The 71,369-nt window shown below is 49.4% G+C and overlaps 1 protein-coding gene and 1 long non-coding RNA gene across 2 annotated transcripts; both read right to left on the bottom strand.

The window, feature by feature from the left end:
- Positions 1-32,002: 32,002 nt before the first annotated feature.
- Positions 32,003-57,181, bottom strand: LOC120393047 (macoilin-like). The gene is made up of 11 exons (XM_039517678.1): positions 57,148-57,181; positions 55,673-55,699; positions 54,895-54,930; positions 54,100-54,126; positions 53,673-53,708; positions 50,432-50,458; positions 49,652-49,687; positions 42,124-42,150; positions 33,285-33,305; positions 33,111-33,137; positions 32,003-32,091 (listed from the first exon to the last, which is right to left on the bottom strand). Exons 1-11 carry the CDS (start codon positions 57,179-57,181, stop codon positions 32,003-32,005), a joined length of 387 nt encoding a protein of 128 aa, XP_039373612.1.
- Positions 57,182-60,353: 3,172 nt separating this feature from the next.
- Positions 60,354-62,430, bottom strand: LOC120393044. Its single transcript, XR_005591885.1, has 4 exons — positions 62,411-62,430; positions 61,653-61,688; positions 60,811-60,837; positions 60,354-60,389 (listed from the first exon to the last, which is right to left on the bottom strand). It is a non-coding gene; the product is annotated as an uncharacterized LOC120393044 (long non-coding RNA).
- Positions 62,431-71,369: the final 8,939 nt, after the last annotated feature.

The raw sequence follows: 71,369 nt of genomic DNA, 5'->3' as shown, positions 1-71,369 counted from the left end.
TGGGAGAGGTCCTGGATGACTGGAAAAAGGCAAATGTAGTGCCTATCTTTAAAAAAGGGAAGAAGGAGAATCCAGGGAACTACAAACTGGTCAGCCTCAGCTCAGTCCCTGGAAAAATCAAGGAGCAGGCCCTCAAGGAAACCATTATGAAGCACATGGAGGAGACAAAGTTGATCAGGAACAGTCAACATGGATTCACAAAGGGCAAGTCATGCATGTCCAACCTGATTGCTTTCTATGATGAGATAACTGGCTCTGTGAATATGAAGAAAGCAGTGGACATGATATATCTTGATTTTAGCAAAGCTTTTGATACGGTCTCCCACAGTATTCTTGCCAGCTAGTTAAAAAAGTATGGATTGGATGAATGGACTATAAGGTGGATAGAAAGCTGGCTAGATCGTCAGGCTCAACAGGTAGTGATCAATAGCTCGGTGTCTAGTTGGCAGCCAATATCAAGCGGAGTGCCCCAGGGGTTGGTCCTGGACTGCTTTTGTTCAATATCATTATTAATGATCTGGATGATGGGATGGATTGCACCCTCAGCAAGTTTGCAGATGACACAAAGATGGGGGGAGAGGTAGAAACTCAGGAGGGTAAGGATAGGATCCAGAGTGACCTAGACAAATTGGAGGATTGGGCCAAATGAAATCTGATGAGGTTCAACAAGGACAAGTGCAGAATCCTTCACTTAAGACAGAAGAATCCCATGTGCCGCTACAGGCTGGAGACCGACTGGCTAAGCAGCAGTTCTGCAGAAAAGAACCTGGGGATTACAGTGGATGAGAAGCTGGATATAAGTCAGCAGTGTGCCCTTGTTGTGGGAGCATTACCAGCAGATCAAGGGATGTGATCATTCATAGAATCATAGAATCTCAGGGTCGGAAGGGACCTCAGGAGGTCATCTAGTCCAACCCCCTGCTCAAAGCAGGACCAAACCCAACTAAATCATCCCAGCCAGGGCTTTGTCAAGCCTGACCTTAAAGACCTCTAAGGAAGGAGATTCCACCACCTCCCTAGGTAACGCATTCCAGTTCCTCACCACCCTACTAGTGAAAAAGTTTTTCCTATTGTCCAACCTAAACCTCCCCCTCTGCAACTTGAGACCATTACTCGTTGTTCTGTCATCTTCTACCATTGAGAACAGTCTAGATCCATCCTCCTTGGAACCCCCTTTCAGGTAGTTGAAAGCAGCTATCAAATCCCCCCTCATTCTTCTCTTCTGCAGGCTAAACAATCCCAGTTCCCTCAGCCTCTCCTCATAAGTCATGTGCTCCAGCCCCCTAATCATTTTTGTTGCCCTCCGCTGGACTCTCTCCAATTTATCCACATCCTTCTTGTAGTGTGGGGCCCAAAACTGGACACAGTACTCCAAATGAGGCCTCACCAGTGCTGAGTAGAGGGGAATGATCACATCCCTCGATCTGCTGGAAATGCCCCTACTTATACAACCCAAAATGCCATTAGCCTTCTTGGCAACAAGGGCACACTGTTGACTCATATTCAGCTTTTCGTCCACTGTAACCCCTAGGTCCTTTTCTGCAGAACTACTGCCCAGCCATTCGGTCCCTAGTCTGTAGCAGTGCACGGGATTCTGCCGTCCTAAGTGCAGGACTCTGCACTTGTCCTTGTTGAACCTCACCATATTTCTTTTGGCCCAATCCTCTAATTTGTCCAGGTCCCTCTGTATCCTATCCCTACCCTCCAGCGTATCAACCACTCCTCCCAGTTTAATTCCCCTCTATTCAGCACTGGTGAAGCCACATCTGGAGTATTGTGTGCAGTTTTGTGCCCTCCACTAGAGAAAGGATGTGGACAAATTGGAGAGAGTCCAGCACAGGGCAATGAAAGTGATTAGGGGGCTGGGCACATGACTTATGAGGAGAGGTTGAGGGAACTGGGATTGTTTAGTCTGCAGAAGAGAAGAGTGAGAGGGGGATTTGATAGCAGCCCTCAACTACCTGAAAGGGGGTTCCAAAGAGGATGGAGCTCGGCTGTTCTCAGTGGTGGCAGATGACAGAACAAAGAGCAATGGCCTCAAGTTGCAGTGTGAGCGGTCTAGGATGGAAATTAGGAAACACTCTTTCACTAGGAGGGTAGCGAAGCACTGGAATGGGTTACCTAGAGAGGTGGTAGAATCTCTATCCTTAGAGGTCTTTAAGATTAGGTTTGACAAATCCTGGATGAGATGATTTAGTTGGTGTTGGTCCTCCTTTGAGCAGGGGTTTTTACTAGATGACCTCCTGAGGTGTCTTTCAACCCTAATCTTCTATGAGGCTATGACTTATGAAATGCTAAACCCCCAAGGTCTGGAAAGAAATGCGCTCAGAACTTGACTCCAGAGGGGTCTCTGGAAATGACTCTCTCATTCCATGAATACCAGATCCAGGACTGCAATGCGGGAATCAGACTCAAACACTGACACCTGGGAAAGAACCTCTCCCCACAGAGAACGTGGGGAAATGGCGACACATCAGAAGTTTCCTCCCACCTGAACTCAAGGGAAAACAACAGCGATTCGTGATAAGGCTTTGACCCAACCCTTAGTTAAATCAGAATGTGCTAGTTGGAGGGAACTGTGTTAACTTGATGGATAAATGTAGGAAATTCAATACACACCAGTTGGGGGAGGCAGAGGAGAAGGGTCTCACAGTGGCATTGACTCACTTCCATTGCAGATACACACACACTACTCCTGCCAGCATCAGGCCATGCAAGTGGGTGACAGGATTGGGCCTTCCTTGTATCAGACTGAATTGTGATAGCCTCACACTGAGCAGCACTCTGCCCGACTAACCGCCCCTTGGATCTAGCAAGGCTGGGGCACCAGGGAGGATGGATGATGCTGCAGAAGCTTCTCCTGGATCAAGGACGTGGGGAAGTTCAGACCCTGTTGGAAATTGTAGTGAAGGGGCTGAGGTGCAGATGGGGAACAGGCTGCCAGCACAGTGTTGCCAAGTATCATGGTATTTGCTGTTTCCCCTAAAGTCCCAACTCCTGGAGTCCTGGGAGTGTGGGAGAATCTCAGCTTTGATTTACAACAAATAAAAAAGTCAATTTCTAGCCTACGGCTGTGGTGCGACACTGTAAAGTGTGACCCCAATGCCCCTATGTGCTGTGTCTGGCTTTACTGCTCAGTGTGCTGCATTTAAACCTTAAGGCCTGGCTTTTGGTTTATCGCAGGTCATGATGGGACCCAGCAGTGAATGGGGCGTAGGGAGCCCTGGGCAGCGCCACTCACAGATGCTGGGTCTGCACTAGGTAAAAGGTGTGTGTGCGATGAACTTGCTGGGCCAGGCAGTGTTGTCCTTGTCAGATCCTATTGGGGACAAGGCCATCTTGGTGCCATGGGCATTTCACGTCCCTGTAGCTGGTGGAGGTGAACTCCAGGGAGGTATTACAGTGTGAAAACTCCTTTCTTCTGGTGTAGGCCGCACCCAAACTAGCCGTTTCTATGTTGGCAGCAGCTGGCAGTTGACTTCCTGGCACAGACAGGACACTGGTTGCCATGGGTGGGGAGGCAGGTGAATCTTACGGGAACAAATGAGAATCACTAGGTGTGACGGGATTAGAGCTTCCCTGTAATAACCTCTGATCTTTGCTGTTTATCTGACTCTTGTGCTGAGGTCACTGTATGAACACAAGGGGTTAAGTTGAGCAGAGGTTGTTTGCCCCCTAAACCTCCTGGCAAACACTGCAAGGGATAAGAGACACCACAGAGCCATCCATGCCCCCTGCTGAGCCACCTCACCCATTAACCAGTCTCAGAGATACAGGAGGGAACAGAGACCTCGTGCTGCACTGAGAGACGCCCTGAAGGACAGGGAGGGAACAGGCAGAGACACCGGGGACCAGATGGCCCCACCCCCAGAAGTGAGGGCCTGGGGTAGGACAGGCTGCCTAGGTCTAGGGATGAGGTAGACTTGCAGGGAGCCCCTTTACTCTTGTTCTCTGGCTGTGCCTGGCTCCGGCTCTTGAGATTAAACGAGACTTTGTGTAAGAAGGTTTTTGGGTCACTGCAGTCACGGCTGGTCACAGCTCCTGGTGGTAGAACTGCAGGTTCTGAGTGCAGTCAGACCAGCTGGGTGTCAGCACGGTCAGTCCACAGGGGGCTGTAGCCAGGTTTTGTGTGAGAGTGGGGGAAGGCCTGAGGGTCCTCCAGAGAGGGCACAGAGGAGCAGCCAGCCCCGTAACCGTGACATGAGGTTTGTGCACTAGCGTGGTTAGAGCTGCTGGGAAAGGAGGATTTTCCTGGGAGAATTTTCTCAGGAATAATCCTCACTTGAGATGTTCCCTTGGGCTCTCCATGTCTCCGTGGAGGGAGGAGAGGTGAAGGGATAATGATTTTTCAGCACTTTGGTTACAGGTTTCTAGCTGTCTCAGGAAGAAGGGGTGGCAGCGGTTTGTGTCCCCCACTTTCTCACTCAGGAATTCTCCTGCAGGATCAATCCCAGCTGCCATTGGCAAATCCTGATTTCAGGCAAACCACATTTTCCACTGGGAAAATTGTCAGTCAGGTTCTAACCCCAGCCAGTAACTCAGGGGTCTGAGCATCTTTCCACAGCTAAAGAGAGAGAATGTCTTTGGCCCTCTCCCCAATGGCACCAACCATCACCCCCCCCATCCTTCATCCTGCAGCACCCCTAGGGCAGCTGCTCTTACCTGCACCCACCTGCTGCTCAGCCAAGCCCTCATTTCTGATAAGCTAGGATTGGTTCCCTGCTGCCTCTTTCACTAGACCAGGGCAGGAGATGAAACTGGGAGAGCAGAGACAGGGAAATGTCCCCAGATGCAGTCTGTGTGCAGGGAGCTGGTGGGGCAGGAAATATGCCCCATCTGTCTGTCTGTCAGGCCCGGCACACTCTGCTCTGGGTACTCCCAACCTGGCAGATGTTTTGCCAGATGCTGGAGAGGGATCACCCAAGTCTGGCTGTTCTGTGTTCCCAGGGACTGCAGCTGAAACCTCAGCCTCTCCTGGTACAACCAGCAGGACACAATGAAACCAGTATGAGCTAGACGCTAATAAATGTTTGGCTGCATGTGAGTGTTCCCCATGTACGCCGTCCCAGCTCTGCACAGACAGCTGGCACAACAGATCTCGAGCGAACTGCCCAATGACCACAAGATCCATCAAGATGTGAAGGCACTTGGTCAGGTTTATTGTCAGCAAAGCATGGTCCTAGATCCGTGGATCAATGCCTACAGTTATGCTATCACATGTATGCTCATGACAATGGACCGGCTCAGTGGTGGGACTTTCCACTATCCCCTAGTCCAGACAAAGACAGCACCTTTGAGATACATCTTTGTGACCTTGCACTCCATATGTTTTATAGAAATAAGCTAAGAAGTGTGAATATAATGTAACTGGAATATGCTTCATGCAAAAGATCTCTTGTAAGGTATCATTACAAAGCTTGTAATCTATTGAGTGTGTTCATCCTATTTGTATTATGTATCATTCTGGTATCTGAAACTAGAAATATGAAATATAACTCTGAAGTCCTGTTGTAATTATGCAAAATGTGGGCCGTTAATGGTGGTTTAGAATCTTGATGGCTCCCATGGACTAGTGTAAGCGGGGGAATGGTCCCGCTATTGTGGGGAACTTTCCTGGCTTCTGTGTACCCCGGTGAAGTGGGCTAGCGAAAGGATCTGAGTCCTCGCTCCCACTTCCTTTACCCAGAGGCCTCCCTGCCCTTGAGGACTCTCCTGTTTGGCAGAGTTCTCGTAGCCCCAACAAGACTGGGCCCAGGATTCCTGGGGGGCTCAACCCCCAACCCTGCTGTGGCCACCTAGGACAGGGGCTAAGGTGTCCCCACTCCGGGGTACCCTCTCTGCACTGGGCACCTCCCTGACCCACTGATTATTTCATACAATTTAAAGCAAATACAAGTTGTTTACTTAACAATCAATTTAAAGAAAAGAATAAGAATAAATGGGAACGGTTACAGGGAAACACATCACCCTGCTCTGTGGCAGGGAACATTCAAACAATGTCTCTGGACATCAAAGCACTTTGCAGTCTGTTCCTTGTAGGCCCCAGGCCTCCTTCTCAGGCCCTGGCTGTGCTGCAGGGATGCTGTGGGTGGGACACTTGAAATGGTGGTGACCACACACCTCCGGGCTTTGGGTGGTGGGATCCTTCTTCCCAGTGCCAGCCCCCCGGCAGGTTAAGGTCCCCCTCCCAGCCTGGCCTGCATGGACCCTTGGCTGGAGTGTCTTTCTGCGCTGGGCCCTTTACCAAGGTTCCCCCTTGGCTGGCCCCAGTTGCTCACCACACTCTGGCTCTCTGGCTGCAGCTCTGCTCCCAGCACAGGATCTGCTCTCCCTGGGATGTGCCTCTGGCTCTCTGGCTGCAGCTCCGCTCCCAGCACAGGATCTGCTCTCCCTGGGATGTGCCTCTGGCTCTCTGGCTGCAGCTCTGCTCCCAGCACAGGATCTGCTCTCTCTGGGCTGTGCCTCTGGCTCTCTGGCTGCAGCTCCGCTCCCAGCACAGGATCTGCTCTCTCTGGGCTGTGCCTCTGGCTCTCTGGCTGCAGCTCTGGCCCCTCTGGATCTGGCCTGGCTCTGTTCTTCAGCTCAGCTTGGGCCCCTGCTTCCTCCTTAGCTCGGCCCCACTCTGTCTGACTCCGGCACATTCCTGCTCACACACGGAGGACGGGACCCACACTGGCCTTCTGTCTCCCTGATTAGCCGGCCTGCCCTGTCAATCAGGCTGACCTGAAGCATTGGCCTCTTGCCATTGTTCCTGGGGACTGTCAGTCTCAGGGTCCTGATTTGCCATCAAACCCTCCCCTTTTAGTGCTGGGAGCTAGCAGCCAAAACACCCCCACTGAATGTTAGTAAGGGGGCAACAGTCCCCTTACACTAGGACAATTGATTGTAAATGGCTCTGTTTACTTGCAAGCCTTCCTGCATTTGTGTGTCAGGCCAGGAGGAATGGAGGCTTGGGGTCTCACAGGACATGTGACCATGTCACTTGGTACTGGAATCCATCTTAAACCTCAGAGGGGTAGCTATGTTAGTCTGGATCCGTAAAAAATGACAAAAGAGTCCTGTGGCACTTTATAGACTGTCATAGGTCTCACCCCCACTTGGAACTGTTGGGTTCCAATGTGGGGACCCGCATGTATCCCTCTAAACTAAAATCCTAGTTTAGGTCTGGTTCTCGCTGCCACCAGTCAGGTTAAAGTGTCTGACACACTGCCTGTCCCCAACTTTCCCTGGGGAACACAGATTCAATGTCCCTGAATTTCTACACACAGGGAAGCAGCCCACTTCCCCCCTCCCTCTCTCCTAGCCACTCTGGAGAGATATACACCGAGTCAAATCCTTGACTCAACACAAAGAGGGACTTACCTCCCCCTCCCCTTCCCTAGTCCTGGAAAGAGATACCTGATTCAAACTGCTTGAATCAAACCCAGGAGGAACTCTCTCTTCCCCCCTCCCCTTCCCCTGAATTTCCACAAGAGAAGGAATTAACCAAGTCCAAAGAAAAGAAAAGAATTTATTAAAGAATAAAAAGAAAGTAACTTGTCTCTGTAATTCAAGATAGAACAATACAGGGTCTAAGCTTATCAATCTCTGGAGAGAATTCCCCCTCCTTTCTTTCTCAGTGAAAGCAAAGTAACAGCAAACAGGAATAAAGAATTTCCTTTAGCAAACACACAATTGCAAATGTAGAAATCAAATTATAAGACTAATTCGCCTTTCTAATTAATACTCACTATTAAATAGTAGAAACCACTCCAGGAGAACTTGGAGACATGACTGTCCTCTCTTAGATCCAAAGAGAGCTCTGAGCAAACAAGGAACACAGACAAAGGCTTCCCTCCACAGAGATTTGAAATTATCCTGTCCCTTGATTGGTCCTCTGGTCAGGTGTTTCTCAGGTTACTGAGCTTGTTAACCCTTTCCAGGGAAAAGAGACCTTAACCCTGATCTGTTTATTTATGACATAGACTAACAGACGTCTTGAAGCATAAGCTTTCATGGGTGAATACCCACTTCATCAGATGTAGTTTCAGCTCTTCAGGTAACAGTCCCAAGGGGGTCTCTGTGATCGAACCCATCACAATCTTTATACACAGATACAAACAAGTTATGCATCACTCCTGACATATCAGGGTGCCACCCTCAGACGTATTAGGGATGCCCCATTGACGTATCCAGGGGCATCCCATTACCTTGTACATGTTGGTTCGATCAAAACATCTCTATTCATCATGTTGTCATCCTGTTCTCATCTTTAGGATGGGTCAATGTGTTCCTGTTATCCGTGGGGAATGTGCTGGTATCAAGCTCTTCTGGTACCGCCTTTCTGGAATGTGTTTGTGTATATATTCTTGTGCCTAATATGACTTAGGAATATTTGTTTCTGCAGTATCAGCCATATTCTTGCCAGATTCTGTGCTTGCAAGCAAGCAGAACCTGATTTAGCTTCTTTGGTTTATATCAGCAAATCTTGACCAGTACTTTAGTTCAGGCCTCAAGCCTCACACCAGCCTCTGATATACGGGCTTATGTTTCAGACCCTCTTCCTACTACACATGCAAACCACAGCCACCATCTGGGCCAGAAATATTACAGTGTTAGAGGTTCTTCAATCTCACATCACAGCGTGTGGCTCACTCCTGCTCTGCTGGGCTCCTAGGTTCTGGTCAGGCTGCTCACTGCTGGTCTGGGGAAGAGGCGTCTGCACAAGGGACACTGCAGATGCTCAGTGTGCTGTGGGCTTGTCTGTCTCTGCACAGCTGCATGGAACAGCCACACTGGGTGCAGAGAGTCACTGAGCAGCAGCCAGTTGCTCTCTAGTCCTGCAGCATCTGGCTCCATCAATATCCCCTGCAGGACGGGTCTAATTCTCCCCTGGCTGCCTGGGGGTTTGGGCCAGGGGAGGGAGAAAGGAATCAGCTCACGATCCAGGCCCAGCAGGTCAGGGACACTTTGTGAGATCAATGAAACCCGCTCAGACTATTTCCCAGCCTGTGTCTCTGACACTTGCCCTGTGTTTTCGGGCTCATCCTAGCCAGACTCACCCCAAACTGGGACACAAACAGCCCTTGACAGTTGGCTTCCAGGGCCAGAAGGGACATTAGCTCAGCCAGTGTGATCTGGACAGCCCAGAGACTCCCCCAACCCCCTGAATTGAGCCAATAGCTCGTGTGGGACCAAAGCCTCTCCCAGGAAGGACTCCAGCCTGGCTCTGACACTGTCAGGTGATAGAGAATCCCCCCTGCCCTGGATGGTTTGTCACAGGGTTAATCACCCTCCTGACTAGAAATTGAGGCTTGTTTCTCACTGGGACTTGTCTGGCATCAGCTGGGCCCAGGATCCCCAAGGCTCAGCCTGTTCCCAGCGTTAGAGGGGGAGGGATGTGAGGGGGAGGGTTTGTGGGAGATGGGATCTTTGGGTGAATAGCCCCAAGTCACTGGAGCCCTGGGCTGTGGGCTCAGCTCTGACGTAGCATTGTCAGCCCTAGAGCTCACAGCCTGTCGCCAAGGGGGGCTGAATAGATGGGGATTGGCTGCCTCAAGGGCCCCCATGAGGGAGCAGAGGGGAGACAGAGCCCAGCTCCCCTAATGCCTGGGGACTGGACAGTGCCACCTCCCCACAGTCAGCAGTGGGTGGCCCTCAGGTGACAGCTAAGGGCTCCTCAGGTAACACACGGCCACAGCTGCCGTCCTGGCAGTGACCTCCCAGCGCCTGTGCAGGGCACGGCTCACACACGAGGGCAGGCAGTTTGGGGGCTGCCTGGCCCCACTCTGCACAGAGAAGAAGTTGCCCTTTCTCACCTGCTCTGGGTCCTTCAGCACCTGGGGCCAGATTCAGGAGCCAAGTGATGGAGACGGGTGCCTTGTGTGACTGACAGAGTGCGCAAGGGAGTGAGGTGCCTAACTTTCATCAGCTGCCAACAAGAGTCAGGTGCCCAGCCTGCCTAGGAGCTCTAGTGAATCCCACTAGGTACCTGGCTGTTTTGCTAAATACCTTTGTCACACTGGCCCCTTGGGTAAAGAGAGGCAGTGTGGCCTAGTGGACAAAGCACTGGCCTGGAAATCCGATCTGACTCCAGTTCCTGACTCCGCCCTACTGGGTGACTTGGGCCAGTGATATATTCATCTTCCTGTGCCTCAGTTTCCCCATCTGTTTCCCTCCTTCCACTTTGCAATCTATGGATGCACTAGGTGTGATTAATGTTAAAACCTCCATCCAGGCCAGGCCTGTGTTTACCAGGATGGGTTTGGCTGAGTCGTCTACTACTAAATCGGGAGAGGAGGTTTATCAACATATTTGATGTGTGGTTGATTCTCAGGCTTCCAACACTAAATAAAGATGCTGTGGCCATGGTGGTTCATGGGACAGGAAACAGGGAGCAGTGACGATCAGACGTGAGGACAGGACGGTGCAGAGCAGAGAGGGGCTGCGGCATCCCTGCTGCCTCAGCCATAAGGCCCTGATGGGGACTCAGAGCAGCAACAGCATCTGGGTTCACAACACTCTGAGCAGGGAGAGGGTCCTTCTGCCCTGAGGGGCAAAAGGGGCAGGTGGGAGCAGGGAGCGACTGAAGATTGTCTCCACCCAACCCCATCTAGAGCTGAAACCACTGGACCATTTCAGTCCCTTGCAGTTCCTCTCAACTGCCACGATGATCCTGTCTCTGTGCATCTTGCTGCCTGGTGAGTATCCGCGACACCCCTGCTATCTCCTAGGGGGTTGGGAGGAAACAGAACCGAGAGCAACCCCTGGCCCAGGGAGTCAGCAAATGCCCTTTTGTGGCCGAAAGGATTGCATTGTTGGATCTTCGAGGGAGTGGGACTGTCCCAAACCAGCACAGGGCCAGCACTCGGTGCTGGGGATGGGCCGGGACTAGGCGTCGGCACAGGCTGCGGTTACAGTCACAATCTCACAGAGTTTAAGGCCAGGAGGGACCATTCACCCATCCAATCTGACACCCCGATAGCCCAGAGCAGAGAACTTCCCCCAGTTCCCCTGCACTGAGCCCAGTCACTTGTGTTTGATTAAAGAATGCCCCAGAAAGGCCTCCGGCCTGGCTGTGATTCCCCCACTTCCCTGGGGAGCTGGTGCCGGGGGTTAATCCCTCGTACGGGGAGAAACTGCTGCCTCCTTTCTCACTGGAGTTTGCCCAGAGTCTGCGTCCAGCCCTTGGGTCTGACTCTGCCTGTTTCTGCGGCACTGAAATGCTCCTCAGCACCTGAGGTTTCTCCCCAGAAGGAGCTTAGACACTGGGACCAGCCCAGCTGTCTGACCAGCTCCACACACAGAGCTCCCCCGGCCTCTCCTGTGAGGCCTCTTCTTCAGCTCTCACAGCATTTTTCTGGCTCTGCCCTGCACCCGCTGCACTTTTCCAACAGCCTTTTAAACTGGGGCCCCAGAATCAGGTGCAGGATCCAGGATCGGAGTCACCAAGGCCGCACGCTGGGGGAAATCCCCTCCCTGCTCCTGCTCCCCTCATTACACAGCCATGGGGCACATCAGCCCTGTTCCACAGCAGTGCCCTGGGAGCTCATGTTGAGTTACTTGTCCCCTGGGGCCCCTAAATCCTTTCCCGGATCCCTGCTGTCCCAACCCAGGCTCCAGACTGCAGGTCTGGCTGGCGTCCATTGCTGGGAGCTGTGACCTGGCATTTGGCTGTATTCAAACCCCTGGTGTGTCACTGGGCCCAGCTCCCCACACCAGGCACATGGAGTCTGGGCTTGGGGGAGGATGCTCATGGGGTGTTAGCTCAGGCTGGAGGCAGAGAGAGCAGGGAGGGCTGTTGCCTTTGGAGGGTGGGGGATTATCAGGTTCCAGCCCCAGGGCTCCCTGTTACCGACAGGCTAGAGACACCGAGCTGGGATCCAGGCTGGGCTCTGATTCTGGATTCTCCTGGAATTCAGAGGTTCTGGATCTGGGGCTCGGGGTGAGATTTGTTATAGGTCTGGGCCCAAGTCACACAGTTTGGATCCAATCCCAGATCTGTGTATGGGAGTAGGGGTTGGGATCAGGGGCTCTGCTTTGGGCCGGTGTCTCAAATGTCTGTATGAGGTCTGGGCCCTGTGTCTCTGTGTGTCTGTAGCACATTCCCTGCTGCAGGCTCTGCTGGGGAAGTGAGGGGCTGAGCTCAGTTAATGGGGCTGGGGATGAATGTAGGTGCCGCTGGGCTGTTAGCAGAGCCTCGTTGTGACAGTACTGCCCGTGGGAGCCTGCTGAGGTCACTCAATTAGGGTGAACTGCAAACAAAACGGGGCAGACAAACCCCAAACGCTGGTAGATATTCCAGTACTTAGATTTACCAAGTCAACAAAAAACAGCTTCTATAGTACCTCACTGGTTACTTAGAAGTTCAAACACTCAGGCCTCCGTCCAGACACACCTGTCAGATATGATGATGATTACTAAAAATCTTATCTCGTCATATAAAAGAAAAGGTTCTTCCAATAACAAAGGATGATCCACATACCCAGGTCCAATTATAACTTAGATTTTACCCAAATACACATGTATAGCCAATTCTTGTTAACTAAGCTAAAATTTATTTTAAAAGAAAAGAGAGAGAGAGAGAGTTGGTTAAAAGATCAATATACATACAGACTTGAATTCAATTCTTGAGGCTCAGATACATAGCAGAGGTGAGCTTGTAGTTGCCAAAAGTCCTTTTAGAAATAGTCCATAGGTTACAGTCCAATGTCCATATTCAGGGTAGCTCCAGTCAATGACTGGGGATCTCAATCCCTTGTGGCTTAAGGTTTCACCCTCTTGAAACCCAAAGCAGATCTGAGATGAAGTAGGATCGTGTCTCAGGGTTCTTGTATGTTTCCAGCAGCCTTTTGGCCTGAGAAAACAATCAGCTTAACTCTCCTTCCAAACATCCTGGCAATTAGCACAGGGTAATTTATCCATTAAACAGTTCAGATACAGGTTACCACAACCTTCAAAGAGACATATAGACCAGGGGTCGGCAACCTTTCAGAAGTGGTGTGCTGAGTTTTCATATATTCGCTCTAATTTAAGGTTTCTCGTGCCAGTAATGCAGTTTAATGTTTGTAGAAGGTCTCCTTCTATAAGTCTATAACAGGGGTAGGCAACCTATGGCACACATGCCGAAGGCAGCACACGAGCTGATTTTCAGTGGCACTCACACACCTGGGTTCTGGCCACCGGTCCAGGGGGCTCTTCATTTTATTTTAATTTTAAATGAAACTTCTTAAACATTTTAAAAACCTTATTTACTTTACATACAACAATAATTTAGTTATATATTATAGACTTATGGAAAAAGAAATGTTAAAGTGTATTACTGGCACGCAAAACCTTAAATCAGAGTGAATAAATGAAGACTCGGCACACCACTTCCGAAAGGTTGCCATCCCCTATATATAACTAAATAACGGTTGTATATAAAGTGTATAAGGTTTTGAAAATGTTTAAGAAGCTTCATTTAAAATTAAATTAAATGCAGAGCCCCCCGGACCGGTGGCCAGGACCTGGCCAGTGTGAATGCCACTGAAAATCAGCTCGCGTGCCACTTTGGCACGCATGCCATAGGTTGCTTACCCCGATATAGACAATAATACTATTTTACTCAAGTATCTTCCTAAATGTTAATATTCCTTTTTTGATATTTGAATTAAAGTTATAGTAATAGACAAGACTTGTTTGCTTACATCACAAGCAGGGGCGGCTCTAGGAATCCGGCCGCCCCAAGCAGGGCGGCATGCCGCAGGGGGCGTGCTGCTGGTCGCCGGTCCCCCGGCTCCGGGGGACCTCTTGCAGACGTGCCTGCGGAGGGTCCAGTGGTCCCGCGGCTCGGGTGGAGCTTCCGCAGGCATGACTGTGGAAGGCCCGCCAGAGCTGCCTGCCACCCTGCCGGTAAAATGCCGCCCCACGTGTGCGCTTGGCGCGCTGGGGTCTGGAGCTGGCCCTGATCACAAGACCTGAGCAAACATGTACCCTTGAGATCTCTAACAATACAGACTTGCATTTCAAAGCTCTATTCATTTACATATCTTCCTAACCAGTCCTTAAGGTTCACCCATGGGTCAGGTCAGTCTGTGAGTTAATTAACTCTTTCTGGCCTTGTCACCTTCCAATTAAATATTATAGTACACTCATAATGTCACACCTGTGCAGAGACACTTAAGTGCTGAAGACATGCAAATCCCCCAGGCCTCCGCCAGGGGTGTCACCCACCCAGAGGGGACCTGGTAGGGTCAGGGCTCTCGCACAGTCTCATGGAGCAGGCGGAGGTGCCCCTGGTGGGATGGCTGGGGCTGGAACTGGGACTCATGCTCATGGGGGAGAGCACAGATCCCATCAGCTATTCAGGGCGTCTCACAGCAGGGGAGATTCTAACTCGGCACTGAACACACATCACCTTTCTGTTCCCAGCGCTGAGCCCCAGCAGCCAGGAGATCTGCTCAGCTCCCGGTGAGTCTATCTGTCTGTCTGTCTGTCCCCAATCTATCCATGACATTTACCCCTGCCTGTCCAGCCACCATCCCTGAGGCTGCTCCCTGCTATGCATCTCCCCTGTGACCTGGAGCCGAGGTGACACTTGGGTGGGAGCGACACATCCATGGCCCATCCCACCCCCTGGGCACTGGCCCTGGAAAGCAGAGAACACTATGGCTCTGACCCCAAGGGATTCACCTTCCCATGGCACTGGCTTCTAGCCTCTTGTGGTCATACGGTTGTCTTTGATGCTCCCCCTGACCCACCCACATGGACACAGCCTTGTCCTGAAATGTCAGCAGCACGTCAACAGTCAACCCCAAATGGGCAGGGGGCTTTCACTAGGGTACAGCTAGAAGGGACAGTCAGCTCACCTGGCTGAGCTCCTATATGACCCATTCCATGGAGCTGAGCCCAGTAAACCTGTGTCTGGCCCAGCAGGGGCTGGCAGAGCCGGGACGCAGCTTTTCAGTCATGGCCACATTTCTGTGCTGGCTGCCTGAGCAGCAGGGGCAGGGGATGCCAGCCAAGGCAGCAGCCGGGGGTGCTGCCAGGGCAGGGACAGTGGTGGGCAGATATTGACCTACCCAGCGGCAGCAGCAATTCCTCTGCGAGTTCAGAGCTGGGTCCCATCATCCTGGTGATTCCCAGGAAAGGGGGATCTTCTCCCTGCTGCTGCTCCAGGACCTTCCTTTAGCCTGGGCCTGGAATTGATCCCAGTGCCTCTGTGCCAACTGTGGGGTGGAAGGGGCCCAAGTCAGGGAGGATGTTAGAGCAGACGCTGGAAGGATTAGGGACTGGACACAGCTCCTTAGCTGTTAGTGAGCTCCCTGGGGCAGTGACTGGCCTCAGGTCTCAAATCTAACATTATCCCCTCGTTACCCAGCTGTGCTGAAATAAGAGCCTGCTCCAGAGACATTAGGCAGACCCCACAGCCCTTCCTCCGGTAGAGCTCCTCCTGCTCTGCAATTTGACGCTGGCTCGTGCCATGTATGCAGTCCTGAGTCTGAACCCCGTGATCCCAAATGAGTTGACATGGATCAACTGTGCGTCCAGGCTTTTGATTGCAGGGTAAACAGACAAGCTGCTTCCATGGCAACCAACTTCCTTTAGTAAAATGCTCCCTGGGATCCCCCTAAAACAGGCGCCACCGATAACTCTACTGATGGCTCTGGCTCATTCCCCTTCCCAAGTGCTCTCCGTGCCCCCACCCTGTATCTGAGCCAGACATCCACCCAACAAGGGGGTTCCGTGCAGATCCAGTGTTCTGTGATCTCCCAGGCCCTGGCAACACGCATCATCTTCTGTAAGGACGGGGAGGAGATTTCATCCCAGACAGGTTCAGAGAAGAAGGTCACCTATGTCTATGACCATACAGTGTCCAGTGGCAACTCCGGGAATTACGCCTGTGGGTACGAGATCAAGGACAGCGACAAACGGGTGAACAAATCCCAGCTCAGCTCTGCTAAGCACCTCAGTGTGATCCCTGAGTCAGGTGTGTGTGTGAGCGAGACAGAGAGACACTGTATCCCAGCTCAGCCCTGGCCAGTAACAGGTTGGGGGGCAGGGGAAGGGAAAAGGCATTTCTGTCCTGCAGGAAATTCTGACATTTCAAAATTTATTTTCATATGGAATTAGGATGAAAAGTCAAAATCTGATATATTTCATGGAACAGAAATTCAGTAATATTTTCATTCAGTAACATTGAAGCACCTCGTTGAACTGTTTTTATTTTGCAGAAACAGCATTTTCTGATGGAAAACTGTTCCATTGGAGATTTGTTGACCAACACCACACACATCTCTACATGCCCTACAGATCTCTAGCCCCAGCTCAGGAAACCTCTGAACACTTGCTCAAGTCCAACCCTATCCAGGACAACACCTTCTATGTAGGTGCTTAGCTTTAAGCACCTGCTAAAGTCCCACTGATGGAACTAAAGTGGTTGTTTGAAGTTAAGTTTGTACCTGGTGCTGTCCTGAATCATGATGATTTCCTGCAGCAGGGCACTTCCCAGAGGCATGTTTTCTTCCTTGAGAAGCTCACCCTTAGAGCTGAGGGGAAATCCAGGTTTATTTCCACAAAAAATTGTGAACAAAACAATTTTATTCAAAACTTGTGAAGGGAAATGTCAAGGTTTTGATGAACAAAATAGACATGAAACTTAACAAAAATTTTCTTTTGTCTCATTTTGACCAGACATTTTCCTTTGTTTTAGGTTTTCGAAACAAAAATGAGACAAAATGTCAGTTGGATACACAGAGAGTTTTGCTTTGTTTACTTTCAAAGGGACGTTTTCCTTCTATTTCTAGATTTGGAAAACTAAAATGTTTTCTTTCTTTTCAAAATTACTTTTCTGGAATGACTAAGAAGATCATTGCACTTGCATTGTTTGGGGGAAAACATTTGATTCAATTAAACTGTGTGTGGAATAAAATCAGTTGGGTCAAAATAATTTCTGGAAAACGTTACTCACAAAGAACAGCCAATAATGTCACCTTGCAGATAATGTGGGGTGGGCTCCCTGGGTATGTTCATGAGGACATGTGGGTCACTTACTACAGGATTCAGCCAGCTCCAGACAGTGGGGACTTGCTGGTGGCTGCTAGGAGAGGCCATTCACATTGAGGTTCTTTCCTAGGGCCGGGTCTGAAGCTCCCATTGGGAATTACAATCCCTGCCATCGTGGTTCTGGCTGTGGTGCTTTATCTGCTGGGAAAGAAAGGTGGGTATGAGAGTGAGGCCAAGCCGTGTTCGCAAATGTACAGACAGATGTGGCAGAGACAAGCCCTTAGATTCCCTATACCCAGTGTGCCTGGGATGGGGGAGAGAGATAATGAAAGACACAGTGAAATTGTGGTTTAGGGAGGCTGACTGGGGAGAAAGATCAAAGAGATGAGGAAAGGGATTATCATTGTGATTAATTATTTGTATTGCAATAGCACCCTGGAGCCCCAGACAGGGATCAGATCTCCACTGTGCTAGGTGCTGTGCATTATTTATTAGGTGTTTTACTGTCATGCTCTGGAGCCCCAGTCAAGGCTCAGGACCCCACTGTGCCAGGCGCTGCACAGATCAGTAATGAAGGGGACAGTCCCTGCCCCAGAGATGGTCACAATCTAGGACTCACCCAGGGGTGTGTATCTGAATGGAATATTGACTAAGGCTGCAGTTCAGGACTGCATCCCCTAGTGAAGAAGGGCCTTTACATCTGTACCCATCTGTAAGTGCTTTCCTGAATCAGGATCTAACAACACTGAAAATAGAGCTCTGGATACAGCTCTGCCCTGCCAACCTTTCCTCATGTGGCGCCCTCAGTCCCAAGCTTTCACGGCACTAATGTCATCCCAAGAATCTCGAGATTGGCTTAAAACTCATGGGATTTCCAACAAGTCACCAGTGTGGGGTCTTTGTATTTGCCTGGGGGATTTGTTCTTTGAGGGGTCTCTTGGGTCACATTTTCAGGCTTTTCTTCCAAAACAAGAAAATGATATATATTTACTTTTTTTGTTTGTTTTAATGAAAACCAAGACCATCACTGAATCCCCTGACTATTAGACCTGGGGCTTTACATAGAATATCAAATGCCATGAGACTTGAAGTTAAATCATCAGACTTGGCCACACCTCTCCTAAAGGCAGTCAGCGGGGCTGGTGGAGGAGAGCACTTGGGCTGGGCCATTGCGATGGGTCTTTGTGTCAATACAGTGAGAAACTGAGGCCGTGTCACTCAGTTTCCGTCTCTCTCTCTCTGCCCTTGAGGAAACGTGTCCACGTCTCTGATCACATTTTTTTCACTGCTTCGAGTTGCACCTCTACCAAGGGATCAAAGGTAGGAGGAGATTATTCCCTCTTACATCTCATATCCATTCTGGGTCCCTTCTCTCTGCCTCACAGAGCTCAGCTCACCTGCTGAGAGTAGGGGGACAGAAGTTTCAGGCTGTTTGCTGTGGAGGAGTTTTTGAAAGGCCAGGGCAGAATGAACTCCCTGTTTGGGATGGGATCTGGGGGTTAGGAGATGACACTTTAAGGAAGGGGTTTGCCAAAGTGGCATTTTCCCATCTAATTCACTGGCAGCAGAGTGAGTGTGTTTGAAAATCGCCCTTGTGTGTGTGACACACTCTAGGGTGTTGGGGCTGGTCTGCCACAAAGTGGCACCAACTGACCCAGCCAGTTCCCTATAACTGGTCCCTTCTTATGGGACTGGGCTGGAAGCGGCCAGGGAATCAAGAGTCTCCAATTCATTTAGTTCTAACTGAGCACAGATGAAAATGTTCTCTGTAACTTCTGTCCTGAGATGTCAGGGATCTTTGCTCCCTGCACCCTATCTTAACTACAACTTGACCAAGTGCAGTTTCAGCTGGGTGTTTTATTGGCTGCTTTGCTAAAGTACAACAGAATGTTCAATTCTTATCTTTATTAGACATAGAATAATAGATTATTAGGGTTGGAAGGGACCTCAAGAGATCATCTAGTCCAACCCCCTGCTCAAAGCAGGACCAATCCCCAAATGGCCCCCTCAAGGATTGCGCTCACAACCCTGAGTTTAGCAGGCCAATGCTCAAACCACTGACATACCCCGGAATAAATGGCAAAGCCACCACATGTCCTGATTATCCAGAACTAGAGCCTGCTGCCTTTCCACTGAGTGTGAACTGAATCAAGATGTAAGGTCTTAGCAGTAGAATCAGCCATGGGAAGAAATCTCCTCACAGCTGGATTGCTGAAAACAGAGATTGAGCATGAGGCATCACTGATACGCCCTGTCCTTATTCCTCCCCACAGGGAACGAGTCCAGCGTGACACCAGCAATGCTCATGAAGATGATATTCACTGTAAGAGCTTTTGGAGAGTATTGGAGTTAGTGGGGTCTCCAGCACATGAGGGAGAAATGCAGTGGGGCTGGGAGTAAATGTGTTAATTGGTGGGGGATGGACAGATCCCAGATCAAACTGTCTGGCCAAGAGTTAGACTAACAAATTGCCTATGATAAAAGTGGATTGAGGATAAAGAGTTCTTGGGGTCCCAGGGCTCGTGCATCTGAGTCCCTGAGGTTTCTTTGTCCCACCCTTTGCCTGTAATCCCCAGTCCTGCATTGCCATGGCTTAGGGGTCTGAGCCAAACTGTTACCACCTCCCTTCCTTCATGGAAAGGAAAAATCATGGTGAAAGTTCCCATTGGAAAGTGTTCCAGCCCCTTCCCTGGGAGCTGGTTCTGCCCTGTTGCTGACCAGTCCTTTCTGCTCTATGCAAACGAAGACCAGGATGTGACAACACAGCAATAAGTCCCAACAGACACTGCATTGGTGACCAAAAGGTGCACACCCATTAGCTGAAGTCTGAAATACATACGTGGGGGATATTCTTATCTCAGGATACTTGAAGTTCAAGTATAAATAGAGAAAACTCTTGTTTAAAATCCTCTAAATGTGTAGGGTGTGTGGAAGCTCTGAGAAGTTCCTGTGAAGTCCCAGAGGGAGATTGTCTCCTGAGAAGAACAGTCTCACACAACCTGCTCGGATCTGTTCAATTTACTAATTTTACACTTTTATTTAAAAAATTAAATTGCAAATTCTAGACCTGGTTGGAAAATAGAGTTTTTTCCTGTGGAATATTTAGACAACAATGAATTTATTTTTAGCATTCACCAAACTTTTCTGTTAGACATTTCAAATTTTCAGTGACAATCAAAAATCAAAATATTTGAGCTGAAAAACACAATATTTTGATTCAAAATAGTGCAAGAGTTCCTTCTTGGAGCTGTAAGTCAGGTTCCTCATGCTCCTGGTCTCCTCTTTCAGCCAGGATCTCTGGCTCTCCCATGATGCACCACTTTATCCCATAGACTTTAAGGTCAGAAGGGACCATTATGATTATCTAGTCTGACCTCCTGCACAATGCAGGCCACAGAATCTCACCCATCCACTTCTATAACAAACCTCTAACCTATGTCTGAGTTACTGAAGTCCCCAAATTGCGGTTTGAAGACCTCAAGCTGCAGAGAATCCTCCAGCAAGTGACCCGTGACCCGTGCCCCACGCTGCAGAGGAAGGCGAAAAACCTCCAGGGCCTTTGCCAATCTGCCCTGGAGGAAAATTCCTTCCCGACTCCAAATATGGCGATCAGTTAAACCCTGAGCATGTGGGCAAGACTCACCAGCCAGCACCCAGGAAAGAATTCTCTGTAGTAACTCCGATCCCAACCCATCTAACATCCCATCACAGACCACTGGGCATACTTACCTGCTGATAATCAAAGATCAATTGCCAAAATTAGGCTATCCCATCATATCATCCCCTCCATAAATTTATCAAGCTTAGTCTTAAAGCCAGATATGTCTTTTGCCCCCACTACTCCCCTTGGAAGGCTGTTCCAGAACTTCACTCCTCTAATGGTTAGAAACCTTTGTCTAATTTCAAGTCTAAACGTCCTAGTGTCCAGTTTATATCCATTTGTTCTTGTGTCCACATTGTTACTAAGCTTAAATAATTCCTCTCCCTCCCTAATATTTATCCCTCTGATATATTTATAAAGAGCAATCATATCCCCCCTCAACCTTCTTTTGGTTAGGCTAAACAAGCCAAGCTCTTTGAGTCTCCTTTCATAAGACAGGTTTTCCATTCCTCGGATCATCCTAGTAGCCCGTCTCTGAACCTGTTCCAGTTTGAATTCATCCTTCTTAAACATGGGAGACCAGAACTGCACACAGTATTCCAGATGAGGTCTCACCAGTGCCTTATATAACGGTACTAACACCTCCTTATCTTTGCTGGAAATACCTCGCCTGATGCATTCTAAAACCGCATTAGCTTTTTTAACGGCCATATCACATTGGCGGCTCATAGTCATCCTGTGATCAACCAACACTCCGAGGTCCTTCTCCTCCTCTGTTACTTCCAACTGATGCGTCCCCAATTTATAACTAAAATTCTTGTTATTAATCCCTAAATGCATGACCTTGCACTTTTCATTATTAAATTTCATTCTATTACTGTTACTCCAGTTTACAAGGTCATCCAGATCTTCCTGTATGATATCCTGGTCCTTCTCTGTGTTAGCAATACCACCCAGCTTTGTGTCATCCACAAACTTTATTAGCACATTCCCGCTTTTTGTGCCAAGGTCAGTAATAAAAAGGTTAAATAAAATTGGTCCCAAAACTGATCCCCGAGGAACTCCACTAGTAACCTCCTTCCAGCCTGACAGTTCACCTTTCAGTACGACCCGTTGTAGTCTCCCCTTTAACCAGTTCCTTATCCACCTTTCAATTTTCATATTTATCCCCATCTTTTCCAATTTAACTAATAATTCCCCATGTGGAACCATGTCAAATGCCTTACTGAAATCGAGGTAAATTAGATCCACTGCATTTCCTTTGTCTAAAAAATCTGTTACTTTCTCAAAGAAGGAGATCAGGTTGGTTTGGCACGATCTACCTTTTGTGAAACCATGTTGTATTTTGTCCCCATTACCATTGACCTCAATGTCCTTAACTACCCTCTCCTTCAAAAATTTTTCCAAGACCTTACATACTACAGATGTCAAATGAACAGGCCTATAGTTACTCGGATCACTTTTTTTTCCTTTCTTAAAAATAGGAACTATGTTAGCAATTCTCCAGTCGTACGGTACAACCCCTGAGTTTACTGATTCATTAAAAATTCTTGCTAATGGGCTTGCAATTTCATGTGCCAGTTCCTTTAATATTCTTGGATGAAGATTATCTGGGCCCTCCAATTTAGTCCCATTAAGCTGTTCGAGTTTGGCTTCTACCTCGGATGCAGTAATATCTACTGTCATAGGTCTTCTCCCCCACTTGGAGCTTTTGGGTTCCAAGATGGGGACCTGCATGGGCTCCTCTAAACTAATCTTAGTCTAGATCCGGTTCTGCTGCCTCCAGTTAAGTTTAAAGTGGGTAACACACTGCCTGTCCCCCAAACTTCCCCTGGGGAACCCAGATTCAAATCCCTTGAATCTCACCAGAGAGAGAGAAACAGCCAGCTCCCCTCCCCCCCTTCCTTCTCTCCAGCCTGCTCCGGAGAGATACACACCGAGTCAAATCCTTGACTCAGCACAAAGAGGGACTCCCCTCCCCCTCCCCTTCCCTTGAAAATGCAAACAAGAGAAGAATCAATCAAGTCCTAAAAAGAAAAGAGTTTATTAAAAGAACAAAAAGAAAGTACACTATCTCTGTAATACCAGGATGGAACAATACACAGGGTCTAACTTATAACCTGGAGAGATTTCCGCCTCCCCCTTTATTTCTCAGTAAAAGCAAAGTAACAGCAACAGAAATAAAGATATTCTTTCAGCAAAACACACAATTGCAAATGTAGAAATAAACTTATAATACTAGTACGCCTTTCTAATACTCACTAGACTGAATAGATGAAAAATACTGCAGAAACCTGGGAGGACTTGATTAAGATGCCTGGACTCCCTTAGCTCTGAAGAGAGACTCAACACAAACAAAAACACAGAAAAAAAATTCCCTCCACAGAGATTTGAAATTATCTTGTCCCTGATTGGTCCTCTGGTCAGGTGTTCATCAGGTACTGCTTGTTAATCCTTTACAGGTAAAAGAGACCTTAACCCTTAATTAACTGTTTATGACATCTACCTTCATATCCTCATTCCCAATTGTCATCCTTCCATTATCCCTAAGCTCCTCATTATCCTTATTAAAGACTGAGGCGAAGTATTTATTTAGATATTGGGCCATGCCTAGATTATCTTTAACCTCCACTCCATCCTCAGTGTTTAGTGGTCCCACTTCTTCTTTCTTTGTTTTCTTCTTATTTATATGGCTATAGAACCTTTTACTATTGGTTTTAATTCCCTTTGCAAGGTCCAAATCTACATGGCTTTTAGCCTTTCTCACTTCATCCCTACATGTTCTGACCTCAATAAGGTAGCTTTCCTTGCTAATCCCGCCCATCTTCCACACAAAATACAAAAACCTACTCCTCCAACAGAACTCCCAGTGAAACTCCCCTGTTTACAGCTCTGTTTGCTGGCTGCTGTTCCGCTGCAGCTGTCTATTAGCTGTCCCCTCTTGGTGATGGGAAGTAGTACATGATGGGACTTCTTGGTTCCAGTGCATCATGGGAGATGAAGCCCAGCTTGCCAGCCCAGCCCAGAGAGAACAATATCCACAAGATGCAGCTGAACTGCAAGTCCCATTTGGCACCTTACAGTATTTCTGGATTTGGCCAAAATATTTCCATTTTGGGGAATTTGTTTTTTGAACAAAATGTTGAAATATTGTGCCAAAAGCTGCCTTTCTTTGTGACAAAATAGCTCTGTGGAAAATGCAGACAGTTGCCACTGAAGATCTTCAACAGCCGCATTAAATTCTTCTGCTTTGGTATAACCTAGTGACCCTGCTCAGGATCAGGCTCGATTGTGCTCAGTGCTGCCCACAGGGGAGTCCCGCCCTGGCTAGGGGAGAGGTAGGAGCTGAGGGCTTATAGTTTGTGCTCAGTGAGGTGCCTTCCCTGAAGGGCATTTACACCCAGTGCCCATGTGTAACTGTCATTCTCTCCCCAGATGCCTCCGTGAATTGGGTGGGAAGCTCCAGGGTGAGTCACAGCTTTTATTAACGACAAAGTGAAGTCATAGAAAAGTGCGATCCATTTGCCTGTTCCAGCTTGGCAGTGACCCGCGGGCTTGGAACATGGCTTGGAACTCAGGAGTCCCAGGCTTCAGATTGCGTCTCTGGTAACCCTCCCTGCTACAGGCCTCCTAAAGGGGAAGGAAGACAGGCAAGGGGTGCAATCCTGGGAGTTTCCCATTGACTTCAGTAGGGACAGGATTTCCCACAATGTGATATAGGTCTCAGAGGGACGGGCATGGTCCCATACTGCTAGCAGTGGCTGTGTGGTGGTGCGTGTTAGTGGCAGGGAAAGCTGCTGACACAGCACTTCCTTCCACAAACTACTTCCTTATGATATTTATTTGTTAATACTCCAGCTGATATTGGCAATGAACAATGAATAACCCTGGATTTTTATTCCTCCTCCTGTAAAGCTGCATGGGAGGAGTTTGGGTCACTGAAATTTTGTCCTTTTATTATTGTTTTTAATATGTATTATTTTAATGAGTGTTTATATCAGTGTCCCAAAGGGGGAAGCTGTGTGCCACTATCATGGAGGGATACCTGGTCTCCTCAGAGTTAAGATTAAAGTTAGCATCTTGTTATCAGTCTGATTTTCACTCACATCCTCTCTCCAGTAGACATGAAATTTTCATTGCCATATCTCGTCATGGGGGATATCTTGTCCTGAAAGCTTGGGATCAAGAAAGTAAATGATCTCAGAGAGATAGAGGCTCACTCCCTCTCCAGAGACTTTCCTAATAGTAAATGATTTATCCCTTAGATCTTTTAGTACATGACTGTAGGACAGGGTACTACCTACAGAGATATTCATGACTCGTGAATTCAGAAGCTGGTTTAACCCTATCAGAATGATACATATTGGTCCCCCTTTGACCTAAGCAGATAACCAATGTTTGGGATCTTGTGGGTTGTTCTGTTGAGAGGCAAAAGTGATGACAGAGTCAGGTATGTTCTTTGATGCAACCCCGTTTATTTACAGAATCCTGTTTCCCTGAACACAACAGGAACCAAACTCCAGGAGGCACTTTTCTTTGCTCCTTGCTCCAAGCCAACACTCTACCCAAAATCTCTCTCTCAGCTTTTTCTCAGGGTCCTGCTCCAAGTGCTTCTCTGGCTGTGTCTGTCTTTCTTGTTACTTTCTCTATTTGCTTCTGAGGTGTTTCTGCTGCATGTGTTACACGACCCACCCCTGCATTTATTATCAGACCCCAAGGAACCCTGTTGGCCCACATGGCGCTTCCATGCCAGGGCTTGCCTGCGGTCTAGTCCTTGGGTGGTGGTTGCCCATTTCTTCAGCTAAAACTAAGCAAAGAGGGATTTAATGATTTCCCTGTTTAGCCTGAATGGCAGGGGTTATCACACACACCAACTTCAGCAATGTGCTGTGATTGCCTATAGGTCTTGTTGCCTTCTTTGCAGGGCCGCCCAGAGGGCGGGGCAAGTAGGGCAATTTGCCCCAGGCCCTGGGCCCAGCAGGGGCCCCCACGAGAGTTTTTCGGGGCCCCTGGAGCAGGGTCCTTGACTTGCTCCAGGGGCCCCGGAAAACTCTCGCGGGGCCCCTGGAAAACTCTCCAGGGCCCCCGGAAAACTCTCATGGGGCCCGTCCCGGGCCCCTGGAGCTTCTTCGCTCCTAGTCTTCGCTAGCGGGGGGTCCTTCCTCTCCAGGACAGAAGGACCCCCCCGCCACCGAATTACCGCCGAAGTGGGACCCGCCGCTGGAGTGCAGCCGGGTCTTTGGCGGTAAGTCGGCGGCGGGGGGGGTCCTTCCATTCTGGGACCTGCCGCCAAAGTGCCCCAAAGACCCGCTGCGGGCACCCCCCGCTGCCGAATTACCGCCGAAGACCCAGCTGCACTTCGGCGGCGGATCCCACTTCGGCGTTAATTCGGTGGCGGGAGGTCCCCGCCGTGGGTCTTTGGGGCACTTTGGCAGCGGGTCCCGGAACGGAAGGACCTCCCCGCCACCAACTTACCGCCGAAGCGGGCCCCCCCCGCCGCCCAAGACCCCGGGCCCCCAGAATCCTCTGGGCGGCCCTGCTTCTTTGTTTGCTTCTAAGGTGTTTCTGCTGCTTGTGTCACATAGCCTGACTCTGCTTTTCTTATCAGACCCAAAGGAACCCTCTTGGACCATATGGCCCTGCCATTCCCATGCTTTTCTGCAATCTAGTCATTGTGTGGTGGTTTCCCATTGCTTCAGCCGAAACTAAATAAAGGGGCATTCAGTGGTTCCCTTATTTAACCTGAATGGAAGGTGCTTATCACAGTCACCAAATTCAGCAAGGTGCTGTGATTGCCCAAAGATCAGAGACGCGCTTAATGGGAGCCACCCAATCTCCAGGATATGAAAAGTATACTAAAAATGGTCCAGAACCATTATAAATATCACCATTAATAACATCAGTGATTAAAATATGAAACTGGACAGGAAAAAATGAAACTGCCTGCAGCATAGAAAAATCCTTATATCAGACAATAACACCCCATCGCAGGGATAACCTGGCACTACCTGGATGGGTTATCTAGCATGGAAAGAGGGAGAAGGGCTCCTCTGCCCGACTGGCAGGCATCAGGGCAAAGCCCAGCTGTCCAAACTAGGGGGTAGAAAAAGGCCAAGGCTGGGGAGGGGGAAAGCTGAGTTGCCTGCCTCAGAGGGGTTGATGTAGGAAGTGAGGCCATTGGTGTTTCCCAGCCTAGATGCCCATTAGAACTGCTCCCGATGTACGTACAGCAGTGCTGTCAGATGGACATTTTCTGGCTTCATTTCTCTGGCTTTAGGGTGGCTTAGCAGAAGAGTAACATTACTTTTTTTTATCTGAAAGGATCCACCACCCCAGAGAGAAGAGATATCGACATACACGGACGTCATCCTATGACTATTCAGTTGACAAGTGCTTATCACAGTGCGGCCACATCAAAGAACCTCCCAGAATCAAAGGCCACTATAGAGGTTGTGCAGCAATGAAGAGGTGGACCTTCTCTTTGGCCACAACAGGACAATGTACAGCACCCCAAGGTGCTATAGGGCACTATACTATTTTACAGACACATGCAGCCTGTTTGCCTTTTGGAAAAAATGTTTCTTCTGAATAAAATTGGTAAAAATACCCAAACTCTGTATTCCTACCCCCTTACTCTTTATATAGATCGCTCAGCTCCCAAGTCCTCTCAGTTCTGTGTAGTGATTCCACTGCCAACCCAAAGTATCCAAAAATCATGTGGCCGCTCCCGTCCCTCCTAAATCCAAGTTTGCCTTAAATTAATGAGGTTTTGTTTTTTTTTTAAAAATTGTGTCTTTTTCTTTGTCTTCTACTCTTGAATCTTTAGGGATCATATTTTTTAAAAAAAATTCTTGATTTTTTGTTGGGTTCTTTGTAGGAATAAAATTAGAAAAGCCAAGGCACGAAAAGAGATTCAATTAGTTAGAAACACAAAGGGTAAGAAGAAAACATTCTACAAATACATTAGAAGCAAGAAAAGACCAAGGACAGGGTAGGTCTGTTACTCAGTCTGGGGACGGGGGGAGGGGCGGAGAGAGAGACAACAAAAGAAAATGTGCAAATGGAAGAAGTGCAAAATTACTTTTTTGTTTCAATTTTCACCAAAAATGTTAGTAGCAAATGGACATCTAACATAGTGAATGCCAGTGAAAATGAGGTAGGATCAGAGGTTTAAACAAGGAAAGAACAAGTTAAAAATTAGATTAATTAGATGTCTTCAGGTCACATGATGAAATACATCCTAAAATAATGAAGGAGATGACTGAGGAGATAACAATTATCTTCGAAAAGTCATGGAAGACAGGAGAGATTCCAGATGACTGGAAAAGGGCAAATCCAGTGCTTACCTATAAAAAAGGAAATAAGGACAACCCAGGGAATTACAGACCAGTCATCTTAACTTGAGTACTCGGAAAGATAATGGAGCATATTTAAGTAATCAATTTGCAAACATCTAAAGTCAATAAGGTGATAACTAATACTCAGCATGGATTTATCAAGCACAAATTGTGACAAATCAACTTAGTAGCTCTCTTTGACAGGGTAACCCAGTAGCTGCGGTATATCTTGACTTTAATAAGGGTTTTGATGCTGTCTCGCATGACTTCCTCATAAACAAACTAAGGAAATGCAACCCAGATGGAGCTATTATGAGGTGGGTGCATAACTGACTGGGAAACCATTTCCAGAGAGTAATTATCAGTGGTTCATAGTCAATCTGGAAGGGAATATTGAGTGGGGTCCTGCAGGAATCAGTACTGGGTCCGGTTCTGTTCAGTATCTTCATCAGTGATTCATGGCATACAGAATACATGTATAAAGTTTGTGGATGATACCAAGCTGCAAATGCTTTGGATAGCATTAAAGTTCAAAATTATCAGGACAAACTGGAGAAATGGTCTGATGTAAATAGAATGAAATTCAATAAGGACAAATGCAAAGTACTCCACTTAAGAAGGACCCATCAGTTGCACACATACAAAATGGGAGATGACTGCCTAGGAAGGAGTACAGCGGAAAGGGATCTGAGGGTCATAGTGGATCACAAGCTAAATATAAGTCAACAATGTAACACTGTTGCAAGAAAAGTGCACATCATTCTGGGATGTATTAGCAGGAGTGTTGTAAACAAAACATGAGAAGTATTTTTTCCACTCTACTCTGAGCTGATATGGCCTCAACTGGAGTATTGTGTCACCACATTTCAACAAAGATGTGATCAAATTGGAGCAAGTCCAGAGAAGAGAAACAGAAATGAATAAAGAACAGGAGTACTTGTGGCACCTTAGAGACTAAAAAAATTATTTAAGCATAAGCTTTTGTGGGCTACAGCCCCACTATATCTGATGCATGTAGTGGAAAATACAGAAGGAAGATATATATATATACACACAGAGAACATGAAATGATGGGTGTTACCATAAACACTCTAATGAGAGTGATCAGTTCAGGTGAGGTATTATCAGCAGGAGAGAAAAAGAACTGTTTGTAGTGGTAATGAAAATGGCCTGTTTCCAGCAATTGACAAGGAGATGTAAGGAACTGGGGCGAGGGGCAGGGGGAGAGAGATAAGCATGGGGAAATAGTTTTACTATGTGTAATGGCCCATCCACTCCCAGTCTTTATTCAAGTCTGGTTTGCTGGTGTCCAATTTGCAAATTAATTCAAATTCAGCAGTCTCTCATGGAAGCATGAGGAGATAGCAGTTACTAGGTCTGGACAGGGTGTTGGCGAGACACCATTGGTCAGTGCTGAAGAATAATGCGTAATAACATAACTATTCTGACAGGTGGAGTCGGCAGCAACAAGGGCTGGGTTCAGTATCCAGGGGTCCCTATCATAAACATACAGCTAAGGGTAGCATAAATTCCATCCTTACCCTGTAAAGGATTAATCCCTCCTTTACCTGTAAAGGGTTAAGAAGCTCAGATAACCTGGTTGGCACCTGACCAAAAGGACCAATAAGGGGAGAAGATACTGTGGAGGAGAGTTGGGGCCTGGGGTGGAGCAGGCGTGGAGTGTGGGTGGTGCCGTGGGCAGAAGAGACAGGACAGGCAGCTAGCATCCCCCAGGGGAAGCTTCACTCACTAGCCATGCCCTGTGGTCATGCAGCGACCCCTGAAGAAGAGTCAGCCAAACAGAGCAAAGTTCAGAGGTTATTACAGGGCAGCTCCAAACTCGCAACACCCCATGATTGTCATTTCTTCCCCAAACATCCACCTGCCAATGTCCTGCCTGCGCTGGGAAGCTGATTGCTAGCTGCTACCGGCGTGGAAATGGCTGGTTTGGCCACTGCCTGCACCAGGAGAAAGATGTTTTCACATGTAAGAACTCCCTGGGGTTCACCTCCACCAGCTAAAGGCAGGTAAAATGCCCATGGCACCGAGGCGGCCCAGTCTCCACTAGGATCTGACAGTGAGAGCGCTGTCTGGTTCAGCCAGCTCATTGCACTCACACCTTTCATTGATTGTAGATTCAGCTTCTTTGGGCAGCGCTGCCCAGGGCTCCCTGCCCTCCATTCACTGCTAGGTCCTATCACAACCTGCAGTAAACTGACAGCCAGGCCATAGGGTTTAAATGCAGCACACCCAGCAGCAAAGCTAGACACAGCACACAGGGCATTGGGGTCACACTTTACAGCTCCACACCACAGCCACAGGCTAGAAACTTACTTTTATTTGTTTTAAACCAAAGCTGAGATTATCCCACAATCCCAGGACTCCAGGAGCTGGGGCTTTATCATGGGCCTTGGCAATGCTGCCACTGGCAGCCTGTTCCCCTCCTACACCACAGCCCCCTCACTGCAATTTCCAACGATGTCTGAACTTCCCCATGTCCTTGTTCCATGAGAAGCTTCTGCAGCATCGTCCATCGTCCCTGCTCCCAGTGAGACCAGCCAGCCAGCCCTGCTAGAGCCCAGGGGAGGACTCCGGGTTTGGGCAGGGGGTGGGGTTCAGCCCTCGGGGTGATGCTCAGTGTGAGGCTAACACAATCCAGTCTGATACACAGATTCGGTCACCCACTTGCACTGCCTGAGGCTGGCAGGAGCATTGAGTGTGTGTCTGCAATGAGAGTGAGTCAGTGCTACTGTGAGACCCTTCCCCGCTGCATCCCCTGACCAACCAGTGTGTATTGAATTTCCTACATTTAACAGTCCTGTTAAACATTCTGATTTAACAGGGGATTGGTTTAAAGCGTTATCATGAATTGCTGTGATTCTCTTTTAAGTTTGGGGTGGGAAGGAAACATTTGACGTGTCGCCATTTCCCCACTTTCCCATTAGAGCGAGGTTCTTTCAGGGCCGCCCTGGGGGTGGGGGAAGTGGGACAATTTGCTCCAGGCCCCAGGCCCTGCAGGGGCCCCCACGAGAATATAGTATTCTATAGTATTGCAACTTTTTTTTATGGACGGGACCCCCGAAATTGCTTTGCCCCAGACCCCCTGAATCCTCTGGGCGGCCCTGGGTTCTTTCCCAGGTGTCAGCATTTGTGTCTGATTCCCCCAAAGCATTTCCTGGCCCTGGTAGGCCTGGGAGAAGAGTCAGATCCAGAGACCATTCTGGAGTCAAGTTCTTAGTGTTTTTCTTTCATGATTCCCTTTGCCCCTTGGGAGGAGTTCGGCAGGTGGGTTTCAGACGTGGAGGGTTTGGCTGTTCTTTTTCCCCTTCTGTCCGGGGGGTGTTTCCGGGTGTTGATGCTCCTGCTCTGTTTTATCTCCAGTCCTCTGTTTTGTGGGCAGGAGCTTTTGGAAATGTTCTCCCACAGATGGCCTTGCCCTGTTTTTTTCCACTTCCTTGTCTGCGGGGGCTGGGTGCTGTCCAGGCGATGGGTCTGTTTTTCCTGTAGCAGGTCCTGTGTTGTTTTCTTCCCCTTCCCTCTAATTCAGGGCAGGGGTCTGTGCAGGGACTCTGGAATCTCCCTGACTAAACAGACCCACTAACTCCTAATTTTTGGAGGAAATCCCAGTTGCTGGGGGGGGGGCAGATGCTGAGGGGTTTCCCCTGGTCCTTCCCTGCAGCATGACCAGTGCTGAGGAATGGGAACAATCTCTCAGAACCTTCCACAGGAATCTCCAGGATAAGGGCCATTGAACTGACACTATAGAATGAGAGACTCCCCCCTTCTAGATCCAGATACACCCCAACCACTGTCAGTGTCACACCCCAGCTCTGGATCACAGTGTCGGCCTCCCCGGGGAAATACTGCTTCCCAGATCTCCGCAGAGCCCAGCACCCCCCCTCAAGGAGTCTCTCCAGCCTCTCCTGTCTCACTCTGTCCCTCACAGACTCACTCAGCACCCCCAGCTCCCAGTCCTGGCTGTCCCCCACCTCTACCTCCCAGTAACCCCGGCAAGCCACTCCCTCCCCATCATGAACCTTCCTGGCCACAAATCCCTCCCTCCCCACAGCAACCAGGGCCCCAGATAGGGTAGCCAGCTCTAAGGAGGCAGGGTCATGTTGGATTCTTCGGCCATCCTTAGGGATGGTGAGCTCGGGGTGTTTGAATCTGGATCCAGGGTGACAGGAACTGGGGAGAGAAACCAGAATATCCCCATTAGCCATGGGTCAGCCGGGGACCCCACAATCTGACAGGAGAGAGATTCCAGCCAGCACAGTGAAGGACAGCCTAAGGGTTGGGGTGGTTAGTGGGACTGGCACTGCTAGCCTGGATCCAGCCTTGGGCTCCAGGGAGCTCCAGGGCTGTGATTGGGCCTGAGCTGGTGGAGAGGTGTGGAGAGCTGGAGTGGGGGATTGGACTTCTTGTATACTATCACTATCCCCTGCACAGGATCTGTCCCTGAGAAGGGTTAGAGATTCTGGGCAAAGTTCCCTCTAAGCTGCACGGCCACTCAACAGGCTATCAAGAGCCACACAGGTGGGAAAAGGCATCTCTCCCCAGGCCCAACCCAGTCCTGGAGCTGCTGTGACCCGGGAGAGGCACCTCTCCCTCTGCCCCGGGCTGCTGTGGGGGGGGCTGGGGGGAGTCCTCTCTCCCTGCTGCAGCCCCGGGGCAGCCTGCACCCCAAACCCATCATACCCAGCCCCACCCAGAGCCCACACCCCCAGCCAGAGCCCTCATCCCCTGCATCGTAACCCTCTGCCCCAGCCCTCAACCCCCTCCTGCAACCTGAACCCCTTGACCCCACCCCCTCCACACATCATCTCCATATTGGTGCACTTAACAAAATTCATTCCACACATGGATGTAAAACATTAGAGGGAACATTGCTCCTGGGGGCCCATGGATTGTGTCCAGTGGGCTGAAGACGCTGCAGGCTGCAGAGAGAGGCCTGTTTGGGAAGCTGATGGGGTAGGGACAGATCATCACTGATGGGCAAATGGGAGATGGGATGTGGGCTTCAGGACTAGCTGAGGTGGGGATTGCGAGGGAGCTGCCCGGAGATGAGACTTACTGCTCAGGGCAGCGTGTTCAGGATCATTCACAGCATCCAGCCCCATGGCTCTGCAGCCAGCTCCCTCCCTGCCCCACCTGTCCCATGGACACCTCACACCCCTGACAGCTCAGCCCCTCACAGCCCCACTCACCCATGTAGCTCTGAGCCCTCATGAAATCTGCAAGGGAAGAGGAACAAACATGGTCAGGGGCCTGGCAAGTGCAGGGAACTCGCTCACACAGGAGATGCCGTTCTGGGAGAGGAGTAAGGCAGATATAAAGGAACCAAGCAATGTGAAATGTGACATGACAACACATTCTCTTACCTAGCTGTGTGACTGCTTTGTCTGAAATGGAAAGAGACAGAGTTATTCCCTGGCATTTAGGCAGAGGACTGAGTTCTGGGTGCTGCTCTGTGACCAGGTGATCGCTTTATACATTCTTCGTGGTCCCTCACTGCAAAAGGAGAAATGTCCCAGTTCGCCCCAGAGACCAGAGATTTCTGGTAACTGCAATGCCCATCTCTCAGGCATGCCTTTTTATTGCATCTTAGTATTGGGGACTGGAGCAAATGTTGCTCTCAGTGGTGCTGCTGTAAATCCAAAATAACTGCATGTGTTCCCCTGGAACAAGTCTGGATTTACACCGGTGTCACTCAGAATTCAGGCCTGTAAGAAGCTGTTGTTTGGCTGCAGTGGCCCCCAGTAGATTTGAAATTTTAAAAGCAAATTGACAGAATAAAATTCCTGGGTGGGATTTACAAAGCATCCAACCTTGATGGAAGAGGCATGTCTGGAGCCCTCTATGGCTCTGACATTGTTCAGCCTTCCATCTCAGGAGAATTTCTTTCCTGTGATACTAACAGCCCTTTGGAGCATCAAAACTACACACTCCAGCTGTAACTAGGGGATAGACATGCAGATGATTGGAGCTTAGAGCTGGGATCTGGCCTTGGCAACAAAGCATGGAAACGTGAGCCATGTTCTGGGAAATGGCGCAGCAGAGCCTGCACTGCAGCAGTCATCTATAGAAAGCGGTTGGCCCCTGTCTGTTGCATCAGAACAATGTGATCGGCATTGGATGGTAAAGGCCAGGTGACACCTTTCTGTCTACCCTAAGGTGGCCATATTTCCCAAAGGGAAAACAGGACACCATGTGGGGCTGGCCCAAAGCTCCCTCCCCACAGGACAGGCTTCAGCTGCTTGCCCAAGGTGTCCTTCCCCAACAAGACTGTCACTGGTCACTCGAACCTTGCCCCCTGCTTGAGGGTGCCGCTGGTCACTGGAACCCTGCCGGCACCCCCAACTGGAACTCTCCCTTCCTTTTCCCCCACCCCCCACAGCCCAGCCTCCCCCCTGTTCAGGGCTGGCATCTCTGCTCGCCCCCCACATGTTCCTCTGCACCACACGCCACTTTTCTCATGAAAGTTGGCATTTGTCTCATTTGCTTTTGCCAACTGATCAGGGCTTTAAAAATGGATTGTCCCAGCCAAAACGGGACGTATGGTCACCCTCGTCTAACCAGGCACAAGGACTGGTAACCCTGTGTCTGCTGCAGAGCTCACAGTGCTGCCATGGGACTGGAGTGACTAATGTGACTCAGATTCAGCATGGGTCATTCCAAACAGAGTGACGTGGGGTTGTTCCAAACTTTGGGTACATCTACACTGCAGCTGGGAGTGAGTTTCCCAGTTTGGGCAGGCAGACACACGCTAGTTCTGCTCAAGGTAGTGAGCTAAAAGCAGCAGGGCAGCCTGGGGTAGCTAAGGTGGTGCCTTGGGCTAGTATAAATCTGCCTGTATCCTCTGGGTATGTACTTGGATGGTTACAATGAGCCACTGCACCTGCTATTCACAACCACATTGCTATTGTTAGCATTACCTCAAGCAGAACTAGTTTGTGTCTTGCTACCCAAGGTCGCTCCCAGCTGCAGTCAGGGAGGATTTAAGGGGCGACCTGAGATGCCGAGCTTGGGGGGCACCAAATTTGGGGTACTGTTTTTGTTATTAGCAACAAAAGGGAAAATAGAATGCTTGAAGTAACATGCTTCAGTTATTCCATATGAGGATTCATTTTTCACTAACCTACTAGAATGTTCTAGACCTTTGTAGAATCTTGTGGAACCTTCCAAACTTTCTGAAAGCTACATTTTCATGCATCCGACGAAGTGGGTATTCACCCACAAAAGATCATGCTCCAATACGTCTGTTAGTCTATAAGGTGCCACAGGACTCTTTGTTGCTTTTTACAGATCCAGACTAACATGGCTACCCCTCTGATACATTTTCCTTGAACCTTCTAGAATGTTGTCAGCCATGCCCTCACAGGCATATAAGGAGGAAGATTTCACCTGTCAGTCAGTGAGATATAGGAATGAACTGAAGTGAAGTGAGAGCACAGCTGTGATATTGTGAACCTTGTTTTATTGTGTAATTGTGAAAGTGTGCTTGTGTTTTAAGACTTTAAGAGTATAATTAGTGAAGGACATATTTAAGGAGACACCAGAGATATCTATTGAACCCCTATGTACACAACAATATAAAAGAAATACTTCTTTTGCCATGCTTAACACGTAATGTTTGATGACTTTCTAAGACAGTGGAATATAGATGTTTGCTCTCCCTAATACTGTCTGTCTCCCCCATAGAAAATAAAAGATGTCCCTGAAGAAGTCTTCAGGAGCTTAGTATAGGAAGCAAAAAGCTCAGTTGCAATCTAGTTTGCAGCAAGGGACAAATTTGATTGGAAAATATCTGAAACAGAACAACACAGAGCTGGCTTTAGACAGTAATGATTGTCCTACTGCAGAAGAAATTGAGTTGTGAAGTGAAAATGATGGAAATCCTATTTCTAAGAAATTATCAGATTTACCTGAAGACAGGGAACGGAAATTTGAGGAAAGTGATGGAGAATTGTCCTGTTTTCCTGGAGGCATAAAGGAGAGTGATGATAAAGAAGAATGTGGCTCCCATGAAAAGGAGAGTAATGACAAAGAAAAATCTGGTTTACACGAAAAGGAGAGAAATTATAAATGTAACCCTTCTGCTAGGTGAAGCCAGCAGCAACAGGGGCCAGGTTCAGTATCTAGGGGTTCCTTTTCAACAATACAACACAGAACCAACTCGAGTCCCACCAGTAACCCGGGAAAATTACACACCACCCCTAGGTGCCTCTGAGAGGCAAAACTTCCCCACTTGGAAGCACAGAGTCTGAGTGGGTAGAAAATAAATGTCTAATGAAAGGAGGGAAGTCACCTGACATTAATTAGGAAAAATGCCACAAGCAGGATTCATAACCATAAAACTGTGAGCAGGACACCCACCCCAGAGTGCATAGGGCAGTGCCTTCTGCCTCATGTTCTTGAGTGCTACAACCAAACATTCATTTACTATGCCACACTCTTCTCCCTCATCACACCCCACTCACAGTTGTTGTCCTGGGTCAGTGAGGCTGCAGGGTTGAGAGGTGCATCTGTGTGAGTTCATGACCCAGTCCAGGAAGAAGGCATCTTGCTTCACCCTCTGAGTACTTGCTCTGGCCAGCTGCCTGCTTGCCACTTCTACTGGCTGCTCATCAGTCACCTTCTACTGCCACCTGCCTCTCTGCTGTGACCTCTTCAGGTCAGTCACTTGGTGTTTGTTTGGCTCTTGGCAAGCAGGGCAGAAACATGGCCCAGTACAACTGATTTTAGCTCTGATTGAGCATTTAAAATAACAAAGAGGCTCCTCAGGAAGCCTATATAGCAATTTCTTTGAATAGTGGAGAGGAACAAGTTAACCCAGAATGGAGACCCTTAGGGAAAGGCCACAACTCCTGGCTAGGATATCTTTCCCCACCCCTCTTACTTTCACAGGGCTCTGGCATTGAAGCCCCTGGCTTAATGAGGTCCTTTCAGCTGAGGATGAGCCCCTCATTTGAGACAGGTTAAGCACAGTTCTGCTCCCCTACATTCATACAATAATGACAATAACATTGGTAACAGCATTCCACTACCTCTGCATTCTGTACGAAAGTGATTTGTAATCTGCCACCAGCCAACGTTGATCACTTTGAGTAACACAGCTCTATCTGGTGGATGTCTAGGCAGAGTAGGTGTGTTCATGTAAATACAATTTGCTCCTGAAGTCTCTCCCCCTCCCAGCTAGCTGTCAGGGGAGAGCTCATTCAGAACCTGCTTACATAAAGAAAATCAGCCTCACATGGTGAGAGAAACAGCAGTGAGAAAAACTGCACACCACAAATCGATATATCAGATCCTACTTTATGGCCAGTGATCCTAAACTCTGCCGATATTGATCATACAATTTTGAATGGGCCGGGCAAAATCAAGTATATGACATTTCTGGTAAATGAGCAAAAGTGACACATCTCAAAGTCACACCATGAAAGAGTGCTTGAGAATGGTGAGAAACTGAATCGGCATTGGCTAGTTTATTCAAAATCAACTGACACGAAGTGTGGGCCTAGTGAATACAACTACTGGGGAAAAGGCCCTGCCCCAAACACAATTAACATTGGACAGCTTAAATGAGGCTGTCCAAAAACTGATGGTCCAACAGGATGAGATGCTGAAAGTGATGACTTAAGTGATGAAAGGTAAAAAAAACTTCCACTAATATTCCAAAATACCCAAGGGCACTGAGATCCAAAATATCCCCACTGAAGGATGAGCTGGGAAGGTACATTTGTTACATTTGTGAAAGGCCAGGGCATACTAGCCGAAAATGTCCACTGAGAAGGAGAACAGAGTCCCATGCGCTGGAAACCAATGGAGCACCAAGAGTGAATTGTCCATGCATAGTAGAAGGCCAAAAAGTGGCAGAAGGATTCCTAGGCCTGTCATTGGTGGAAAATCACTCTGCATACAATGTTGAAAGGAACGTGAGCGATGCCATCATATCTAGTGACTTCGGTAAGCAAGCATTTGGAGACTGTCTAACTGCTGAAATATGTATAGCGGTGGTGAAGACCAGATGTTTGTTAGATACTGGCTCAGAAGTCACCACCATTACTGAGTCACATTTTGAAAAATATTTGAAAGACCAGGAGCTGACCATGCACAGCACACAGTTTGTAAATCTAACAACAGTTAATGGACTGGCAATCCCAGCAGTGGGATGCCTCGAAGCAGACACAGACTACATAGGCCAGTCACTGCCAGGAAAATGCATCTTCATCCTCAATGGCAAAGCCTCTGAAAGGAACCATATAGGAGAAGGAGTCCCAGGTATTCTAGGGGTGAACATCATTAGTGAGCTGAGGGAGCTACTGTTGCCAGTAGAAGGAACCAGGAGGATGAACTGTCATGGGCCCTCTAAGAAGAGACACAACCATTCACTGGGCCCTATGGGGCAGATTGGAAATGTTAGAGTGGGCAAAAAACAGAAAACTGTTATTCCTCATCAAAGAAGGAAGATCCTTGATGAACACTGCTGGGTACCAATAGATATCGAACTCTTGTAGAGCCTACATCTGGGGTAAACCTACCCAATGGGCTCCAGCCAGCCAATGTACTAATGCCATCTAATGACATCAAAGGAAGAGTACCAGCGAGTCTTCTAAACTCAAGTTTGAAGGCTGTGGAGTTGCATACTCAAAACAGAACTGCAGAGATACACCGGCCTGAGGGAGTGGTTCCTCAGGTGAAGGTAACATTTGAAGAGAATGGGAATGAGTTGCAGGTGACAAGGAGGGAGCAGGGAGGACGAATTACCTTTCCTCAAAAAAGATGTGGTGGGAGACTGCCAGTTTCAGTTCAAGCGGCACGCCAAGGGCTGATTCCCGCACAGGTGGCTAACTTAAGGGCGTTGCCAGAGAAGCATCAAAAAGTCTTTTCTAAGGATGAGGTGACCAATTTGAATGACTGGGTAAAAGGTCACCATGACAGGCTGAAGACAGACTGTGAAGTAGCTCTCAGTACAACTAAAGATACAGCCCAAAGTAGGAAAAGGACTTATGATCTCAAGTCCAGTAGGGTTCTGATCAGACCTGGTGACTGTGTACTAGTTTGTAGCCATAGATGCCGGAGGCGTAATAAAATACAGGACAAATGGGATCCAAATCCCCACACTGTGGTCATCCACAACAATCCCAAACTGCCGGTTTGCACTATCCAGACTGAACACCAAAGAGGTCCTGAGAGAGCAGTACATAGAGACCAGCTAAAATGTTGGACTTTTAGTCTGACAGGGCTCATAGGAGGTATATAGCAGCATTTCCTGAGGAGACTGAAATCAATGGGGCAAACCCAAACCCTGATGAAAATGGCCAGATCCCTCAAATTGACCTAGTGTTACCCAGGGACAGGAAAATAGAAAAATGGGTAATGAACCATCAGTCCTAAGAAGGTTCCAGAGAACTACTAAGGGTGTACTGCCTGTTAAACTTAAACTTAGAGATGATGATGTTATTGGTTCTATGTAGTGTTTTAATGAATATTGTCATGTATAGTATAAAGAAGTAGATGTAGAATGTTAAATATGTTAAATGTTATTTTAATAATTGTTAATGGGTTTTAATATGACATGATGTGGGTATATGTTGTTGAGATGGGGACCGGATGTACTGGTGTGAATATTGTGGCTGTGGCAGAATTTTAGTAAGGGGGAATGTAAGGGGACCGTTGTCCCCTTACTAAAACTCAGTGGGGGTATTTTGGTTGGCTTGCTCCCAGTACTAAAAAACGGGGAAGGTCAATGGGAAATCCGGACCCTGTAACTGACAGTCCCCAGGAACAATGTGGAGAGGCCAATGCTCTAGGTCAGCCTGATTGACAGGGTGGGCAGGCTAATCAGGGAGACAGGAGGCCAGGGGGGTTCCATCCTCTGTGTGAGCTCGAATTACCTGATGTGAGGAACTGGGAATGTTCTTAATGTTTTCTCTGAATACTGGGGAGGAGGGGGTCAGTTTCTGGCCGACCCTTTGTCGCCTGGCAACTAATGGCCAGGCCCTTCCCCCCTGCAAGGGGATGCTAAAGGTGTTAGAGACAAAGAGATCAGATGACCTCCTGGCCCAGGAAAGGAGCTGAGGAGAGGAGGAGGGGCTGGGGGGGGGTTTCAGTCTGGAGCTGGCTGGGGTTGAGGAGTGAAGTGCAGATGTGGGGGTCTGCCTCACTGCCCCCCAGAATGGACCCGGCCGAGGAATCCCGTTCGCTGTATCTACAAGCGCTGTTTTAGACCGTGTTCCTGTCATCTAATAAACCTCTTTTTTATTGGCTGGCTAAGAGTTACATCTGACTACGAAGTGGTAGTGCAGGACCAGGTGGCTTCCCCAGGACCCCGCTGGGGCGGGCTCGCCGTGGGAAGCACACGGAGGGGCAGAGGATGCTGAATACTCCAAGGAGAGACCCAGGAGGTGAAGACGTGTGAGCTTCTTGTCCTGAAAACAGTCTGCTCCAAGGGAGAGGAGGCTCCCCAAAGTCCTGCCTGGCTTTGTGGGGAGCAGTTCCAGAGCATTGCCCGGGAACTCCATGACACCTGGGTCAGACAGAGTGGGGCCGAGCTAAGGGGAAAGCAGGGGCCCAAGCTGAGCTGGGGAGCAGGGCCGTGCCAGCCAGAGGGGCCAGAAAAGCTACCCAGGAAGCAGGTCGGAGCTGGGAGCAGAGTCACAGAAACAGCCTGCAGAGCGGACCTGTGCTGGGAGGAGAGCTGCAGCAACCAGAGCAAGAGGGGCCAGAGAATCAGCCCAGGGAGCTGGAGGCAGAGCAGCAGCAGCAGCTGTGCTGAGGCAGAGTAGAGGAGCTGGAGCTGGAGCTGGAGCTGGAGCTGGGGATAGAGCAGTCTGGAGCCGGGTGCAGTGAGCAGCTGGTGAGAGTGAGGGGGACCTTGGGCAGCGGGCCAAGTGCAGGGAGATGCCCCTAGCCAAGAGGCTCTGCAGGCCAGACTGGGAGGAAGGTCATAACCCTGACCGAGGGCGGGGGGGGGGGGGGGAAATGCTGGGAAGAAGGGTCCTGTCACCTAGAGTCTGAGAGCATGTGGCCACCACCAGACCAAGTGTCCGACCCACAGCATCCTGGAACACAGCAAGGGCCTGAGAAGGAGGCCTGGGACTTGTAGGTACAGACTGAACTTCCCTGACATCCCACAGACACTGGTTGTCACACCCCCATGCCACAGAGCGGGGTTATATGTTTTCCTTTAACCTTTCCCATTTTGTCCTTATTTTTTTAAAAAAAAGATTGCTGTTTAATCAATTGTATTTGTTTTGAACTATATGTAACAATCAGTGGATCCAGTGCAGAGAGAGCACCCCAGAGTGGGGTCACCCTAGCCCCTACCCAAAGTGACCATGACAAGGTTGGAGGGGTTCAGCTCCCCAGGAATCCTGGGCCCAGCCTTGGCGGGGTTACAATGACTTCGCCACACTGGAGAGTAGAAGGGGAGCCGTTGAGGTCAGACAGGCCTCTGGGTAAAGGGAGTGGGAGCGGGGTAAAGGGAGTCCTTTCGCTAGCCCATTTCACCAGGGTAGTTTATTGTAGGGTTACATCATCCCTATGCTGCCTTGGTGGAAAGTTACAGCAGCAGGACAACAAGAATAGAGGAGTTAGATAAAGTTGTTATGAGAAAGTTGAGAGCTAGCCCGTGGGAGACAGACGCCAGGTGGCCTAACTGGGATCAGATAAGTTGCATGGGAAATGGGAAACCAGTAAGCAAAGGGCCATGCATGTGAAAAGTGTGTGTATCAGACAAAGAACCAATCAGCAGCAATGTAATGTTGGTGTGTCTGACGTTTGCTAATATGGAGAAGCCTATATAATATGATGCATTGTAAATAATAAACGATTCAGCTTGCAATCATATTGGTTGTTGTGCTTTATCCGGCCCGCATGCAACGCAACAGTTTATAAGCCAGGAAAGTTCCCCACAACAGCGGGACCATCCCCTCCTGCTGCATCATAACAATGTGATTGGCATTGGATAGCCAAAGGCCATGTGACACCTGTCTGTCTATCCAGGCATAAAAGCATAAGAGCAGGTAGGTATCTGTATCTGCTGCAGAGAGCTCACATAGCTGTGGTGGGACTGGAGTGATGAATGTGACTCTGATTTTGGCCCAAACTGTTCACTCAGCCCTGCCCTGCAGGGCCAGTGCTTCTGTATCTGCACAGCACCATATGTGGCTGGGAGCCTCTGCCCAGGGGCTCTAATGGGGAGGTGGATGAACTTACCGAACTTCTCACGCAGATCCTGGTACTCTGGGGAGAGAAGAAAAGGAGACAATCATGGTGTCAGAGTCTACCCTCACTTGAAACTGGGGGGTTTCAAAGTGAGGACCCGCATGCCTTCCATGTCATAGGTTTCACTCCCACTTGGAACTGTTGGGCTCCAATGTGGGGACCTCACTTGGTTTCCCTCTAAACTAAAATCCTAGTTTAGATCTAGTAAGCTGCCACCACTCAATCAGGAAATGTGGATTGAGACACAGTCCTTCCCCAAAATCCTAGGGGATTCCAAGAGCCCCAAATCCATGGAGTTCTTACACCCAGGAGAAATAAACCATTCCCCCTGCTTCCTCCCCCCTCCCTTTTCCTAGGAGAGATACCGGGATCTAACTACAGAGGGATACCTCCCCCTTCTCTTTCCCTGAGAATCCACCCAAGGAAAGACCAAACAAGTCCTTAATAGAAAAGAATTTATTAAAGAATAAAAAGAAAGTAACTTGTCTCTGTAATTCAAGATAGAACAATACAGGGTCTAAATTTATCAATCTCTGGAGAGAATCCCCCCTCCCTTCTTTCTCAGTAAAAGCAATATCAGCAAACAGGAATAAAGAATTTCCTTTAGCAAACATACAATTGCAAATATAGAAAGCAACTCAAAAGACTAATTCACCTTTCTAATTAATACTCACTATTAAATAGTAGAAACTACTCCAGGAGAACCTGGAGACATGACTGTCCTCTCTTAGATCCAAAAAGAGCTCTCTGAGCAAAGAAACACAGACAAAGGCTTCCCTCCACAGAGATTTGAAAAAAATCTTGTCTCTGATTGGTCCTCTGGTCAGGTGGTCATCAGGTACTGCATGTTAACCCCTTACAGGTAAAAGAGACCTTAACCCTTAACTATCTGTTTATGACACATGGGTTCAGCGTGGGTTGTTCCAAGAGCAGTGACATGGGGTTGTCTTTGGGTACACCTACACTGCAGCTGGGACTGAGTTCCCGGTCTGGGCAGGCAGACAGGTGCTAACTTTACTTGAGCCAGAGTGCTAAAAGCAGCAGGGTAGGCAGGAGGAGCACATGCAGCCACTTGGGCTAGCACCTCAAATGCAAACCCACTTAGAACCCCTGGGTACGTACTTGGTTGGCTACCCTGAGCCACTGCACCTGTTACCCCAGCCACACTGCTATTGTTAGCACTAGCTCAAGCAAAGCAAGTGAGCTACCCAATCAGGAAGCTCACTCCCAATTGCAGTGTAGACATACCCAACAAGCCAATGGTCTCAGAACTGACATGACATGTCAGACAAAACTGTTGTTAATGAACAACAGATGATGTCCCAGACTAACCCCTAAACAGAGCCCAAAAATGTCCCCAGGGGGCAGCACCCACAATGATGGCACTGCAGGGAATGAGGGAAAGGAGCACCAAAACAGAATGTGTATCCAGTGCTTCTATATCCTGGGAAATTTTCCAAAATCTGGGAATTTTTGAGTAAAATGTTTCAACTTGGGAAATTGGGAATTTTCATTCAAAACCTAAATAACCCTGGGAAAATTTCATAAAAAGTAAAATATTTGTGCTTCTTCTAAATTTCCCTCAAAATGCATTCTTCGATTGGTGAATATTTGTCACGTGATTTTCATAATCAGGCTGTGCTGTTCTCCTATTGGTGGTGCTTCAATGGACTATATCATGATGGCACAAGTGAAGTGATAATGTGCACAGAGTGAACTCAGAGCCCTGCCATTATCTCTTGAATTAAATCAAATTGCAATTTTAAAAAGCAAACTGTGGCAAATTGCCGGCACTATTATGATGGGTCTCGCGCTTTCTCTTCTTTGAGGGGCGGGTTTCAGGGCACCATTTCTTGCCCCTGGATTGGAATATTAACTGCCCCACTAGAGTCCTAGAGGAGGGGAGTGGAGATGGAGGGACCTGGGCCCGCCCTCTACTCCAGGTCCCAGCCCAGAGGCCCTGAGGATAGTGGTGAAGCACTTGAACTGACGGTTCCTTCCCCTGGGCTACTTCCCTCTCCTACCCTTCAGCTTGTGGGGGGGCTTCCTGACCTCCCTCTGCACAAGCCAAGTGCCCCTTACCTAGGGTCTTGGACTTCTTAGCCCACCGCAGCACTTCTCCAAACTGTCCTCTGCTTCCCTTCAAACTGTTCTCTGCTCCAATACCAATTCTTTCTGCTCCAACTCCCACACTGTCTGATTGAAGCAGGGGTTTTTATGATGTGACTGACTGCAGGTGCTCTAATTGGCTTCACGTGCTCTAATTAATTTATAGCAAACTTTCTTCCTCTTACAGGGAATAAAGTTCCCTTCTAACCCTCTCCTGCTGCCCTCTGGCCATGCTGTATCACATATCCCTGCCCCCCTGCTCAACACCAGGGGGTTGGGCTACTTGGGACGAGAGGCAGTATTGTTGCGATAGGCCATCAGCGTTGCCATGTTGGCTTCCAGCCCTGTGCTGTACCCGGAAATGGAAGGTCTGCAGGGATAGGAACCACCTAGTCACTCTTGCATTCTTCTCCTTGTTCTGTGCATCCACTGGAGCGGGGCTGGTCTGTCATGAGGGTAAACCACCGCCCCAGTAGATAGTAGTGGAGAGTCTCCATAGCCCATTTTACCGCCAGACATTCCTTTTCAACGCCAGTGTACTTTTGTTCCCTGGGGAGGAGTTTCCGGCTGAGGTACAAGATTGGGTGTCCCCCCTCCCCTACCATCTGTGAAAGGACGGCTCCTAGCCCTACGTCTGAGGCGTCTGTTTGTAGGATGAATTCCTTCTCGAAGTCTGGGGCTATGAATACTGGATGGCAACATAAGGCTGACCTTAAATCTGCAAATGCTTCTTCTGTCGTATCAGTCCATTTTACTATCTCGGGGCCCTGAGCTTTTATCAGATCCGTCAATGGCCCTGCTCTTGTGGCGAAATGAGGGATGAATCTCCGATAGTATCCTACTATCCCTAGAAAAGCTCTGACCTGCTTTTAGTGGACTGGTCGAGGCCAACCTTGTATTGCCTCCGCTTTGTTCCATTGGGGTTTCACTAAACCTCTCCCTACTACATACCCAAGGTATTTGGCCTCAGCTAGTCCTATCACGCACTTGAGAGGGTTAGCAGTGAGGCCGGCCTTCCGCAGGGCGTCTAGCACTGCTTCTACTTTTCCTAGGTCGTTTCCCAGTCAGGGCTATGGATGACTATGCCGTCTATATAGGCGGCGGCATACTTGGCATGGGGTCGCAGTAACTTATCCATAAGCTGTTGGAATGTTGCAGGGGCTCCATGGAGTCTGAAAGGGAGGACAGTGTATTGAAACAGGCCATTGGGTGTAGAGAAGGCAGTCTTTTCCTTGGCATTCTCGGCCAGGGGAATTTGCCAATATCCTTTGGTCAGATCCAGAGTGGTTAGGTATCGGGCCTTGCCTAACTGATCAACTAGTTCATCAATGTGTGGTATCAGATAGGCATCGAATTGGGATACTTCATTCAATTTCCAGAAGTCATTGCAAAACCTCAGGGTGCCATCAGGCTTGGGGACTAGGATGATAGGGCTGGACCACTGACTGTGGGATTCTTCAATAACCCTGAGTTCCAGCATCTTCTTCACTTCCGTCCTAATTTCTTCCCTTTTAGCTTCCGGTATTCGGTATGGTCTTATCATCATCCTTACTCCGGGGCTGGTGACAATATGATGTTGGACCAGTGTCATACGGCCCGGTTGTGTACAGAACATCTGGTTCCGGTGGATCATCTCAATGACCTCTGTTCATTGTTCTGGGGTTAATTCAGAAGATATCTTTACCTGCCCCTGTGGGTCGTCTGTCTGGGGTGGAGCTCCTCGAATGACCAGACACGTCTCTCGGTCACGCCAGGGCTTCAGTAAGTTGACGTGGTAGATTTGCTCTGGCTTTCGGCGGTCTGGTTGTCTGACCTTATGGTCCACCTCCTCAATGGCTTCCACTATCTCATATGGTCCATGCCAGCTGGCTAGGAGCTTGCTTTCTGCTGTCAGCACTAGCACCATCACCCATTCCCCCGGCTGAAATCTCTGTACTTTCGCCCGAAGGTTGTAATATGTCTGCTGGGCCTCTTGTGCTTTTTCCAAATGTTTTCGTACTATAGGGGTTACTCGAGTTATTCGCTCTCTCATCTGTGTCATGTTCTCAATGACATTCTTTCCTGGATTGGGTTGTTCTTCCCAATCTTCCTTGGCGATATCTAATATCCTGCCTGGGTGGCGTCCATATAGTAGTTCAAAGAGAGAGAAACCAGTGGACGCCTGGAGGACTTCCCGTACAGCAAACATTAGATACGGTAGAAGGGTATCCCAGTCTTTTCCATCCTGTGCTACCACCTTCCGGATCATACTTTTAAGGGTACAATTAAACCACTCGACCAGTCCATCTGTTTGTGGATGGTAGACTAAGGTCCATATGGCCTGGATGCGGAGTAGGGCACATAAGTCCTTCATTAATTTTGACATGAAAGGGGTTCCTTGGTCTGTCAGGATCTCCTTAGGGATGCCCACTCTGGCAAAAACCTGGAGTAGTTCTTTTGCTATTGCCTTGGAAGTGGGGTTTCTTAAAGGAATGGCTTCTGGATACCATGTGGCGTAGTCTAGGATGACTAGTACGTTTTGGTGGCCCTGTGCTGATCTTTCCAGTGGGCCCACTATGTCCATGGCTATCCTCTCGAAAGGGACTTCAATAATAGGCAAAGGTACTAATGAGGCCCACAAGTAAGGTCGGGGGCTATGCAACTGGCATTCAGGGCAGGAGGCACAATAATGCTGGACTTCTGCTCGTATCCCTGGCCAATAAAACCTCCTTAGGATTCTATCCAGTGTCTTGTCTACCCAGATGTCCCCCAAATAGATGGCTGTGAGCTAACTCTAGTACTGCCCTTATGTGTTTCCATGGGACTAAGAGTTGCTCTACTTCTTCCCCTCATATTTGCTCCATCCTGTACAAGAGATCGTGTCTGAGCACATAATATGGCCTTGGGCCTTTGATCTTTCCTTCCACAGGTACGCCATTTACTTCCACTACCTCCTCCCTCACATTCGCATATAGCGGATCATTGGCCTGGTCCTGCCCAAATTTCTCACGTGTGGTACCAATCTGACCTACTTCTAGGGGGCCTAATTCTACTCTTCCCCCTGGGTTGCTCCTACTTGGGCTAGGAACCGCTTCCGAGTCCTCCCTGGACTAATTCTCTCCTGGCCTCCTGAAAGGGTTCGCCTACCCACAAGGGAAGTTTTTTTGGTTCTCGGCTAGAATCCTGGTCCATAATCTTTTATCTGACCTCCTTTCCCGCCTAGACTTTTGGGGTTTCCCAGGGGATGAGAATAACTCTGGAGCAAATTCGTCAAACATTGGGGTGAAGTTATCTGTAGGTGCCTCTGTCTCAGCCTGGGGGTTGCTACGCTTCCCTGGCTCTGTTGGGATAAGTAAACTCTCAAACCCGGGAAAGTCCTTACCAATTAAGACAGGATAGGGGAGCTAGGGGACCACCCCTGCAGTCACCCTTGTAGTATTCCCCTGGATCTCAATCCGTACTGGGATTGTGGGGTAGAAATTCACAGTGCCATGAACGCACGTTACCCCTGTGGTTTTGGCCCTGGTTAGTTGGTCTTGCCCCACCAACTTCCCCGAGACCAGCATGACAGCACTCCCAGAATCTATCAATGCTGTGGTCTTAATACCATTCATTTTTACTGATCTTGTATACTCACGTGAGGTCATTGTGACCCCTACCAGGCCGATTAGGCCACATTGCTCCTCGTAATCCCCCAGATTACACTGCATAGGTTCTTCCCTGTTGGGGCATTGGGCTGCTATATGCCCCAATTCCCCACACTCATAACACCGCCTCCTTATTCCAGTTGTCACCCTCTGCATGGGGCTATTTGGCCGGCCCCCCACCTCTCTTCCCAAACCCCTAGGTCCCTTCTTGGCCTCGGGCCATTCCTCAGTGTCTTTCCTCCCTGTTACAGGTCTCCTGTAGTTCTCAACAGTCCGGGGCCTTGGGTTTGGGACTGGCTTCCTGGTTTTCTGTGACTCTCCACCTGGGGTCTGGAACAGTTCACGGGCTGCCAGCTGTCTTTCCACAAGAGAGACCAACTCATCATAGGTGGAGGGGTCATTCTGGCCAACATAAGCCCGGAGGCCTGGTGGTAGCCCCCTCATATACCGGTCCAGTACCAGGACAACCATCATCTTCTCAGAGCTGAGGGCCTGACGGCGCAGCCATTTCCGGGTCAGGTGGATCAGGTCAAACAATTGTGATCGGGGTGTCTTGTCCTCCGTATACTGCCACTCATGGAACCTCTGGGCTCGCAATGCCGTTGTTACTCTGGATCTGTCCAGGATCTCTGCCTTCAGCTGGAGTAATCTCCTGCAGTTTCTGTGGCCATATCATAGTAGACCTTCTGGGCCTCTCCACACAGGAATGGGGCGAGGATACCAGACCACTGATCTAGGGGCCAGGCCTCCCGCAGGGCTGCTCTTTCAAAGGCCAGGAGGTATGCCTCCACATCATCTTCCCATGTCATTTTCTGTAGGCAATGGCTGGCCCATATGGTCCGGGTCCCTTCACAATTGCGGTTCAGTTCCATAAGGGCCTTCATCTGGTTCACCAGGTCTTTCAGCAGGGCTTGGTCCTGGGCAGCCTGACTCATCAACAGATGATTAGTTTTCTGCTGCATCTGAGTCACCTCCTGTTGGGCAGTTGCTTGGACCCGGGTAGCCTCCTGCTGTGCCGCGGTGCCTTGTATGAGGACCTTGACCACGTCGTCCATCTTAAGGACGGGAGGGTTTTGGCTAGCCCTGGTTTAAGTCCCCAGGGTGCAAATCCCACCCCTGACACCATGTGTGGCAAATTGCCAGCACTATTATGATGGGTCTCGCACTTTCTCTTCTTTGGGGGGGTTCAGGGTGCCATTTCTTGCCCCTGAATTGGAATATTAACTGCCCCACTAGTGTTCTAGAGGAGGGGAGTGGAGAGGGAGGGACCTGGGCCCGCCCTCTACTCCAGGTCCCAGCGCAGGGGCCCTGAGGATAGTGGTGAAGCACTTGAACTGACGGTCCCTTCCCCTGGGCTAATTCCCTCTCCTACCCTTCAGCTTGTTGGGGGCTTCCTGACCTCCCTCTATACAAGCCAGGTGCCACTTTACCTAGGGTCTTAGCCTTCTTAGCCCACTATAGCACTTCTCCAAACTTTCCTCTGCTTCTCTTCAAACTGTTCTCTGCTCCAACATCAATTCCTCTCTGCTCCAACTCCTCCAAACTGTTCTCTACTCTAACACCAATCCTTTCTGCTCCAACTCCCACACTGTCTGATTGAAGCAGGGGGTTTTAACATGTGACTGACTGCAGGTGCTCTAATTGGCTTCAGGTGCTCTAGTTAATCTATAGCAAACTTTCTTCCCCTTACAGGGAATAAGACTCCCTTGTAACCCTCTCCTGCTGCCCTCTGGCCATGCTGTGTCACAGCACAAGCACACATTTACTAGGGATTATCCAGGTACCTGATTCCAGTCGTGTGTTCTTATCTGTCTCAGTCTCTGAAATGGGCAAGAGAAAAGAGTTAGACATGGACACAGGAGCTGTGTGATGCTATGTGACCCATTGTGACTAAGATTACTTACAGACACCCACAGACACTCCGAGCCCCAGTGCAGGAGCCAGCAGCATTGATAGCTATGGGGCTGTTGGTTAGTGACAGACTAACATGCAGGAGCCATGGGATTTGCATATTATCTAACCTTGATGGAAGATGTGGGTCTGGATCCCGATATAGCTCTGATCTTCACAACCCTTCCATCTGAGGGGAATTCCTGTTCTGTGTTACTAACAGCCCTTTGGAGCATCAAAGCTACACACTCCAGGTGTAACTAGGGCATGGCCATGCAGATGATTGGGGATCACGTCTGGGATCTGGCCTTGGCAACAAAGCATGGAAACATGAGCCACATTCTGGGAACACACCCAGAAAAGCTGCACTCCAACGGTCATCTACGGACAGCAGCTAGCCGCCCCCACTGCATCAGAACAATGTGATGTAATTGCATCGTCCAAGCCAAGGTGACACCTGTCTGTCTATCCAGGAATAAGAGTAGGTTACCCTGTATCTTCTGCAAAGCTCAAAGTGCTGCACTGGGACTGGGGTAACTAATGTGACTCTAATTTCAGCTCAAAATGTTCACTCAGCCCTGCCCTGCGGTGTCGGTGCTTCTTGATCTGCTCAGCACCATGTGTGGCTGAAAGCTGCTGCCCAGGGGATGTACTGGGGATGTGGATGAACTTACTAATCATCAGATGAAGCTTGTCGCGCTCTGGGAAGAGAAGAAAAGAAGATCATGGATACAGCATGGGGCTGCTCCAAATTTTGGGTATATCTACTCTGCAGCTGGGAGGGTGCTTTCCAGTCTGGGCAGGCAGATACATGCAAGATCTGCTTGAGCCAGTTCGCTAAGAGTAGAAGGGAAGCATACGCAGGAGTTTGGACTACTGACTAAGGAATAAACTTGTTCGGACCTCCTGGTGCATAGTTAGGCGAATACCCTTAGCTCCTGCCCATACTGTTCCAAGATACACTGATACTACAGGCATGCTAAACCCACAGCAGGGCCCCTCCACAGCCTTCCAGAATGCATCACTTCTGATCAGGGGTCTCAGTTTATGATCTGGTTCCAGTGGAAGGACCTATGCCCTGATTGGGGTCCACATGTGTCTTTTCTCCGCTTATCCTCCCAATTCTGGTGGCCAAAAGGAAAGGACCAACATGATCCTTGAACAGGATCTGTGATATTATGTCAGCCAGCACCACAATGATTGGTCCTCGCCTCTCCTTTCTGCAAAGTTTTCACATAGCAACATAGACCCATGGATCAAAAAAGACCCTTTTGTACAGCAGATTAATCAGGTTCATGAGTGAGGAAACATCTTGAATAGGCAAGACAAGAATGCAAACATTATGTGGACCATCAACAGCCAGGCCCCACCTATTCAATGGGGCTCTCGATGGAGCATCTCTGCACAGGCAGACCCACTCACAAGCTAGACTTTCAGTTCCTTGGTTCCTTTACGATCCAGAAACAGGTTAACAAAGTCTTTGAATGTCAATTACCTGACTCTCAGGAGATTCACCTAATGTTTCAAGCCTCACTTTTGAAATCCTACATGGCAAACCCCGTTGACAGGTTTCAGTACCTTCTCTGAGAGGGATACGGCCTCCCAGCAAACCTGAGCAGTGGCAGAAAATATACCCACCCCTGCACTAATATGAGCATTCCATAAAAATCACCTAAAAAAGCCTGGTCTAATGTTGCCCAGAGGGTCTCACTTGTCAAGGGACTGATACCAGGAAGATGTCCTGAAGCCTGGTCCACAGGGCTCTTCTCAGCCAGTAAGTTGCAGCCCTCCACCCACTGACTTGCTGACAGCTACCAGACATACAATCTCAAATCTGACAGAGGACTCCAGTCAAGAGATCTGATTAGTGTAGGGGTGGTCAACCTGTAGCTCCGGAGCCACATGCGGCTCTTCAGAAGTTAATATGCGGCTCCTTGTACTGGCACCGACTCCGGGACTGGAGCTACAGGCGCCAACTTTCCAATGTGCTGTAGGCTGCTCACTGCTCAATCCCAGGCTCTGCCACAGGCCCTGACTCCACTCCACCTCTTCCTGCCCCATCCCCTGAGCCTGCCATGCCCTCGCTCCTCCAACTCCACCCAAGAGCCTCCTTTACACCACAAAACAGCTGATCTGGAGGTGTGGGGAGGGAGGAGGAGGCACAGATCGGTGGGGCTGTCGGTCAGCAGGAGGTGCTGGGAGCAGGGGAGTGGGGATGGAGCTGATGGAGGGCTGCTGACGTATTACTGTGACCCTATGGCAATGTACTTTGGTAAATTCTGGCTCCTTCTCAGGCTCGGTTTGGCCACCCCTGGATTAGTGGAACAGGGTGGGTCCTGATTGTTTCCCTCGTCTATTTCAAACAACCACGGGACCAGGAAGTTGTCCATACAAATGGGATTTTTACTTCTGAGCTCTGCTTCCCTTGTCCACACCTGATCCTACACCCTGACGCTGATCTCCTGGTAACCTGACCCTGCCTGTCTCCTCACACCTCACTCTTGTTGCAACCACTAGGCCTGACCGCCCACATCCTGTTCATGACACTCGAGCAGAGCTAGCCTGTATCTGGCTACCTGATCTGGGAAGCTCACTTCCAAGTACAGTATAGACATACGCAATGAGACAAGGGTCTCAGATCTGACAAAACTGTTGGTAATGAACAATAGAGAAGGTCTCAAATCAGCAATAAATTGGAGCTCAGATATTGTCCCTTGGGGTTGCGCCCCGAGCTGATGGCATTGCAGAGACTGAGGTAAGGGGCCATCACACTAGAACATGTATTGGGTAGAGAGAGTCCTGCACTACCGCAGCCTATCACCCAGCTACAAACCTCCTATTTCTGTGCCATGTAATTCCTTTGTGGTACTGATTTGCAAAAGTGTGTAATTCTAGGGTCAGTGATTGGAAGGAGCTTAGCTGGGGAAGGGCTCTGTCGGGTTGGGTGGCCCTGGAGTTACTGTCCATCCCTAGATATATAGGTCAGGTTCTCTCTCAGCTTCTAGTGGAACAATGTGCGTGATGGGACCCATCAGAGTGCACCTCACAGAGCCCATAAAAAGCATAGCTGGGTTTGGAGGCTCTGTTCTTTCCAGGCCCAGACCTAGATTGGGAGGGGGGACAAGAGGACTGAGGATCTGAGGGCTGGGACGGCCGGGAAGCGGTGGATGGGGAATCTGTTCATTTGATGCCCAGGCCAAGAATATAAGGGTGAAGTTGCCAGGGGCAAAAGGCATGTACAGGACTGAGGAGCTCAGGGCTGGGATATTAGGGAGGTAGATGGTGGGGAACGGGGGGCACAAGTAGAGCTGTGAGCATGTGGGGAGCTCAGAGTTGGGATGGCAGATATTTTGCAGGTCAGAATTGAGATATCTCCACAGACATGCATGGAGGAAGTTTTCCCAACCCCTCACTAAGAGTTTGTATACACAGCCCCGTAGTTTGGCCTATGTTGCTGTGATTTGCTGGTTACACTAAAGTGATGCTTTGGGATGCTTTGGTGGATGCTGCTGGTGCAGCACTAAACAACACCTAGTTCATACTAACAAAGTCCTTTTCAAATAGGACTATATACATGCAACCTAGGAATCTTTTAATTCACACTCACAGCATCCACATGGAGTGGTTACAGAGCAGCACTTCAGTGCGCATTCCTATTCACATCCCCGTACTGGGAACTATTGGGCAGTGGAGACCTAGCCAGAATCCTGCTGGTCCATAGGCATGAAATTCACTCTCAGTTGTTAGGGATGGTACTGAAATGTGAGCTGCCAACTCTGCAGTGCACATTTCTATCCTTGGCAGGGGGAGATGATTGTGATGGTGACTAAAGTCCACACATTGTATGTAGTGATATTCCTAATGATCAGCGTGGGAAAGCACAGACACACATTTGCTAGGGGTTGACCCAAGTACCTGATTCCAGCTGCTTTTTCTTCTTCTCTTCAGTCTCTGAAATGGGGAAGAGAAAAGAATTAGACACAGACAGGAGCTCTGTGATGCTGTGTGCCCCATAATGACTGGGGTTACCTACAGACACCCACAGTCACACTCCCAGTCACAGGCTGGCCCCTTCTCCTGCATCAGAATAATGTGATGGGCATTGGATTGTCAAAGACAAGGTGACACCTTTCTCTCTATCCAGACATGAGAGCCGGTGACCCTGTGTCTCCTGCAGAGAGCTCACAATGCTTCAGTTGGATTGGGATAAGTAATGTGATTCTGATTTTGGTTTCAACTGTTCACGCTGCCCTGCACTGGCGGTGCTTCTGTATCTGCTCAGCACCATGTGTGGCTGGGAGCTGCTGCCCAGGGGCCCTACTGGGGAGGTCGGTGAACTTACCAATCTTCTGAATCTGCACCTTGAGTTCTGGGGAGAGAAGAAATGGAGAAGATCATGGGTTCAGTGTGGATCATTCCAAGAACCATGACGTAGGGACAGGCAGACAAATACCAAATGAGCCAAGGGACACAGAACTGATAGGACACGTAAGACAAAACTGTTGTTAATGAACAGTCAAGGTCTCAGATCAGTACCTGAACAGAGTGAACAAATTGCCCCAAGGGGCAGCACACACCTGCCCACTGATGGCACTGTAGAGAATGAGGTAAGGGAGCATTACACCAGAATATGTACCACACAGCCTGTCACCTGGCCTCAGACCTCCTATTTGTGTGGCGGGCAATCCCTTTGTGGAGCTGATTTGTAAAAATGTGTGACTCTAGGATCAGTGGCTGGCAGGAGCAAAGCTGAGGAAGGTTTCCATGGGACTGTGTGGCACTGAAGCTACTGTCCAACTCTAAAGACATGGGTTCAGATCCTGTCTTGATTTCTAGTGGAACAATGTGGGTGTTGGGGCCCATCGGAGTGCACCTCACAGAGTCCCTACAGAGCATAGTAGGGAGCAAGTTTGCCCAGACCTCACTAAGTCCCACTGGCCCATATTCACAACATTCACTCCATCATTACGGATGATACTGAAATGTGAGCTACAGACACTGTAGTGTTTGAATATTTTCAGGGCAGGGGGTGATGATCTTGAAGGTGACTGAAGACTATACATTTAGTGTGGTGATTGTCCTATATCATTATAGTGTGAAAGCACAAACACATGTTTACTAGGGATTATCCAGGTACCTGATTCCAGTCGCATGTTCTTATCCTTCTCAGTCTCTGAAATGGGCCAGAGAAAAGAGTTAGACACAGACACAGGAGCTGTGTGATGCTTTGTGACTCCTAATGACGGGGATTAGTTACAGAGACCCACAGTCACAATCCCAGCCCCAGTGCAGGAGCCAGCAGCATTGATAGCTGTGGGGCTGGTGGTTAGTGACATACTAACATGCAGGAGCCATGGGATTTGCATATTATCTAACCTTCATGGAAGATGTGGGTCTGGATCCCATTAAAGCTCTGACATTCCCAACCCTTCCAGCTAAGGGGAATTCCTGTTCTGTGTTACTAACAGCCCTTTGGAGCATCAAGGCTACACACTTCAGGTGTATCTAGGGCATGGCCATGCAGATGATTGAGGCTCACATCTGGGATCTGGCCTTGGCAACAAAGCATGGAAACATGACCCACATTCTGGGAACTGACCCAGAAGAGCCTCCAGCAGTCATCTATACACAGCAGCTAGCCACTCCCACTGCATCAGAACAATGTGATTTCATTGCATCGTCCAAGCCAGGGCAACACCTGTCTGTCTATCCAGGCATAAGAGCAGGTAACCCTGTATCTTCTGCAAAGCTCAAAGTGCTGCACTGGGACTGGGGTAACTAATGTGACTCTAATTTCAGCTCAGAATATTCACTCAGCCCTGCCCTGCGGTGTCGGTGCTTCTTGATCTGCTCAGCACAGTGTGTGGCTGAAAGCTGCTGCCCAGGGGATGTACTGGGGACATGGATGAACTTACTAATCGTCAGTCGCAGCTTGTCGCGCTCTGGGGAGACAAGAAAAGAAGATCATGGATTCAGCATGGGGCTGCTCCAAATATTGGGTATATCTACTCTGCATTTGGGAGGGTGCTTCCCAGTCTGAGCAGGCAGATACATGCAAGATCTGCTTGAGCCAGTGCGCTAAGAGTAGAAGGGCAGCACACGCAGGAGTTTGTTCTAGTCGCTAAAGAACAAACTTGTTCGGACCTCCTAGTGCATAGTCAGGTGAATACCCTTAGCTCCTGCCCATACTGCTCCCAGATACACTGATATTACAGGCATGCTAAACCCACAGCAGGGCCCCTCCACAGCCTTCCAGAACACATCACTTCTGATCATAGAATCATAGAATCTCAGCGTTGGAAGGGACCTCAGGAGGTCATCTAGTCCAACCCCCTGCTCAAAGCAGGACCAAACCCAACTAAATCATCCCAGCCAGGACTTTGTCAAGCCTGACCTTAAAAACCTCTGAGGAAGGAGATTCCACCACCTCCCTAGGTAACCCATTCCAGTGCTTCACCACCCTACTAGTGAAAAAGTTTTTCCTAATGTCCAACCTAAACCTCCCCCTCTGCAACTTGAGACCATTACTCCTTGTTCTGTCATCTTCTACCACTGAGAACAGTCTAGATCCATCCTCCTTGGAACCCCCTTTCAGGTAGTTGAAAGCAGCTATCAAATCCCCCCTCATTCTTCTCTTCTGCAGACTAAACAATCCCAGTTCCCTCAGCCTCTCCCCCTAATCATTTTTGTTGCCCTCCGCTGGACTCTCTCCAATTTATCCACATCCTTCTTGTAGTGTGGGGCCCAAAACTGGACACAGTACTCCAAATGAGGCCTCACCAGTGCTGAAATAGAGGGGAATGATCACATCCCTCGACCTGATGGAAATGCCCCTACTTATACAACCCAAAATGCCATTAGCCTTCTTGGCAACAAGGGCACACTGTTGACTCATATTCAGCTTTTCGTCCACCGTAACCCCTAGGTCCTTTTCTGCAGAACTGCTGCCCAGCCATTCGGTCCCTAGTCTGTAACAGTGCATGGGATTCTTTCATCCAAAGTGCAGGACTCTGCACTTGTCCTTGTTGAACCTCATCATATTTCTTTTGGCCCAATCCTCTAATTTGTCTAGGTCCCTCTTTATGCTATCCTTACCCTCCAGCGTATCAACCACTCCTCCCAGTTTAGTGTCATCTGCAAACTTGCTAAGGGTGCAGTCCACACCATCCTCCACTTCATTAATGAAGATATTGAACAAAACCAGCCCCAGCACTGATCCTCAGTTCATGAGCTGGTTCCAGTGGAAGGTTGTATGCCCTGATGGGGGTCCATACTTGTTTTTTCTCCGCTTATCCTCCCAATTCCAGTGGCCAAAAGGAAAGGACCAACAAGATCCTTGAACAGTAGCTGTGACATTACATCAGCCAGCACCACAATGATTGGTCCTCACCTCTCTCTTCTGCAGAGTTTCCACATAGCAACATAGACCCATGGATCAAAATAGACCCTTTTGTACTTAGAATGGGTAACACCCCCGACTCCATCTCCATCTGCAATTACCTACGTCTTCTCCCAGCCCAGCCACCTCAGTCCTAGTACAGAAGAGTAATCAGGTTCATGAGTGAGGGAAACATCTTGAATAGGCAAGACAAGAATGCAACTGTTATGTGGACCATAATCAGTGGGGCAAAAAGTATGGCTCTTGATGGAGCATCTCTGCACAGAGAGTCCCACTCGCAAGCAAGACTTTCACTTCCTTGGTTCCTTTAGGACCCAGAAACAGGTTAACTCAGTCTTTGAATGTCAGTTACCCCACTCTCAGGAGATTCACCTGGTGTTTCAAGTCTCACTTTTGAAACCCTACATGGAAAACCCCTTTGACAGGCTTTGGTACCTTATCTGAGAGGGATACAGCCCCCAACAAAACCTGAGCAGTGGCAGAAAATATATCCACCACTGCACTAATATGAGCATTCCATAAAAATCATCTCAAAAAGCCTGGTTAAATGTGACCCAGAGGGTCTCACTTGGCAAGGAACTGATGCCAGGGAGATGTCTTGAAGCCTGGTCCACAGGGCTCTTCTCAGCCAGTAAGTTGCAGCCCTCCAACCACCTACCTGCGGACAACTACCAGACCTACAATCTCAAATTTGAAAGAGGACTCCAGTCAAGGGATCTGATTAGTGTAGGGGTGGCCAACCTGTGGGTCCGGAGCCACATGCGGTTCTTCAGAAGTTAATATGCGGCTCCTTGTACTGGCACCGACTCTGGGGCTGGAGCTACAGGCGCCAACTTTCCAATGTGCCATGGGCTGCTCACTGCTCGACTCTGGGCTCTGCCACAGGCCCTGACTCCACTCCATCCCTAGCTGCACCCTCCCTGAGCCTGCCATGCCCTTGCTCCTCCAATTCTCCCCTGAGAGCCTCCTGCACACCACGAAATGGCAGATCTGGAGGTGCAGGGAGGGAGGAAGAGGCGCAGATCGGTGGGGCTGTCAGTCAGAAGGAGGCACTGGGAGCAGGGGGGTTGCGGTGGAGCTGATGGAGGGCTGCTGACGTATTACTGTGACTCTTTGGCAATGTACTTTGGTAAATTCTGGCTCCTTCTCAGAATTGGTTTGGCCACCCCTGGAATAGTGAAACAGTGCAGGTCCCGATTGTTTCCCTGGTCTATTTCAACCAACCACGGGACCAGGAAGTTGTCCATACAAATGGGATTTTTACTGCTGAGCTCTTCTTCCCTTGTCCTAACCTGATCCTACACCCTGACGCTGATCTCCTGGTAACCTGACCCTGCCTGTCTCCTCACACCTGACTCCTGTTCCAACCACTAGGCCTGACCACACACATCCTAGACAAATTAGAGGATTGGGCCAAAAGAAATATGATGAGGTTCAACAAGGACAAGTGCAGAGGATGGAAGAATCCCATTCACTGTTACAGACTAGGGACCGAATGGCTAGGAAGCAGTTCTGCAGAAAAGGACCTAGGGGTTACTGTGGACGAGAAGCTGGATATGAGTCAACAGTGTGCCCTTGTTGCCAAGAAGTTTAACGGCATTTTGGGCTGTATAAGTAGGGGCATTGTCAGCAGATCGAGGGACGTGATCATTCCCCTCTATTCGACATTGGTGAGGCCTCATATGGAGTACTGTGTCCAGTTTTGGGCCCCACACTACAAGAAGGGTGTGGAAACATTGGAAAGAGTCCAGCAGAGGGCAACAAAAATGATTAGGGGGCTGGAGCACATGACTTATGAGAAGAGGCTGAGGGAATTGGGATTGTTTAGTCTGCAGAAGAGGAGAATGAGGGGGCATTTGATAGCTGCTTTCAACTACGTGAAAGGGGGTTTCAATGCAGATGGATCTAGACTGTTCTCAGTGGTATCTGATGACAAGAAGGAGTAATGGTCTTAAGTTGCAGTGGGGAGGTTTAGGTTGGATATTAGGAAAAACTTTTTCACTCAGAGAGTGGTGAAACACTGGAATGGGTTACCTAGGGAAGTGGTGGAATCTCCTTCCTTAGAGGTTTTTAAGGTTAGGCTTGAGAAAGCCCTGGCTGGGATGATTTAGTTGGGAATTGGTCCTGCTTTGAGCAGGGGGTTGGACTAGATGACCTCCTGAGGTCCCTTCTAACCCTCATATTCTATGATTCTATGATCCTGTTCATGACACTGAAGCAGAGCTAGCATGTGTCTCGGTGCCCGATCTGGGAATCTCACTTCCAGCTGTAGTATAGACGTACCCAATGAGCCAAGGGTCTCAGATGTGACAGGATGTGTCAGACAAACTGTTGTTAATGAACAGTAGAGAAGGTCCCAAATCAGCAATAAAAGAGAGCTCACAAATCGTCCCTCAGGGCAGCACCGCCAGGTGATGGCATTGCAGGGAATGAGGTAAGGGACCGTCACACCAGAACATGTATCAGGTAGAGAGAGCCCTGCACTGCTACAGCCTGTCACCTGGCTACAAACCTCCTATTTCTGTGCCGGCCAATCCCTTTCTGGTGTTGATTTGCAAAAGTGTGTAACTCTAAGGTCAGTGGTTGGAAGGAGCTTAGCTGGGGAAGGATTCTGTGGAATTGGGTGGCACTGGAGTTACTGTCCATCCCTAGATACATGGGGTCAGGTCCTGTCTCAGCTTCTAGTGGAACAATGTGGGTGGTGGGGCCCATCAGAGTGCACCTAACAGAGTCCATACAAAGCACAGCAGGGTTTGAAAGGTCTGTTCATTCGAGGCCCAGGTCTAGACTGGGAGAGGGGGAAATGGGACTAAGGAGCTGAGGGCTGGGATAGCAGGGAAGTAGTGGGTGGGGTCTCTGTTCATTTGAGGCCAGGAGCTAGAGTGTAAGAGTGACCACATGGGGTGGTTACAGAGCAGCACTTTGGTGCGCATTCCTATTCACACCCCCGTACTGGGAACTGTTGGGCAGTGGAGACGTAGCCAGAATCCTGCTGGTCCATAGGCATTAAATTCACTCTCAGTTGTTAGGGATGGTACTGAAATGTGAGCTGCCAACTCTGCAGTGCACATTTCTACCCTGGGCAGGGGGAGATGGTCATGATGGTGGCTAAAGTCCACACATTGTATGTGCTGATATTCCAAATGATAAGAGTGGGAAAGCACAGACACACGTTTATCAGGGGTTGACCCAAGTACCTGATTCCAGATCCTTGTTCTTCCTCTTCTCAATCTCTGAAATGGGGAGGAGAAAAGAGTTAGACACAGAGACAGGAGCTGTGTGATGCTGTGTGCCCCATAATGACTGGGGTTACAGACACACCACAGTCACAATTCTAGCCCTAGGAACCTGCACTGCAGCAGTTATCTATAGAGAGCGGCTGGCCCCTTCTCCTGCATCAGAACAATGTGATGGGCATTGCATTGTCAAAGGCCAGGTGACACCTGTCTGTCTATCCATGCATGAAAGCAGGTGTCTGCTGTGGAGAGCTCACAATGCTGCGGTCGGACTGGGATAAGTAATGTGATTCTGATTTTGGCCTCAACTATTCACTCAGCCCTGCCCTGCGGTGTCAGTGCTTCTGTATCTGTTCAGCACCATATGTGGCTGGGAGCTGCTACCCAGGGGCTCTACTGGGGAGGTCGGTGAACTTACCCATCTTCTGATGCTGCACCTTGAGGTCTGGGGAGAGAAGAAAGGGAGAAGATCATGGGTTCAGTGTGGATCATTCCAAGAACAATGATGTAGGGTTATTCCAATGTCTAAATGCATCTTCACTGCAGCTGGAGTGAGCTTCCCAGTTTGAGCAGGCAGACAAGTACCAAATGAGCCAAGGGACTCAGAACTGATAGGACACGTAAGACAAAACTGTTGTTAATGAACAAACAAGGTCCCAGATCAGTCCCTAAACAGAGCCCATAAATTGCCCCAAGGGTCAATCCCCCTTCTCCCTCCACCCCAACGGATGGCACTATAGAGAATGAGTTAAGGGAACATTACACCAGAATAGGTATCACACAACCTTCATTTGGCCTCAGACCTCCTATTTCTGTGCCAGGAAATCCCTTTGTGGTGCTGATTTGTAAAAATTTGTGACTCTAGTATCAGTGGCTGGCAGGAGCTTAGCTGGGGAAGGGTTCATGGGACTGTATAGCACTGAAGCTACTGTCCACCTCTAAAGACGTGGGTTCAGGTCCTGTCTTGAATTATAGTGGAACAATGTGGGTGCTGGGGCCCATCAGAGTGCACCTTACAGAGCATAGTAGGGAGGAAGTTTTCCCAGACCCTCAGTAAGTCCCACTGATCCATATGCACGGCATTCACTCCATCAATTAGAGTGATACTGAAATGTGAGCTACAGACACTGCAGTGTTTGAATATTTTCAAGGCACAGGGTGATGATCATGAAGGTGAGTGAAGCCTACACATTTTGTGTGGTGATTGTCCTATCTCCTTATAGTATGAAAGTACAAACACACCAGGGATTATCCAAGTACCTGATTCCAGTCGCATGTTCTTATCCTTCTCAGTCTCTGAAATGGGCAAGAGAAAAGAGTTAGACACAGACACAGAAGCTGTGTGATGCTGTGTGACCCATTGTGACTGGGGTTAGTTACAGACACCCACAGTCACACTCCCTGAGCCAGTGCAGGAGCCAGCAGCATTGATAGCTGTGGGGCTGGTGGTTAGTGTTACACTAATATGCAGAAGCCATGAGATTTGCAAATCATCTAACCTTGATGGAAGATGTGGATCTGGATCCCAATACAGCTCTGACATTCCCAACCCTTCCATCTAAGGGGAATTCCTGTTCTGTGTTATTAGCAGCACTTTGGAGCATCAAAGCTACACACTCCAGGTATAATTAGGGCATGGCCGTGCAGGTGATCGGGGCTCAAATTTGGTATCTGGCTTTGGCAACAAAGCATGGAAACATGAGCCACTTTCTGGGAACTGGCCCAGAAAAGCTGCACTCCAACAGTCATCTATAGACAGCAGCTAGAACAATGTGATCGCATTGGATTGTCACAGGCCAGGTGACACCTGTCTGTCTATCCAGGCATAAGAGCAGGTAACCCTGTATCTGCTGTAGAGAGCTCACAGTGCTGCACTGGGTCTGGGATAACTAATATGACTCTAATTTCAGCTCAAAATGTTCACTCAGCCCTGCCCTACGGTATCAGTGTTTCTGGATCTGTTCAGCACCTTGTGTGGCTGGGAACCGCAGCTCTACTGGGGACATGGATGAACTTACCAATTGTCCTACGAAGCTGGCCGCACTCTGGGGAGAGAAGAAAAGAAGATCATCTGGATTCAGCATGGGCCTGCTCCAAATTGTGGGTACGTCTATTCTGAAGCTGGGAGGGTGCTTCCCAGTTTGGGCAGCCAGACACGTGCTAGATCTGCTTGAGCCAGTGCGCTAAAAGTAGCAGGGAAGCACGTGCTGGAGTTTGGGCTAGTCGCTAAAGAACAAACTTGTTCGGACCTCCTGGTGCATAGTCAGGCGAATACCTTTAGCTCCTGCCCATACTGCTCCCAGATACACTGCTAGCCCAGGCATGCTATATCAACAGCAGAGCCCTAAAGTTTCACACTCTCATCTCCATGGATATCCATTACGTGTTACCTCTGATCAGGGGTCTCAGTTCATGAGCTGGTTCCGGTGGAAGGCTCTATGCCCTGATGGGGGTCCACACTTGTCTTTTCTCTGCTTATCCTCCCAAATCCGGAGGCCAAAAGGAAAGGACCAACAAGATCCATGAACAGTAGCTGTGACATTACGTCAGCCAGCACCACAATGATTGATCCTCACCGCTCCCTTCTGCAGAGTTTCCACATAACAACATAGACCATTAATCCATGGATCAAAAAAGACCTTTTTGTACTTAGTATGGGTACCACCCCCGACTCCATCTGCAATTACCTACATCTTCTCCCAGCCGAGCCGCCTCAGTACTACTACAGCAGAGTAATCAGGTTCATGAGTAAGGAAACATCTTGAATAGGCAAGACAAGCCTACAAAGGTTATGCAGACCATCAACAGCAAGGCTCCACCTACTCAGTGGGGCAAAAAGTATGGCTCTCTATGGAGCATCTCCGCACAAATGCACACTCGCAGACACTTGCACACTCGCAGGCTAAACTTTCAGTTTCTTGGTTCCTTTATGATACAGAAACAGGTTAACTCAGTCTTTGAATATTCATTTCCCCACTCTCAGAAGATTCACCTGGTGTTTCATGTCTCCCTTTTGAAACCCTACATGGAAATCCCCTTTGACAGGCTTTGGTACCTTATCTGAGAGGGATACGGCCCCCAGCACACCTGAGCAGTGGCAGAAAATATACCCTCCCCTGCACTAATATGACCATTCCATAAAAATCACCTAAAAAAGCCTGGTTCAATGTGACCCAGAGGGTCTCACTTGTCAAGGGACTAATGCCAGGGAGATGTCTTGAAGCCTGGTTCACAGGGCTCTTCTCAGCCAGTAAGTTGCAACCCTCCACCCACTGACCTGCTGACAGCTACCAGACCTACAATCTCAAATTTGACAGAGGACTCCAGTCCAGGGATCTGATTAGTGCAGGGTGGCCAACCTGCGGCTCCAAAGCTCTTCATAAGTTAATATGCGGCTCCTTGTATAGGCACCAACTCCTGGGCTGGAGCTACAGGTGCCAACTTTCCAATGTGCAATGGGATGCTCATTGCTCAAACCCTGGCTCTGCCACAGGTCCTGCCCCCACTCCACCACTTCCCACCCCCTCCCCTGAGCCTGCAGCCCCTTGCTCCTCCCTGTCCTCCCCAGAGCCTCCTGCACACCAGGAAACAGCTGATCAGGAGGTGTGGGGAGGGAGGGGGAGGCGCAGATTGGCGGGTCTGCCGATGGGCAGGAGGCACTGGGAGCAGGCTGGGGAGCTGATCAGAGGCTGCTGACGTATTACTGTGGCTCTTTGGCAATGTACATTGGTAAATTCTGGCTCCTTCTCAGGCTCAAGTTGGCTACCCCTGGATTAGTGGAACAGGTGGGTCCTGACTGGTTCTCTGGTCAATTTAAACCAAGCACAGGACCAGTAAGTTGTCCATGCTGTCGGAGAAAAACTTAGTTCTTACTCTTTGGTTGGGTGCAGCAAAATTAAATAAATATATATATTACAATTGCATAGAGGGAGGGAGTGTGCTAGGACACAGGGTTTCCCCCTCCTAGGCAGGTCTCTTCACAGTAAACAATTACAGCGGCATTTATACTTTTTGTTACATACAATAATAAGCAACAGCTGCATTTTGTTTATACATAGGTCACCCTGATATCTTATTTTTTTTACTTTTATTTAGACGCCAGTCTACATTCCTTATTATTGACACAAGGTTGCAACAACTTTTTACATAGTTCTTTCCCACTTGCCTCACACAATCCTTGTTTCTACAAATCTCGCGTTCTTAAGGTTACAGCTAGCCTAACTCTTGCTCTACTTCCACAATGCAAATGGGATTTTCACTGCTGAGTTCTGCTTCCCTTGTGCTAACTGCTCCTACTCCCAGACTCTGATCTCCTGGTAACCTGACCCTGCCTGTCTCCTCACACCTGACTCCTGTTCCAACCACTAGGCCTGACCGCCCACATCCTGTTCCTGACACTCGAGCAGAGCTAGCATGTGTCTGGCTACCCGATCTGGGAAAACTGTTTCCAGCTGCAGTATAGATGTACCCAAAGAGCCAAGGGTCTCAGACATGACAGGACATGCCAGACAAAGCTGTTGTTAATGAACAATAGAGAAGGTCCCAAATCAGCAATAAAACAGAGCTCACAAATTGTCCCTTGGGGCAGCGCGCCCAGCTGATGGCATTGCAGGGAATGAGGAAAGCGAGTGTCACACCAGAATGTGTATTGGGTACAGAGAGGCCTGCAGTGCTGCAGTCTGTCACCTGGCTACAAAGCTCCTATTTCTGTACCGGACAATCCCTTTGTGGTGTTGATTTGCAAAAGTGTGTAACTCTAGGCTCAGTGGTTGGAAGGAACTTAGCTGGGGAAGGACTCTGTGGAGTTGAGTGGCACTGGAGTTACTGTCCATCCCTAAATACCTGTCTCGAATCCTAGTGGAACAATGTGGGTGGTGGAGCCCATCAGAGTGCCCCTCACAGAGTCCATATAGAATGTAGTAGGATTTGGAGACTCTGTTCATTTGAAGCCCAGGCCTAGACTAGGAAGCAGAAAAACAGGACTAAGGAGCTCACAGCTGGGATAGCAAGGAAGCAGGGGGTGGAATCTCTGTTCATTTCATGCCCAGGCCAAGAGTATAAGGGCAAAGGTGCAGGGGGGAAAGGAGTGTACAGGACAGAGGAGCTCAGGGCTGGGATAACAGGGAAGTAGATGGTGGGGAATGAGTGGCACCAGCAGAGCTGTGTGCATGTGGGGAGCTCAGAGTTGGGATGGCAGATTATTTTCCAGGTCAGAATTGAGATATCTCCACAGACCTGCATGGAGGAAGTTTGCCCAGCCCCTCACTAAGGGCTTGTCTTAGTTGGTGTGATTATCCTACTAATCCAGCCAGCAGTATCAATCAAGCTCAGCACACAGCAAGTAACCCCCAAACACAAACAAACACACTCTACAGACAGTCACTTACCCCAAGCATAGGCGGCAGGTTTGTATAATTTTTGGTGGGTCCCAAAATGGTGGTGCCCCCCCGCTCCCGCCCTGTAAGCCGATATAAAATGAAGCTACAACGCGTCAGTGCCACAAGATTACAAGGGTCAATTAAAAGTGGAAAGTCAGAAGCAGCACTTGCCTACTTCAATATACAGTATTATATTTTGTTGCACCTGTTGTGATGAAGTGGGAATGTTCTTAATATTTTCTCTGAATACTGTGTGGGTGCCTCAGTTTCCCCTGCAAGATGCCAACTGAAGGTGTTGGGGACAAAGAGATCAGGTGGCCTCCTTGTTCGGAAGAGACACAGAGGCCAGAGGAGGGAGTGTCAGTTTGGAGCTGGCTGGGGAAATGGGGAGAGACCCAGAACTTGGTTCTGGGCTCCCCACCCCCCAAGATGGACCTGACAGAGGGGTTCTGTTTTCTGTACCAACAAGCTCTGTTTAAACTGTGTTCCCGTCATCTAAGAAACCTTCTGTTTTACTGTCTGGCTGAGAGTCACATCTGACTGCGGAGTTGGGGTGCAGGGCCCTCTGGTTGCCCCAGGACCAGCCTGGGCAGACTCGCTGTGGAAAGTGCATGATGTGGAAGGGCATGCTGAATGCTCTGAGGTCAGACCCAGGAAGGTGTAAGCTTCTTGCCCTGGAGACAGTCTGCTCCAAGAGAGGAGGCTCCCCCAGAGTCCTGACTGGCTTTGTATGGAGTTGTTCCAAAGCATCACAGCATCCCCTTCCACACCGTGCACTTCCCAGAAGTCCGCACAGGCATTGACACTCCCTCCTCCGGCCTTTGTCTCTTTTCCAGGCATTAGGAGGCCACCCGATCTCTCTGTTCTCCAACACCTTCAGTTGGTACCTTTCAGGGGAAACTGATTTGGGAGAAATGAAGTAAAAGCTGCCCAAACCGAGCTTGAGCACTCCTGAATTTTGAGGTGTTTAAATCCGGAAGGCAGGTGCTGGGGGTGGGAGAGGGCTGTGGGCTCCATGGGGGAGCATGGTAGCAACTGTCTGGAGGTGCACGGAGCCAGACACGCTGGTCTGAGTGGCACAGTAAGCGGTTTGGGGGTTGGAGAAGAGGTAGGGTGTTCCGGGGGGCAGTCAAGGGACAAGGAGCAGGGGGGTTGGATGGGGCAGAGGTTTGAAGGGGCAGTCAGGGGACAGGCAGCAATTGGATAGGCATGGGAGTTTAGGAGGTTTATCAGGGGACAGGTTGGGGGTGTGGTCCTGGGGGGGAAGTTGGGTGGGGTCTCAGAAGGGGCAGCTGGGGACACGGAGAAGGGAGGCTTAGATAGGGGCTGAGGTCCCAAGGGGCAGTTAGGGGCAGGGGTCTCGGGAGGGGGTAATCGGGGAACAAGGACCAGTGGTGCTTAGATAGGGGGTGGAGGTCCTGGGGGGCAGTTGGGGCAGGGGTCTGGGGAGGGGGCAATCAGCGGCCAGGGGCTGGGATTCAAAGGGCTCTGGGCTGCTGGCAGCCGCGGGGATCCCAGAGCCCTTTAAATCCCAGCCCCGGCTGGGAGTCAGAGGGCTCTGGGCTGCCTGCAACCGCGGGGAGCCCAGAGCCTTTTAAATCCCAGCCGCGGCCGGGAATCAGAGGGCTCTGGGCTGCCCGCTGCGGCGGGGAGCCCAGAGCCCTTTAAATCTCAGCCGCGGCCGGGAATCAGAGGGCTCTGGGCTGCCCGCTGCGGCGGGGAGCCCAGAGCCCTTTAAATCTCAGCCGCGGCTGGGATTTAAAGGGCTCTGGGCTGCCTGCAACCGCGGGGAGCCCAGAGCCTTTTAAATCCCATTCGCGGCCGGGAATCAGAGGGCTCTGGGCTGCTCGCTGCGGCGGGGAGCCCAGAGCCCGCTGATTACCCGCCGCGGCTGGGATTTAAAAGGCTCTGAGCTCCCTGCCGCAGCGGGCAGCCCAGAGCCCTCTGATTCCCGGCCGCGGCTGGGATTTAAAAGGCTCTGGGCTCCCCGCGGTTGCAGGCAGCCCAGAGCCCTCTGACTCCCGGCGGCGGCTGGGATTTAAAGGGCTCTGGGCTGCCGGCAGCGCAGAGCAGGAGAGAAACCTAGCTCCAAATATTGCTGGAGCAGAGCCCCTGTCTGTGAATATTCCTGGGGCTAAAGCCCCAGGAGCCCATATAAGTTGGCGCCCATGACCCCAAGGGCTGCTTTGGGACTGCTCCACATGGATGCTGCTGGTGAGCACTAAACGCCACCTAGTTCATTCTAACAAAGTCCTCTTCAAATAGGACTATAGACATGCAAACTAGGGACCTTTCAGTTCCCACCCACAGCATCCACATGGGGTGGTTACAGAGCAGCACTTCGGTTCGCATTCCTATTCACACCCCTGTACGGTGAACGATTGGGCAGTGTAGCCGTAGCCAGAATCCTGCTGTTCCATAGGCATGAAATTCACTCTCAGTTATTAGGGATGGTACTGAAATGTGAGCTGCCAACTCTGCAGTGCACATTTCTATCCTGGGCAGGGGGAGATGATTGTGATGGTGGCTAAAGTCCACACATTGTATGTGGTGATATTCCTAATGATCAGAGTGGGAAAGCACAGACACACGTTTACCAGGGATTGACCCAAGTACCTGATTCCAGTTCCTTGTTCTTCCTCTCCTCAGACACTGAAATGGGGAAGAGAAAAGAGTTAGACAGAGAGACAGGAACTATGTGATGCTGTGTGCCCCATAATAACTGGGGTTAGTTACAGACACCCCACAGCCACAATTCTAGCCCCAGGAGCCTGCACTGCAGAAGTCATCGATAGAGAGTGGCAGGCCCCTTCTCCTTCATCAGAACAATGTGATGGGCATTGGATTGTCAAAGGCCAGGTGACACCTGTCTGTCTATCCAAACATGAGAGCGGGTGACCCTGTGTCTGCTGCAGAGAGCTCACAGTGCTGCCGTGGGACTGGGATAAGTAATGCGATTCTGATTTTGGCCTGAACTGTTCACTCAGCCCTGTCCTGCCTTTTCAGTGCTTCTGTATCTGTTCAGCACTGTGTGTGTCTGGGAGCTGCTGCCCAAGGGCTCTAATGGGGAGGTGGATCAACTTACCAATCTTCTCATTCTGCATCTTGAGGTCTGCGGAAAGAAATAAAGGAGAACATCCTGAGTTCAGTGTGGATCATTCCAAGAATAGTGACGTAGGGTTATTCCAAAGTCTAAGTGCATTTACAAGTTTGGGCAGGCAGACAAGTGCTAGCTCTGAACGAGTTAGTGTGTTAAAAGCAGCAGGGTATCCGGGGGTAACATGTGCAGTAGCTTGGGCTAACCGCTCATATGCAAACCCACTCAGAACCCCTGGGCACGTATTTGGGCAGCTACCCTGAGCTGCTGTCCCTGCTACTGCCAGCCACATTGCTATTGTTAGCGCACTAGCTCCAGCACAGCGAGTGTGTGTCTGGCTACCCAAATTGGGAAGCTCGCTCTCAGCTGCAGTGTAGATGTGCCTAATGAGCCATGGGTCTCAGAACTGACAGGACATGTCAGACAAAACTGTTGTTACTAGGGCCGGCTCTACTGTTTTTGCCGCCCCAAGCAGCGCACCAAATTGCCACCGCAGATGGCGTGGGCAGTCCGTGTGCCGTTAGGGTGGCACGCATGTTTCCGCGGCAGTGGCAATTGAGCGGCAGCTTCTGTCTTTAGCTGGAAGACAGAAGCCACCGAATAGCCGCCGCGGGCAGCTAAACATAGAAGCTGCCGCCGAATTGCCGCTGCCGCAGAAATGCGCATGCCGCCCTAATGGCACATGGACTGCCCCCGCCGTCCGTGGCAGCAATTCGGGGCACTGCGTGGAACAGCAAAAACACACAGACTGTCGTCCATTGCAAATTGCCGCCCCAAGCATCTGCTTGGAATGGCACAACAGACAAGGTCCCAGATAAGGCCTTGGACAGAGCCCACAAATTGCCCCAGCTGATGGCACTGCCGGGAATGAAGGGAGGGAGCGTCACAACTGAACATATATCCCATAGAGAGAGGCGTGCACTGCTGCAGCCTGTCACCCGGCCTCAGACCTTCTATTTCTATGCTGTGCAATCCCTTTGTGGTGCTGATCTGCAAAAGTGTGTAACTCTAGGGTTAGTGGTTGGCAGGAGCTTAGCAGGGGAAGGGCTCTGTGGGGCTGTGCAGCACTGGATTTACTGCCCACCTCTAGACCCTGGGTCAGGACCAGTCCTGGGTCTCATGGGAAGACTGTGAGTTGTGGGTCCTATGAGACTGTACCTCACTGAGCACATAGTGAGTGTTGAAGAGTTTGGAGTCTCTGTTTATTTGAGGCCCAGCCCGGTAGGAGGGTGGTTAGAGTGTAAGGAACAGAACAGGACTGGACAGGACTAGGGAGTTCAGGGCTGGGTTACCAGGGAGGTAGTTGGTAGGGAGTGAGGGACACCAGCTGTGCCTGGGTAGCCCAGGGCTTGGATAGTGGTGGTTACAGTTAGGGACTGAGGGACACCAGCAGAGCAATGAGCATGTAGGGAGCTCAGAATTGGGGTAGCAGATATTTTGCAGGTTGGAACTGAGATGTATCCACTAAGGTTGCCAACTGTGGTTGGATGTATTCCTGAAAGTTTCATCATATGGCATAATCTTTAATTAAATATTAATCTTGAATTCCTGGAGACTACAGGCCAATGCTGGAAGGTTGGCAACACTAGTATCCACAGGTCTCTGTGGAGGAAGTTTGCTCAGCCCCTGACTCAGGGCTTGTCTACACAGCCTCATAGTTCAGCCTACAGGTGCTTCTGTGAAACTGTCCTGTGTGGATGCTCCTGGTGTGCAATGAACAGTCCCTAGCTTGCACTAATACAGTCCTCTTCAGCTAGGACTATTTTAATCCGAAATAGGAACCTTTAAATTCACACCCACAGCATCCACATGGGTTGTCACAGTGCAGCACTTTGGTGTGCTTTGCTATTTACACCCCCATAATCGGAACATTTTGGGGCAGTGTGGAGATAGCCTGAGTCCCGCCATCCCAGATGCAATAAATTCACTCTCTGTTTTTAAGGATGATATTGAAATGTGAGCTGCAAACACTGCCGTGTTTGTTTATTTCCAGGGCAAGGGGGGATGATCAGGAAGGTGACTCAAATCCATACAATGTATATGGGGATTTCTCTATTACGTGTCAAAGCGCAGACACACATTTACTAGGGGTTTAGCCAAGTACCTGATTCATAGGCCTTCTTCTGAGCATCTGAAACAGGAAGGAGAAAAGAGTTAGACATGGAGACTGGATCTGTGTGGTGCTGTGTGCCCCAAAATGACTGGGGTTTGTTGCAGACACCCCACAGTCACACTCCCAGCCCCAGTGAAGGAATGAATCGCTTTGATAGGATCGGGTTTGGTGGTTAGTGATACACACCAACACACAGGAGCCCTGGGATTTACAAAGCATCTAACCCTTGACAGAAGTCTTGGGTCTGGATCCCGATACATTTCTGACATTCTCTATTCTTCCATCTAAGGGGAATTCCTTTTCTGTGTTAGTAACAGCCCTTTGGGGCATCAAAGCTACACGCTCCAGGTGAAACTAGGCAGTGGACCTGCCTACAGTTGCTTGGAGCT

The sequence above is a fragment of the Mauremys reevesii genome, unplaced genomic scaffold (assembly GCF_016161935.1).
Source record: "Mauremys reevesii isolate NIE-2019 unplaced genomic scaffold, ASM1616193v1 Contig14, whole genome shotgun sequence".
Classification (NCBI taxonomy): Eukaryota; Metazoa; Chordata; order Testudines; family Geoemydidae; genus Mauremys; species Mauremys reevesii.
The sequence above is the reverse complement of the archived record's forward strand: the minus strand, read 5'-3'. Positions and strand labels throughout refer to the sequence as shown.

Bases quoted from the DNA above. Each gene is read 5' to 3' on its own strand.
- LOC120393047 (XM_039517678.1), bottom strand. From the start codon at position 57,181: ATGTTGCTATGTGGAAACTCTGCAGAAGAGAGAG. The intron at 49,688-50,431 runs GTAAGTTCATCC...TGCCCATTTCAG, and splicing joins CAAGCTTCATCTGATGATTA to AGACTGAGACAGATAAGAAC. The intron at 42,151-49,651 runs GTACCTGGATAA...TTCTCTCCCCAG, and splicing joins GAACACACGACTGGAATCAG to AGTACCAGGATCTGCGTGAG.